Genomic DNA, 71,543 nt, shown 5'->3' with positions numbered 1-71,543 from the left:
TTCCTGTAGTTGCAGATCAGACGTGCACAACGGTCAGGAGTAATTCTTGACCATTCCTCTTTACAGAACTGTTTCCGTTCAGCAATATTCTTGGGATTTCTGGTGTGAATCGCTTTCTTGAGGTCATGCCACAGCATCTCAATCGGGTTGAGGTCAGGACTCTGACTGGGCCACTCCAGAAGGCGTATTTTCTTCTGTTTAAGCCATTCTGTTGTTGATTTACTTCTATGCTTTGGGTCATTGTCCTGTTGCAACACCCATCTTCTGTTGAGCTTCAGCTGGTGGACAGATGGCCTTAAGTTCTCCTGCAAAATGTCTTGATAAACTTAATTTTTCCTTCGATGATAGCAATCCGTCCAGGCCCTGACACAGCAAAGCAGTCCCAAACCATGATGGGATGAGGTTTTGATGTTGGTGTGCTGAGCCTCTTTTACTCCACACATAGTGTTGTGTGTTTCTTCCAAAGAACTCAACTTTGGTTTGATCTGTCCACAGAATATTTGCCAGTACTGCTGTGGAACATTCAGGTGCTCTTGTGCAAACTGTAAACGTGCAGTAATGTTTTTTTTGGACAGCAGTGGCTTCCTCTGTGGTATCCTCCCATGAAATCCATTCTTGTTTAGTGTTTTACGTATCATAGATTCGCCAACAGGGATGTTAGCATATGCCAGAGACTTTTGTAAGTCTTTAGCTGACACCCTAGAATTCTTCTTCACCTCATTGAGCAGTCTGCACTGTGCTCTTGCAGTCATCTTTACAGGACGGCCATTCCTAGGGAGAGTAGCAGCAGTGCTGAACTTTCTCCATTTATAGACAATTTGCCTAACCGTGGACTGATGAACAGCAAGGCTTTTGGAGATACTTTTATAACCCTTTCCAGCTTTATGCAAGTCAACAATTCTTAATCGTAGGTCTTCTGAGAGCTCTTTTGTGCGAGGCATCATTCACATCAGGCAATGCTTCTTGTGAAAAGCAAACCCAGAACTGGTGTGTGTTTTTTATAGGGCAGGGCAGCTGTAACCAACACCTCCAATCTCATCTCATTGATTGGACTCCAGTTGGCTGACACCTCACTCCAATTAGCTCTTGGAGATGTCATTAGTCTAGGGGTTCACATACTTTTTCCACCTGCACTGTGAAGGTTTACATGGTGTGTTCAATATAAACATGGTAACATGTAATTCTTTGTGTGTTATTAGTTAAGCAGACTGTGATTGTCTATTGTTGTGACTTAGATGAAGATCAGATCACATTTTATGACCAATTTGTGCAGAAATCCATATCATTCCAAAGGGTTCACATACTTTTTCTTGCAACTGTATATTAGTCTCAGGAGAGACCGTATTCTTTTTCCTGTCTGCAAATCCTGAATTCCTGTGATAGAGGTGATGGGGTAGGTGTCCCCTCCCTCTCTAAAACCACTTAGATGCTATGTTTAGCATCATTGAAGCATATAAGGAGGGGGGGTGGGGGGGGGTTCAGGTTATTAGGATACGACCACATCGTTTTTCGGGGAGGTTTTTTGAGACAGATCTGCCTGCAGGATCTTCTGCCAAAGCTACAAGTGGATTCGAGAAGAATCAGAAGTATAAAAGAAGAAAATGGTGGCCCATAGCAGGGGTGGAGTGGCCATAGACCCTACAGGGAAATTTCTCGGTGGGCTGATGCCTAGGAGGGCCACTCAAGCCCACCTTACAGCCACAAGCTGGGTACATAATGATCTGATTCTCTCCTACTCACCTGGCCAGCAGCCCTCCTGAATTCAACTGTATTGAGGTCCTCAGGACAGCTATACAGTTGAATCCTGTGGCATACGTGGCAGTATTTTGTGCTGAACTGTGGTATTTGGTTCAGCCGGGGAGGTATATAGCTCTGCCCTATGGTATTGCTGTCCCTCCTACTTCTGTTGTCTCTGCCTAATTATGTTGCCTTCTTTCAGTTTGGACCATGCCTGCATCATAGGGCCACTGTTAATTTTTTTTCCAGGGCCACTTTTAGTTCCTACTCCGCCCCTGGCCCCTAGTGATGTGAAAGCCGCACAGACGACAACCGTTTGGCTAGCACACAAGGGCTTGTTTTCACGCGGTGTTCGTCCCTGCAAAACGTGCACCAGCACCTGGATCTGAATACTTTTATAATTGTATGTAATTAAAAATGTAGCATAGCCGCTGAGTTATTCAATAAAATGTATCTGTATAGCGCCATCTGCTGTTTGTTTTTCTTATTTCTTTGTTCTGCTCACTGAGAAAGCCGCACATGCTCAGTTTCATCCTTCAGCTGCCTCCTGAGCTGTGATAGGGAGAGCTGAGACACGCCCCCTGAGCTGTGGTAGAGAGAGCTGAGACACGCCCCCCTGAGCTGTGATAGGGAGAGCTGAGACACGCCACCTGAGTTGTGATAGGGTGAGTTGAGACACGCCCTCTGAGCTGTGATAGGGAGAGCTGCGACATGCCCCCTGAGCTGTGATAGGGTGAGCTGAGACACGCCCTCTGAAATGTGATAGGGTGAGCTGAGACATGCCCCCTGAGCTGTGATAGGGAGAGCTGAGACATGCCCCCTGAGCGGTGATAGGGTGAGCTGAGACACGCCCCCTGAGCTGTGATAGGATGGGCTGAGACACGCCCCCTGAGCTGTGATAGGGTGAGCTGAGACACGTCCCCTGAGCTGCAGTAGAAAGGACACTCCCCTTGATCTGTCAGCTTGATATAAATATAGCAGAGCAATGAATGAGGAGATCTCTGGATCCATGTGGTTCTAGCTTCGTTAGAAAGAGGTTGTCATGTCCTATATGATGTCTGATTTTCTTTTTTTAATTAGTCATGGGAGAACCCCTTGAAAAAGCGTTTCCTAGAACATGTGAATGGCATCACGAATAAAAACAGAATTCGCAATGGTCTCTGGTGCCTCCAAACATATATTTGGGGAACCATAATGGTTGGCTGGACCATATGAAGGCTATAGGAATAGAAAGTGTTAAAGGGGTTCTCCTATGACTAATGTAAAAAAAAAAAGCCATCATATAGCACATGAGAACCTCTTTCTAACAAAGCTAGAACCAACCCTGGACCTCACATGGATCTAGAGATCTCCCGCTACATTGCTCTGCTAGATTTAATGGACCCCGAACCCGGTCCCCATTAAAGTCAATGGGGTCCTGAACTTCACTTTATTATTTTCCGTTATAACATGGTTATAGCAGAAAATAATAGCATTCTTAAGACAGGATGAAAAAGAATATGGCAATTTAGGGGTTAAAAAAACGAACAAAACCCACCTCATCCAAAAGCCGAAGTGGCTTTTAACTTCATTCAGCAGGACCTGCGATGACATCACCGCGCTCCCTACGTGGGCATGGTGATGTCATCGCAGGTCTTGCTGAAAGAAGACACTTCGGCAGCGCGAGCAAGTGGATGAGGTGATTTGTTTTTTTACCCCTAAGTTGCCATATTCTCTGTCTTAGGAATGCTATTTTCCACTATAAGGGTCCATTTATATGCCCGCAAGTGTTTTGCGGTCCGCAAATTGCGGATTAGCAAAACACGGACACCGACCATGTGCGTTCAGCATTTAGCGGCCCGCACATGGCCGGCACTATAATAGAAATGCCTTTTTTTTGTTGTCCGTGTCTGCGGACAAGAATAGGACATGTTCTATTTTTTTGTGGGGCCGCAGAACGGAAGTGCAGATGCGGACAGCACACAGTGTTTTCCGGCCCCATTGAAAATGAATGGGTCCGAACCCGTTCCGCAATTTTGCGGAACGCAGACCTGTTTTGCAGACGTGTGAAGGGTCTTACCATGTTATAACGGAAAACCCGAACTCTGCTGCAGTTCAGTGGGTGTGTCTCAGCTCTCCCTATCACAGCTCAGGGGGCGTGTCTCAGCTCTCCCTATCACAGCTCGGGGGGCGTGTCTCAGCTCTCTCTCTATCACAGAAAAGGGGGCGAGTCTCAGCTCTCCCTATCACAGAAAAGGGGGCGTGTCTCAGCTCTCCCTATCACAGTTCGGGAGGCAGCTGAAGGATGAAACTGAGCATGTGCGACCATCTCGGTGAGCAGGACAATGAATTAGGAAAAAAACAGCAGATGGATTTTTACACTCGGCACCATTTTCGTTCAGACCTTTTTCGACATTATTAAAGGTACCCTCCACTCGGTCCAGGCTGCCTTTTTAAATAATAATGAATTATTTTATGCCTGAGATTGCTCTTATGTTCCATCAGATGACATACGTCTATTTTATCATGGTTATGTTGTACTCATGTGGTTCAGGTCTTTTTATGCGTCATATTTTTAAGAGCTAAATACATAGGGGTGGTGGTATTTAGTTGCCGTCATCTAACATGTTAATCCTAGTTGGGATTGAGGCTGGATTTATTTCATTTTAAGCCTTTTTCTCACCCACCACCTCTATAGATCAGCCCTTATTTCACTGCACTTTATTCTATCACTAAGACCTAGTCGGTCGAAACGCGTCAGTGGAGAATAAGATGGGAATTTGAAGAAATAACATATTTTTGGATTTTAATCGCCGAATCAACCCCTTGTTCTGTTTCATGAGAGGAGGAGTTCGGGCTGACTCTGGATCCGTGCTGAATTGGAAGTCTGTTCTCCCATCTGAGAGCTGGACGCCACCATACAACTACAAGATCTGCTTCAAAATCTCCTCCGAAAACCTCTTGGACCCACAGGGTGCGGGCACACAGCGCAGTTCTGACTTGCATTCAGGATGCAGTTTTAAGTTTAGCAGCCTCGTTAACCCCTGGTGTTCTACATAGTGGAAATGATTTAATTAATTTCAGCTAGCTACAATAAAAAAAACTGCTACCTGAGTGCATGTGAGAACAGCGCTGTGTCCCAGCACCCACAGCCCCTAAAGCCCCCGGCATTGCTGCACCTAATAGTGAAACATTCTGCATTAACCACTGTCCGGCCACAACGTACTATTACTGCTTTATAAATACCCAGAAAAGGTTAAAATAATCACTGCTCACCTTCTGGACTTCCCTGTTCACACTCTGCCCCGCTCCCCCGCTGTTTGCACTCTGCCCCGCTCCCCCGCTGTTTGCACTCTGCCCCGCTCCCCCGCTGTTTGCACTCTGCCCCGCTCCCCCGCTGTTTGCACTCTGCCCCGCTCCCCCGCTGTTCGCACTCTGCCACGCTCCCCCGCTGTTCGCACTCTGCCACGCTCCCCCGCAGTTCGCACTCTGCCCCGCTCCCCCGCTGTTCGCACTCTGCCCCGCTCCCCCGCAGTTCGCACTCTGCCCCGCTCCCCCGCAGTTCGCACTCTGCCCCGCTCCCCCGCAGTTCGCACTCTGCCCCGCTCCCCCGCAGTTCGCACTCTGCCCCGCTCCCCCGCTGTTCGCACTCTGCCCCGCTCCCCCGCTGTTCGCACTCTGCCCCGCTCCCCCGCTGTTCGCACTCTGCCCCGCTCCCCCGCTGTTCGCACTCTGCCCCGCTCCCCCGCTGTTCGCACTCTGCCCCGCTCCCCCGCTGTTCGCACTCTGCCCCGCTCCCCCGCAGTTCGCACTCTGCCCCGCTCCCCCGCTGTTCGCACTCTGCTCCGCTCCCCGCTGTTCGCACTCTGCTCCGCTCCTCCGCTGTTCGCACTCTGCTCCGCTCCCCCGCTGTTCGCACTCTGCGCCGCTCCCCCGCTGTTCGCACTCTGCTCCGCTCCCCCGCTGTTCGCACTCTGCTCCGCTCCCCCGCTGTTCGCACTCTGCTCCGCTCCCCCGCTGTTCGCACTCTGCTCCGCTCCCCCGCTGTTCGCACTCTGCTCCGCTCCCCCGCTGTTCGCACTCTGCTCCGCTCCCCCGCTGTTCGCACTCTGCCCCTCTGCCCCGCTCCCCCGCTGTTCAGACTCTGCCCCGCTCCCCCGATTTTCGCACTCTGCCCCACTCCCCCTGCTGTTCGCACTCTGCCCCGCTCCCCCGCTGTTCGCACTCTGCTCCGCTCCCCCGCTGTTCGCACTCTGCCACGCTCCCCCGCAGTTCGCACTCTGCCACGCTCCCCCGCTGTTCGCACTCTGCCCCGCTCCCCCGCTGTTCGCACTCTGCCCTGCTCCCCCGCTGTTCGCACTCTGCTCCGCTCCCAGCTGTTCGCACTCTGCTCCGCTCCCAGCTGTTCGCACTCTGCTCCGCTCCTCCGCTGTTCGCACTCTGCTCCGCTCCCCCGCTGTTCGCACTCTGCTTCGCTCCCCCGCTGTTCGCCACTCTGCTCCGCTCCCCCGCTTTTCGCACTCTGCTCCGCTCCCCCGCTGTTCGCACTCTGCTCCGCTCCCCCGCTGTTCGCACTCTGCTCCGCTCCCCCGCTTTTCGCACTCTGCTCCGCTCCCCCGCTGTTCGCACTCTGCCCCTCTGCCCCGCTCCCCCGCTGTTCACACTCTGCCCCGCTCCCCCGATTTTCGCACTCTGCCCCGCTCCCCCTGCTGTTCGCACTCTGCCCCGCTCCCCCGCTGTTCGCACTCTGCTCCGCTCCCCCGCTGTTCGCACTCTGCTCCGCTCCCCCGCTGTTCGCACTCTGCCCCTCTGCCCGCTGTTCACACTCTGCCCCCGCTCCCCCCGATTTTCGCACTCTGCCCTGCTCCCCCGCTGTTCGCACTCTGCCCCGCTCCCCCGCTGTTCGCACTCTGCCCCGCTCCCCCGCTGTTCGCACTCTGCCCCGCTCCCCCGATTTTCGCACTCTGCCCCGCTCCCCCGCTGTTCGCACTCTGCCCCGCTCCCCCGCTGTTCGCACTCTGCCCGCTCCCCCGCTGTTCGCACTCTGCCACGCTCCCCCGCTGTTCGCACTCTGCCACGCTCCCCCGCAGTTCGCACTCTGCCCCACTCCCCCGCTGTTCGCACTCTGCCCCGCTGTTCGCACTCTGCCCCGCTCCCCCGCTGTTCGCACTCTGCCCCGCTGTTCACACTCTGCCCCGCTCCCCCGCTGTTCGCACTCTGCCCCGCTCCCCCGCTGTTCGCACTCTGCCCCGCTCCCCCGCAGTTCGCACTCTGCCCCGCTCCCCCGCAGTTCGCACTCTGCCACGCTCCCCCGCAGTTCGCACTCTGCCCGCTCCCCCGCTGTTCGCACTCTGCCCCGCTGTTCGCACTCTGCCCGCTCCCCCGCTGTTCGCACTCTGCCCCGCTCCCCCGCTGTTCGCACTCTGCCCCGCTCCCCCGCTGTTCGCAATCTGCCCCGCTCCCCCGCTGTTCGCAATCTGCCCCACTCCCCCGCTGTTCGCACTCTGCTCCGCTCCCCCGCTGTTCGCACTCTGCTCCGCTCCCCGCTGTTCGCACTCTGCTCCGCTCCCCAGCCTTTCACACTCCGCTCCCCCGCCGTCCTCACTCCGCTCCCCTGCCGTTCATACTCCGCTCCCCCGCCGTCCTCACTGCGCTCCCCCGCCGTTCACACTCCACTCCCCCCGCCGTCCTCACTCTGCTCCCCCCGCCGTCCTCACTCTGCTCCCCCCGCCGTCCTCACTCTGCTCCCCCCGCCGTTCACACTCCGCTCCCCCCGCCGTCCTCACTCCGCTCCCCCGCCGTTCACACTCTGCTCCCCCGCTGTCCACACTCCGCTCCCCTTCTGATCTCCCCTTCCTCGTTCTGGCTTCACACACAGGAAGCATTTGTTTAGTTTAAGTAGCTCTGTGGGACCATAAAAAAATGTTAAAACATCATATAAAGATCATACAATCTGCTATGGATTATAACCTTGTACCTTGTCCACAGTTCATGCTTCGTGCTCCCAGTAAAACCCTGTTGTTTACAGCCCTGAGGTTCCGGGTTTTGGGAGTAGATTAGCTTAGACACAAAACAATTACCATAGTTCTCGGCGCCTCCCACTCCACCTTTCCTGCCAGTGAAGCCTCAGCCCCTACACCCTCTGCTCACCGTCCCCTGGCTGTTCCTTTCTGTTTCCTCCCACACTCTGCCCCCCCCTCCCTGCTTCTGGGACAAGAGCCGTGTCAGAAAGCTCCAGCAGTTCTGTGCATTTCCCCTCCAATATGGCAGGGGCGTTGCTAGGGTCCCAAAGGATCCGGGGCTGAAGCCTCAATGCATATGTGCCATATTCTTGAAATATCCGCCCCCAACACACATACTCACGCCTTAGCACTAGAAACTGATTATACCTTTTAGCCATTTACGTCTGAGATCCGGGTTTTTTTTGCTGAAAAAAAAGTACTGCATGCAGGACTTTTTTTTCCACCTTAAAAAAAGCTGATCTCTGATGGAAATGGCTAAAATCGATCCGTTTTTTTTCTGTTCTTCCGATGGATCAGAAGAATGGAAAATGAGAGGCGATGTGAATCCAGCCTTAGATAGCGGCCTCTCCCCGATACACATACACACTAGCCGAGAGGGCATGGCTTTTTGGTGGATAACAATCCAATGAATCGCGCGCCTGATCCGGGACAATACCGCACTACCATCCTTTCTACATGCTTCTTTTAAAAAAAATATAATAATCAGTATACTCCGAGATTCCCCAAATTTTTCTTTTTTCTGTTGAGCGAACTGTATGCGGCTTATTTTTTGTGTTATGAACTGCTGTTTTCATTCTGGGTCACTGATCACATGACGATGACATCACTGCAGGTCCTTCAGCTCTGGCAGTGCAGCAGATACTGGGCAGGTCCTGGTCGGTAGTCAGGGCTCTTGTTCTCTCTGGTATCAGCCATTCCTCCAGCCTGCAGGTAAGATGAGCTGTGAGGAGACAGTGTGGTGGAGAGCTCAGACATGTCACCTCTGGAGATTCTCCTCCATTACACACAAGGAATCCTTCTCCGCTCCTCAGCTTAGTATGATGGGGGAGGAGTAGTGGGGATAGTGGGGGTTGTCATCATTCTGTGCTAGAAGAGAGAATCTGTTTCATGTCAGGAGCTTAGATACACCCGGAGCTCAGGGTTTTCCCATCAGTGCAGCTTTATGAGGGTCTGAGTTTTGCGGGATGAGTTGTACTTTTACTCGGCCTCATTATCGGGGACATGGGACTCACTGATTAACCTTTATTCCCTTCTTTTTGGAGGCATCATGAAGAAAACCAGCAATAAGACCCTTCTCCTGAATGAGCCACCAAGGATGGACAGGAAGGAGATCAGCAGAAGAATATTAGACCTCACCTTGGAGATCATCTCCCTGCTGAGCGGAGAGGTAAACTTTTCTAGATTTCTCTCCTCTTTATTGTATTCTGTAACAAGTCAGACATCGGGAAGGAGAATCCATCATAGGAAGTGATAGGAAGAGTCCAGGGTCCTGTAGAACGGCCTCCAGACCTTTCAAGTGACGGAGAACCTGAAGATCAGCCCCCAATATGGTGAGTGATGTATCATGTGACCAGTGACCAATAGTCATGTTGTAGGAGCCATGAGAAGGTAAGTAGGCACGTTGTACCAGGAGGAAAGGGCCAGAGGAGAGCACATGGCCCCTGAAGGGTTAATTCCCTAAGTGTCTCTCTCCATCCACAGGAGTACACAATAGTGAAGAAGACATCGGGGGACTGTGTGACTCCCATCATCCATCTCCAGGAGTCAGGAGGGCAGAGCAGGACCCCTGACCCCATCACAGAGCCTCCCCCACAAGATGATGGAGCTGCTGACTGGAGAGGTGACACTGCTGAGAATGCTGGGAAATTCTCCAGTAACAGCACTGGAGGGGTCTGGGTGATGACGGTGTCATTGTGTTGTCAGGTTCCTATAAGGTGTCAGGATGTCACTGTCTATTTCTCCATGGAGAAGTTGGAGTATATAGAAGGACACAAGGATCTGTACAAGGAGGCCATGATGGAGGAGCACCAGCCTCTTATATCACAAGGTAAGAGCCGCCATGTGCAGTGTATACACGTGTGTGCAGTGACATGTAGTGGAGGAGGTGCACATGTTAGGCTCTATTAGCATCATATTAAGGCCTTGTATTTTCCTTATCAGTCAGACATATGGATAATGCTCCGCCCTGCTGACTATTGAGTGTCATAATGTATCCACGAGATTCCAGCTCACTTCTGCTCCCAGCACTTCCACCGATCTCCATACAGCGTTCAATGATGATGTCCAGCACCAGAATATAATCCAAGGTCTCTTTACTGAAGACACGTAGGATCACAGCGGTACATGTGGGGGGGCCGCACTCGTTAACGAGACTTGTTGGGTGGCTATCTCCCCATTATGTACCTCTGTGTCTTCAGTAAAGAGAACCTTGGATTTTCTCCTGGTGCTGGACATCATTACTGAACGCTGTTCAGTGTCAGACATGTATTCCTCCAATAGATGGTTAAGGAAAAATAAACAATAAATTATATCTAAATTCTGCCACTGAAAACCAATCCCTCGTACTAAGGCCTTGGAATCGGACAATGAAAATACAAAAATAAAGGTCATTAGCACATTTTTTTTTACATTTTCATTATAAAGCGTATTTCCAATTGAAAAAAAAGCATTTTATTTTACTGGTACTTTTTATTTAATAAATGTTTTTTTTTTTTTAACCACTTAATAGTCCCACAAGGGGACTATAACAGACAACATTTTGGTTGATTTTAAAATATTTATTTATTTATAATTATTATATTATATTGTGTGATACTGTGTTACATTTTACTATATTTCTTTTATATCATGTGCTGATTTTATTATAATTATATACAATAAATTGCCACTTTTCATATGATCCACATATTGAGTGCCAGTCTGATATTCCTTTTTCCCATTCTGAGATTGTTTTCTCCTGACACATTGTACTTCAGGACAATGGTAATTTTCAGTCGATATGTTTACCTTTATTTACGAAGAAATCCAAAATTACCCAAAAATTAGAAAAATTGGCAATTTTCAAAATGTCTATTTCTCTACTTTTAAAACAGATAGCGATACCTAATAAAATATTTATTACTTAACATTCCCCATGTGTCTACTTTATGTTGGCATCATTTTGTTCATGTCATTTTATCTTTTAGGGCGTAGAATTTTAGAAGCAATTCTTAAAATTAAGAAAATTTACAAAAAAACACTTTTTAAGGACCACTTCAGTTATCAAGTCACTTTGTGGGGCGTATATAGTATAAATTACACCCCTCAAGTTATTTAAAACTCATTTTACAAACTTTGTTAACCCTTAAGGTGTTCTATTATACTTTGTGGTCCTGGCTACGGTGAGAGACCGTAGCTGAGGACAGGGGGGGGGGGGGGGGGGAGGGATGACAGGCTGTCTGCTACAGATGGCTGGGGTGTGCGGGAAGCCATGGCCGGGTGCGAGCTAAATGAGGGGCATGCCTGATGGTGAGAAAGGTGAAGAAAGGGGAAGGGTGGGAGGGGTGAGAGCGCGGCGTCCATGATGGGAGCGTGAGGTGGCGCTAAATAGGCCTCCTCCGCCCCTCCCACAAACGCAGGCTGAGCTTCAGCCTTACTACTTGTGGTCCTGGCTACGGTGAGAGACCGTAGCTGAGGACAGGGGGGGGGGGGAAGGGATGACAGGCTGTCTGCTACAGATGGCTGGGGTGTGCGGGAAGCCATGGCCGGGTGCGAGCTAAATGAGGGGCAAAAGTCAACGGGTAGGAAATGTGAGGGTAGAACTCATAGGGCTAGTTGGTGAAAGCCTTGGCGATCTCGGCTCGTGGATTAGGGATGTAATGCGTGAAGCAGGAGGATTGCCATCTGCTCATTTTCTGGATGACGTGTGCTGGGACCCCGTGACTTGATGCTGCGGAAGCCGCGCCTATGCGGAACGAATGCCCTGAGATGGCCTTGGCATCGAACCCCAGCCCGGAAGCTAAAGTTCTGATGTGATGGATGAACTGTAAAGTTGACAGACCTTTGGAGTTGAAGGGAAAGAGAGGGCTGCCTGGCGCGGAAACTGTTGAAATAGCGAGAAGCTTGTTGAACACGGCCACCGGGCACCATTCATTGAAGGTCTGGAAGTAAATGATTTTAACTGGAGGACCTACCTGGGAAGTTTTGGTGGAAGGGAGAGATAGGGTGCAATGAGTCTGCTGCCAGACCAGCTGGTCTGAAGTGGGGCCTGCATGTCTTGGAGAGCTAGTGAATTCCCTGGGCCGTAAGAACCCGTAGAAACAGAGATACATGGCAGCTTTGATCACAATGCTTTTGTATGGCCCAAAAGGATCGTTATCTAGGGAGGTGGAAAAAGCTCTGAACATTGCCCCGGTGACTGGTTTCCTGCGGGACTCCGGCTTATTGCTGCTCTTTTGGATCCCTCTAAGGGTGAATTTGATGGCCTGGGAAGAAAATAGGGACTGGCTGCCTGGAAAATCTAAAGTGAGGAAATGCTGTACCCCTGCCAGGTACAATTTGATGGTGCTGAAAGATAGGTGAAGGGGTGAGGTTTGAGATAAGCGGGAAAAGGTAAGACCTGGCGTGAATCAGGGAGCGAAGGCTGGGTCGAGCTTGACCGTGCCTGGCACCTGTGAGGTGCCCCTGAATGGTCTGATGCCTTGCAGGCGGCCGAACCCGTGAGCTAGCTGCGCGGCTAGAAGTGAAGCTCGTGAGGCGCGTTGAAGCACCTGGGTTAGGACGGGGCGAGTGAGTAGCGCATGCGGCGTGAGAACCTGTGCCTGATACGTGTCAGGGCGGTGGATGAAACCTGAAGCATGTCCGAAAAACTGACGTGTTCGGCTGCGTGGTAGACAATAGCGTGGATGAAACTTAAGGAAGAATTTTGACATGAATCTGCTGCATGGCAGACAATAGCGTGAACGAACCTGAGGAAAATTGACATGAATCTGCTGCGTGGCAGACAATGGCGTGGATGAAATTTAAGGAAGGAAAAATTGACATGAATCTGCTGCGTGGCAGACAATAGCGTGAGCGAACCTGAGGAAAATTGACATGAATCTGCTGCGTGGCAGACAATGGCGTGGATGAAATTTAAGGAAGGGAAAATTGACATGAATCTGCTGCGTGGCAGACAATAGCGTGGATGAAACTTAAGGAAGGAAAAATTGACATGAATCTGCTGCGTGGCAGACAATAGCGTGGATGAAACTTAAGGAAGGAAAAATTGACATGAATCTGCTGCGTGGCAGACAATAGCGTGAGCGAACCTGAGAAAATTGACATGAATCTGCTGCGTGGCAGACAATAGCGTGAGCGAACCTGAGGAAATTGACATGAATCTGCTGCGTGGCAGACAATAGCGTGGATGAAACTTAAGGAAGGAAAAATTGACATGAATCTGCTGCGTGGCAGACAATAGCGTGAGCGAACCTGAGGAAATTGACATGAATCTGCTGCGTGGCAGACAATAGCGTGGATGAAACTTAAGGAAGGAAAAATTGACATGAATCTGCTGCGTGGCAGACAAAAGCGTGAGCGAACCTGAGGAAATTGACATGAATCTGCTGCGTGGCAGACAATAGCGTGAGCGAACCTGAGGAAATTGACATGAATCTGCTACGTGGCAGACAATAGCGTGAGCGAACCTGAGAAAATTGACATGAGTCTGCTGCGTGGCAGACAATAGCGTGAGCGAACCTGAGGAAATTGACATGAATCTGCTGCGTGGCAGACAATGGCGTGGATGAAACTTAAGGAAGGAAAAATTGACATGAATCTGCTGCGTGGCAGACAATAGCGTGAGCGAACCTGAGGAAATTGACATGAATCTGCTGCGTGGCAGACAATAGCGTGAGCGAACCTGAGGAAAATTGACATGAATCTGCTGCGTGGCAGACAATAGCGTGAGCGAACCTGAGGAAATTGACATGAATCTGCTGCGTGGCAGACAATAGCGTGGATGAAACTTAAGGAAGGAAAAATTGACATGAATCTGCTGCGTGGCAGACAAAAGCGTGAGCGAACCTGAGAAAATTGACATGAATCTGCTGCGTGGCAGACAATAGCGTGAGCGAACCTGAGGAAATTGACATGAATCTGCTGCGTGGCAGACAATAGCGTGGATGAAACTTAAGGAAGGAAAAATTGACATGAATCTGCTGCGTGGCAGACAATAGCGTGAGCGAACCTGAGAAAATTGACATGAATCTGCTGCGTGGCGGACAATAGCGTGAGCGAACCTGAGGAAATTGACATGAATCTGCTGCGTGGCAGACAATAGCGTGGATGAAACTTAAGGAAGGAAAAATTGACATGAATCTGCTGCGTGGCAGACAATAGCGTGCGCGAACCTGAGGAAATTGACATGAATCTGCTGCGTGGCAGACAATAGCGTGGATGAAACTTAAGGAAGGAAAAATTGACATGAAACTGCTGCGTGGCAGACAATAGCGTGAGCGAACCTGAGGAAATTGACATGAATCTGCTGCGTGGCAGACAATAGCGTGAGCGAACTTGAGGAAAATTGACATGAATCTGCTGCGTGGCAGACAATAGCGTGAGCGAACCTGAGGAAATTGACATGAATCTGCTGCGTGGCAGACAATAGCGTGGATGAAACTTAAGGAAGGAAAAATTGACATGAATCTGCTGCGTGGCAGACAATAGCGTGAGCGAACCTGAGGAAAATTGACATGAATCTGCTGCGTGGCAGACAATAGCGTGAGCGAACTTGAGGAAAATTGACATGAATCTGCTGCGTGGCAGACAATAGCGTGAGCGAACCTGAGGAAATTGACATGAATCTGCTGCGTGGCAGACAATAGCGTGGATGAAACTTAAGGAAGGAAAAATTGACATGAATCTGCTGCGTGGCAGACAAAAGCGTGAGCGAACCTGAGAAAATTGACATGAATCTGCTGCGTGGCAGACAATAGCGTGAGCGAACCTGAGGAAATTGACATGAATCTGCTGCGTGGCAGACAATAGCGTGGATGAAACTTAAGGAAGGAAAAATTGACATGAATCTGCTGCGTGGCAGACAATAGCGTGAGCGAACCTGAGAAAATTGACATGAATCTGCTGCGTGGCGGACAATAGCGTGAGCGAACCTGAGGAAATTGACATGAATCTGCTGCGTGGCAGACAATAGCGTGGATGAAACTTAAGGAAGGAAAAATTGACATGAATCTGCTGCGTGGCAGACAATAGCGTGCGCGAACCTGAGGAAATTGACATGAATCTGCTGCGTGGCAGACAATAGCGTGGATGAAACTTAAGGAAGGAAAAATTGACATGAATCTGCTGCGTGGCAGACAATAGCGTGAGCGAACCTGAGGAAATTGACATGAATCTGCTGCGTGGCAGACAATAGCGTGAGCGAACCTGAGGAAAATTGACATGAATCTGCTGCGTGGCAGACAATAGCGTGAGCGAACCTGAGGAAATTGACATGAATCTGCTGCGTGGCAGACAATAGCGTGAGCGAACCTGAGGAAAATTGACATGAATCTGCTGCGTGGCAGACAATAGCGTGAGCGAACCTGAGGAAATTGACATGAATCTGCTGCGTGGCAGACAATAGCGTGAGCGAACCTGAGGAAAATTGACATGAATCTGCTGCGTGGCAGACAATAGCGTGAGCGAACCTGAGGAAATTGACATGAATCTGCTGCGTGGCAGACAATAGCGTGAGTGAACCTGAGGAAAAATGACATGAATCTGCTGCGTGGCAGACAATAGCGTGGATGAAACTTAAGGAAGAAAAACATTGACATGACTCTGCTGTGGCAGATAATGGCGTGGAATGAAATATACCACGTATGTGTGTACCTGAAAAATGAGTTGTTGTTTTTTTTTTTTTTTTGTTGTTTTTTTGGTGGGGCCTGGCTCCGGCATGTGTGGGACTTTGGTGAAGTATCTGATGCATGGCTGTGGGCGGCGTGCATGGGCTTCCACTGTTTGGAAACCTTGTTTTGGTTGTTGCTGGTGCCCCAAGCCAGCTCATTGCCCAGGTATGTACTGTTTTTGCTGAGGCCCCAGCTGTCGGGAGGCCTCAGCTGTCGGGTTTGCAAGCTGAGCAGCCAATGTATGTTTTTTAAGCACCCTGGTGAAGCCAGGATGCTATTTCATGGGATGCCAGGTGAAGGGGTTAATGGTGGTGGGGGGGGGGGCTGGCTGCGCCAGGGACCCGGCGTCAGTGCTGCCTGGAGACCAGCCGGTGCGGGAGGTGGGGCCAGGTTGCGAACATGCAAAGTAAGTGGGAGCGCTGGGGACTCGGCTTCAATGCTGCCTGGCGACCAGTGTGGGAGGTGGGGCCAGGAAGCGACATGCGGGTATGTGGGAGCGCGGCGCCGAGGCTCCCAGGACAGGGAGCAGCTCGAGGCGCCGCTTGGCTTACCGGGGGAGCGCGGTTCCAGAGGAAGGAATACTTCGAGCGGAGGCTGGAAGGAGCAGCAGCGTAGGTGAGTGGCAGCGTCGGCACTGTAACCTTGATGCGCAGAGACGTCACGTGAGAGCGCGGCGTCCATGATGGGAGCGTGAGGTGGCGCTAAATAGGCCTCCTCCGCCCCTCCCACAAACGCAGGCTGAGCTTCAGCCTTACTACTTATGGGGCAAGGTGAACAAAAAATTGGTTGTTTTGGCACAGTCTTTATTTAATTTTTTATGGCATTTGACCCTAGGGCGTAGATTATGTTATATTTTTATAGAGCAGGTTGCGGATGCAGTGATACCAAATATGTCTCCTTTCTCTTTTTAAATTTATTTGAGTTTTACACATTAAAAGCATTTTTTAGTGTCTCTGTTTTCTGAAAGCCATATTTTTATATATTTTTTTGCCGATTGTCTTATTTAGGGGCTCATTTTGATGAGGTGACTGTTTGGTACTATGTTAGGATACATATAACTTTTTGACCGCTTAACTTTGTAATGTAAGGTGACAAAAAATGACTTTTGGCACCGTTTTTATTTATTTTTTATGGCATTTATCTGACATGGTGGATTATGTGATCTTTTTATACAGCCGGTCGTTATGGACGCAGCAATACCTAACATGTATTCTCTTTATTTATTTCACTTTAAATGAAAGCATTTTTGAAACAAAAAAAGTTTGTGTCTCCATTTTCTGAAAGCCATATCTTTTTTATTTTGGTCTGATTGTCTTATAAAGAAGCTAATTTTTGGCGAGATGAGGTGACAGTTGGATTAGTACTTTTTTGGTGTACATGCGACTTTTAGATCGCTTGATATTGCACTTTTTGTGGTATAAGCTGATAAAAATTGCATTTTTTTTGCACAGTTTTTATTTATTTTTACGGTGTTTATGTGACGAATTATGTGATATTTTTTTAGAGTCGGTCATTACGGACGCGGTGATACCTTCAAGCATGTCTCATCTGAAATCTGTTCTCAGGTCTTTTCAGTTCTGATGTGACAAACACGGCAGTGGAGGTGGCTCATATGGTTTATAATAGTGAGGTCACAGACGTCCATGCAAGCACGTATTACATAAGTCTGGAATGGTGGCCTGAAAAAAGGTGAATAAGCCTCGACTTCGAAATTGTCATAAGAAACGTCGGCTTGAGATTGCAAAAAAATACAAACAGGGTATAGTAGAAGATTGGAAATGGATGATTTGGAATGATGAGACAAAAGTCAATAGACTGGGCTCTGATGGGTGCAAATGGGTCTGAAAGAAACAAGGGAAAAGGGAATAAATCAAGGCAACTGGACTTACTGTAGATTTCACTCGTTCTTCTGAGATTCTCAGAATTGAGAAAGCTCATTGGAAAAACGAGTGAAACGTTTTCAAGAAATCTACAGTAAGTCCAGTTGCCTTGATTTATTATTTACAGATATACCATGCCCTGGATAAATGAGAACCTTCATAGACAAGGGAAAAGGTGGCTAAAGTATCGAGAAATTGAAGAAACTATCAAGTTCGGTGGAGGAAGCCTGATAATATGGGTTTTTTTCACAGCCAATGGCATTGGATACTTGATCAGCATCGATGGTGATCTCAATGCTGAGCTATATGTGAGTATCCTACAAGATGAGTTTCTTAGTACACTTGAGTACTATAGGTATGAAAAGGGCAACATAGTATTTCAGCAGGACAACGACTCGAAACATACGTTGAGATTGGTAAAGAAATGGTTTAATGACTATGAAGTGGAGGTTCTGGATTTGACCCCACAGTCCCCAGACCTCAACCCAATCGAACACTTGTGGGTAGAGTTGAGGATAAAGCTGTATTCGTACCCAAGTGAGTCGACCAGTATGCTCAAACATTGGGAACCTGTAGAAAAGACCTGGGAACAGTTTTCGGTTGAGACATGCTTGAATCTGATAGAGAGCATACCCAGAAGGATTCAGGCAGTGCTGAAAGGTGTATTTACAAAATACTAACAAAATAATAAAAATTTAAATGTATTATTTTAGTAGCAAAACAGTAACAATGCAGTTATATGACAAAAATCTGCTTTCATGGCGCAGTGTGGTAAATACACTCCACACTGAACACAGAAGGGAAAAGGTTTTAGACCTGGAACCTAGGGAAAGGGAAATGATCACACCTAGAGAGTCCCTACGCCGAGCACTGACTGCTATCAGTATGAACAGACCTTGATGGTAGGAATGTTCATACGCAGGAACCTAAGCCCTATCTGACCTTAAAGGGCCCTGGAAATAGTGTCAGGACACGGGTGGCCTATTCCTCCCCAGATGAAAGAATAGGAGACCCCCTCAGGCCTTATAGCAGCAGGTAAGGGAAAACAACAAAGAAGATATACTTAACTTCCAGAAGTATGCGGACGAGCAGGAACTCAGAGAGAACCAACACCAGGACTTGCACAAACAAGGAGCTATGAACCGCATGTCATGATGGGTGAGACCAGACTAAATAGAGGAGAAGGAATGATCACTTAAGCTACACCTGATAAAAGAGGTGTGGTCATCCCCAGCAACAACACAGAAAGGTGAAACCAAAGAGGCTGTCAATCACATGCAGCCAGTCTCCTTGATCTTCTAGTTCCTGTCACAGGCAGGACCGTAACAGGTTTCCAGGGTATGGGATTAAACTGAGGCCCATACTATCTTCCTCTTTTACCGCAGGATATAATAAAGCTAGGGTCTTACAGCGTAAGGTGTCATTAATTGGAACATTTTCAGAGTACATCTTAACCTCTTTCGGACACAGGGCGTACAGGTACGCCCTTATGTCCTGGTGCTTAATGACACAGGGCGTACCTGTACGCCCTGTGTATTTTCGATCACCGCCACGCGGCGGTGGTGATCGGAACCCGGTGCCTGCTCAAATCATTGAGCAGGCACCTGGGGCAAATGCGCCGGGGGGTCCTCTGACCCCCCGTGTAGACGATCGCAGCAAACCGCAGGTCAATTCAGACCTGCAGTTTGCTGCGTTTCTGTGTTATTCGGGTCTCTGAGGACCCGATAACCCGGAACAGGATGGTGATCGGTGGTGTGATTTTACCCCACCAATCACCATCCTGCGATCCTGAGTGGTGATGGTGACATCACCTCAGGATCGCTTCTGATTGGTAGGGGGGCGGGCCGGCGGCAGTTTCAAATGATAGCAGCGCTCCTCTCCTCCTCCTTTTGTGTCCGGAGCCCGAGGAGAGAGGAGCGTTGCTGCTGCACGTGTGATCTGAGCCAGCATCTTTGCCCCAGCACCCATCCTTTCCCCCAGGACCTGTGCCACCCCCATCTTTATCATCAGGTAATTAGGGAAAGTATAGGGAAAGGTTGGGCTAGGCAGGGATATAAAAAGGGAAAGTTAGTGGTAAAAAAAAAGTTTGATTGCATCACCCTAAGTAGGGTGTCTGGGGTCCACAGCACAGCTGTGTGACCCTAGACCCCCCAGGGGTGCTGCTGCTTGCCCCCCTGCCCCCCCCCCAACTTTTATGGGGTGCAGGCATTTTTTTTTTGTGCATACGCTGACTGTGGCCGGCACTCTTAGCGTCTGGCCACTATTAGCGCATTGCACACCCCACTACTGATCAACTTCGAATGGTTGATCAGCAGTTTTTAATTTTTTTTTAACTTTTTTTTCACATTTTCCCCCTTTTTTTTAGTTCGTCTTTTTTTTTTTCCTGTTAGTTTTAGGGAAGTCCGCGAACACCCGTGCCCACACGCACACCAAATAAAGATTTACACACACTCACATACACACGCAGACACACACTCCTCTATGGCCCGCCAGACGTTCTTGGCCGAGGAGGCATACACCCAGCTTGCCTCCAACTCCAAGAGTCCCAGTGAGGACGAGGATGACCCCACTTTCCTGTTGTCATCCGCATCCTCCTCATCATCTAGCGATGATGATGAGCCCCCAAGGCGGCGTAGACGCCGCCAGGTGGAGCAAGGGGACCGCCATGCTAGGGACCCTGTGGCCCACACTAGTACAAGCAGCTCTGGGGCTCGTACTAGTTTTCCGGCCCACCAGTTAAATCCACCGGAGCACCCTGCCGGTGAACTTGTCTGGTGTACCCCAGAGCGATATGAGCCTGTGATTCCTGATTTTTTAGGCCAATCAGGAATCCAGATTTCCACAGTGGGCTACACTGAATATTACTTTTTTTGTAATTTTTTCAGTGACCCACTGGTAAATCTGATGGTGGAGCAGACGAACCTGTACGCCCAACAGTTCGTTGCTCAACACCCGGGCTCCTTTTTGGCTAGGCCCGGTGGCTGGACGCTGGTCAGTGCAGCCGAGATGAGGACATTTTGGGGCCTCGTGCTGCATATGGGCCTGGTCAAGAAACCTAGTGTCAGGCATTACTGGAGTGGGGACGTCCTCTACCAGGCCCCACTTTACAGTAAGGCCATGACACGCTCCCGGTTTGAGGCCATCTGGAAATGTCTGCATTATTCAGATAATGCAGCATGTCCCCCCCCCCAAGGTGATCCTGCCTATGACCGTCTGTATAAGATACGGCCGGTCATCAATCATTTTGGGGCCAAATTTGTACAGGCCTATGTACCTGGAAGGGAGGTCGCGGTTGATGAGTCTCTCATTGCGTTCAAGGGGAGACTCATTTTCCGCCAGTATGTTCCCTCAAAGAGGGCGAGGTATGGCGTGAAGCTGTACAAACTTTGTAAGAGTACCTCAGTGTACACTTACAAGTTTTGTGTGTACGAGGGGCGAGATTCCCGTATTCAACCCCCAGAATGTCCCCCCACTCTGGGTGTTAGCGGGAAACTTGTGTGGGACCTTATGTACCCACTGCTAGATAAGGGTTACCACCTTTACGTGGATAACTTTTATACTAGTATCCCCTTGTTCCAGTCCCTCGCCGCTAGATCCGCGTCCGCTTGTGGGACCGTGCGGAAAAATCAACGCAGTCTCCCTGCCCACCCCCTCCAGGTACCTATCCCCAGGGGTGCGACCCGTGCCCTTACCAGTTAAAACCTGTTGCTGGTCAGATGTAAGGACAAGAGGGATGTCCTTGTACTGTCCACAATTCATGGTAACGGCATCACCCCTGTCCCTGTGCGAGGTACCGCGGCAACGGTCCTCAAGCCTGATTGTATCGTCGACTACAATCGGTATATGGGAGGAGTTGATCTCTCTGATCAAGTCCTCAAGCCATATAATACCATGCGCAAAACCCGGGCATGGTACAAAAAAGTTGCGGTCTACTTGGTGCAGGTTGCCATGTACAACTCTTTTGTACTATCCCGAAGCGCTGTCAGCACAGGGATATTCCTTCAGTTCTATAAGGCAGTCCTCAAGGCCCTGATCTTTTCGGACCGGGAAAGAGCAGGCCGGAGTACCTCGGGAACTGGAGGCGCCCGGATCGTCCCTGGCCAACACTTTCCAGGTGTGGTCCCCCATACTAGAAAGAAGGGACGAACCCCAAAAAAAAGTGCAGAGTGTGTCGCAGGAGGGGGATACGGAAGGACACCACTACTCAGTGCGACACGTGCCCCGATCATCCGGGCCTCTGCATTGACGGTTGCTTCAGGGAGTATCACACTTCCATGGAGTACTAAATTTATATTCCAATTTAGCCACTGACTATCGGATTTAAAAAAAACTGTTTCTCAGACTTGAGACACCCCAAAAAATTGTAAAAACTAAAATAATTTTTAAAAAGTATACAAATTAGGTATCGCTGCATCGGTAATAATCTCCTCTATAAAAATACCCCATGACCTAACCCCCCAGATTAACACGGTCCAAAAAAAATAATAAACGGTGCAAAAAAAGAACTTGCTATAAAAAAATTTGTTATGTAAGGTGACAAAAAAGTTCTTTTTTTGCACCGTTTATTATTTTTTTTGGACCGTGTTAATCTGGGGGGTTAGGTCATGGGGTATTTTTATACAGGTGCAGGTTGCCATGTACAACTCTTTTGTACTATCCACCATAATTCAGCCTGCTCTAACCTGTCGTTGTCCTTCAACCAACCTCTCTTTTCCTCCAGTATTTCTTTCCATAATTCCTCATTCAGTCTACCTCCTACTGGCATTCCTACAGACTGCATAAACGATATAACTTTCTAACTGCACTTCTTCCCTCTCGCTCTAAAAACTCTCTGAGCAGCAGTTAAAGACTGAACATTACACCCTGTGATGTTAGAATTACCCATTTCCTCCAAATCTTAGCAGGGATTTGTGCCATACACACAATAAGATTTGGCCCAAAATCTAAAAGGGAACTCGTATCCACACTCTGTTTGAAATACGTGAATTTCTCAGTGGGAACTCGTATCTAACACGCTCACCCCTCAGACCCTCGTCAGAGCCTGGTTTCCTAATGGGTTTCCTAATTTGCTTTCCTTCTTATGCAGTTTCGATATGCAGCATCTAGGGAGAGCTCCTACACAATACTACGTACTTCCAGATACTACCGGATATCTCTCCTACACAGTATCGCAAAACAACATAAAAACCATCACAAAGAGGGAAACTTCAGGTTATGTCGATTTAAAAGACTAGGCAGCCCCACTTACATAGTTACATATATGCTGTCTCCTTCCTCTTTGTGTGGCTCCGAATCACTTGGAAATATGAGCGCTCGTACAGCTTCACATAAACACCAGAGCATTGGTATTCTATAAAAAGTTCCCTTCCTTTATTCACAGTACACGTCCTTATATAACAGAGATGACATACAGGAGTTTACAGAAGTTGGTTACATTGTAATGATTGGATGATTGGTTTTCTAATAAGATGGGAGTGTTCACTATTAGTTGGTCCCTGAGTTAACTGGCTCCTTTAAACCATAACTTCCCCCAGCTGGCCAGATGTTCACCCAAAGCCCCCCCCCCCCCCCCTTATACTGGAGTTACACCAGTCATGCGATAAAAGAACATTGAGTATATCAAGTTACCTGAGTACAACACATATGAGGCCACTAGATGGCAGTGTTTAGCTTATTTCAAATCCAGTATCCCTCACACGCAATCTTATTGTGAACCTCGCTAAGGACAGCGGATCTGCGCTCCATGAACCCACAGCATCCAATAGTGAAGTAACTGCAAGCTGCATTAGTTATGTTCTAGGGGTCAGGGGTAAGCAGAGGACCTCCACCATGGGAGGTGCTGGCATGGATACACAGGGTAGGAAGAAAGAGGATGGACCCCCTGATCAAACCCAGGCCAACAGAGAACCCATCTATAGGCTCATAGGTTCTCTTGCAGAAAATCTTCATACCTAGAGCAGGGAACCTCTCTGCACCGTCCTCAGTAAGGACAGAAGGAACACTGGAGGGTAGAGGTGGAAAAGGCCTTTAAACTGTTTCCTGTCCCAAGAAGGTCAAATCTCCAGTGGTGCGGTCATATGGGAGGAACTGGAAAAGAAAATGTGTTCGTAACAATGGTGACGCTGTTGTGGTTGGAACGTACATTTTTTTTTGTCTTTAACCCCTTCCCGACATATGACGTAATAGTACGTCATAGCGGGAAGTGACATCCTGCAATTTGATGTACTAGTACGTCATGCTGATCAGACAGGCCCCGGAGCGGTACACGCCCGATCAGTGCAGAGGCCTGACAGTCACTGTATCCGCCGGCATCACTGTAAAAGCCGATGCTGGTGGATTAACCGCTGACCACGGCATAGATGGTGTTTGGGGACGTATTGTAATGCATTGTGAAAAAAGTGTTTTTAATACAAAAAAAAAAAAATCTAGTAAAAAATTAAAAAAAACACCTATTTCCCCTAAAGTTTGAAAAAAGTTTGAAAAAGAAAGAAGAAAACAGACATATTAGGTATCGCTGCATCCGTAACGACCTGCTCTATAATGATATCACATAATCTACCCTGTCAGACAAACACTGTAAAAAAAAAAAAAAAAAAAGTGCAATTTTTTGTCATCGTACATCACAAAAAGTGCAATACCAAGCGATCAACAAGTTGTATGTACCCCAAAATAGTTCCAATCACCTCATCCCACAAAAAATGAGCCACTATATACAGTAAGACAATCAGCCAAAATTTTAAAGTGTAATATTAAATGATAAAAAAAAATCATGTACCCAAAAATGGTACCAATAAAAACATAAACTCTTCTTGCAAAAAAATGCGCTCTGCACATGATGACCAGAAAAAAAAATATGGTTTTCAAAAAATGGAGACACAAAAACAATTTCTTTCCAAAAATGCTTTATTATGTAAAACGGAGACAAACAAAAACAGTAGACATATTTGATATTTTCACATCCATAACAACTTGCTCTATAAAATAGCACATGATCTAAACTGTCAGATGAACATTGTAAAAAACAATTAAAACTGTGCCAGAACAGCCATTTTTTGGTTACCGTGCCTCACAAAAAGCGTAATATCGACAGTGCTCCAGACTAAAAAAAATACCTAGTAGCCATTGGCTCCTGAACTGAAAAATTTAGGAGCCAAATTAAATTTTTAGTCGCCAAATCAAAACCGAATTAAAATTTTGGTATCGTGACAACGCTACGCCGATCAGATCGGCGTAGGGTTGTTTCGATACCAAAATTTTGATTTGCTTTTGTCACCATAAAAAAGTATTGCGATACTCAATACTGCGCAAAAAAAAAAGCCGCGTGCATTTCGCATTTTATGAAACGTTCGGCCCATAATAGAACCGTCCTATCCTATTTTTTGGGGTGACAAGGGGACTAAAAAATGGTGAATGCTCACCGCATAGGAGATTTTTTAAAATAATTTAAGTTTGGACTTTTCGGACGCAGCGCTATGTAATATGTTTATTTATTTATTGTTTAGATATTTTATATGTAAAATTGGGAAAGGGGGGGGGATTTAAACTTAATATTTTAGGGCACTTTCACACTAGCGCTTTTCTTTTCCGGCATAGAGCTCAGTCACAGGGGCTCTATACCGGAAAAGAACTGATCAGGCATATCCCCATGCATTCTGAATGGAGTAATCCGTCCAGGATGCATCAGGACGTCTTCAGTTCAGTCATTTTGACTGATCAGGCAAAAGATAAAACCGCAGCATGCTACGGTTTTATCTCCGGCGAAAAAAAACTGAAGACTTGCGGCATTTTTCCCCATAGGAATGTATTGGTGCCAGATCCGGCATTCAAAATTCCGGAATGCCAGATCCGGCCTTCCGGTCTGCGCATGCGCAGACAGGTAAAAATGTGTAATAAGATACAAGACGGATCAGTCTGTCCGCATGACAAGCGGAGAGACGGATCCGTCCTTGCAATGCATTTGTGAGATGGATCCGCATCCGGATGTGTCTCACAAATGCTTTCAGTCACATCCAGATCGGCGGATCTGGCAAGCAGTTCCAACGACGGAACTGCTTGCCGGATCACAATGCCGCAAGTGTGAAAGTAGCCTTAGTGTTTTATTTTTACTTACTATTAGCCCCCTTAGGGGCTGGAACCCTTATCCTATTCACCCTTAGGCCCCTTTCACACGGGCGAGATTTCTGCACGGGTGCAATGCATGAGGTGAACGCATTGCACCCGCACTGAATCCGGACCCATTCACTTCTATGGGGCTGTGCACATGAGCGGTGATTTTCACGCATCACTTGTGCGTTGCGTGAAAATCGCAGCATGCTCTATGTTGTGCGTTTTCATGCAACTCAGACCCCATAGAAGATAATGGGGCTGCGTGAAAATCGCATTGTATCCGCAAGCAAGTGCGGATGCGGTGCGATTTTCACGCATGGTTGCTAGGATGACAGTCTATTAACCGTGTTATTTTCCCTTATAACATGGTTATAAAGGAAAATAATAGCAATCTTTAATACAGAATGCTTTGTAGAAGGTCAAAAAAATAAACATTATATACACCCCAGTAAAATAAACATTGGTAGTGCAGTGCGCCCCCCCCCCCCAACACCCCTGTATAATAAACATTGGTGGCGCAGTGCGCCCCCCCAACACCCCAGTATAATAAACATTGGTGGCACAGTGCGCCCCCCCCAGTATAATAAACATTGGTGGCACAGTGCGCCCCCCCCAGTATAATAAACATTGGTGGCACAGTGCGCCCCCCCCCCCCAGTATAATAACCATTGGTGGCGCAGTGGGCAGTGCCAATGAGGGTTAAAAAAAAAATAATAAAAAAATGAACTCACCTCCTCCAATTGATCGCGTAGCAGCCGGTCTCCTGTTCTTTCTTCAGGACATGTCAAAGGACCTGTGGTGACATCACTGTGTTCATCACGTGGTACATCACATGATCCATCACCATGGTAATGGACCATGTGATTAGCTCAGTGACGTCACCACAGGTCCCTAAGAAAGAACAGGAGACCGGCAGCTACGCGATCAATTGGAGGAGGTGAGTTATTTTTTTTTTTAACCCTCATTGGTGCAGTGGGAAGTGCCACCAATATTTATTATACTGGGGGGGGGGGGGCACCTGAAGGGTTAACTGCCGCTGATCGCAGCTCCCTGTCATAGAGGTCGTGTGCCGGCTATTTGATTCCGGCACCCGCCTCCTGTATTTGTATTAACAGGTCAGTTATCTTCATTGGTGGCGCAGTGGCCACAGCCCCTCCTCCTCCTCCCGTCTCTCTCCTTATTGGCGGAGGCGGCGGCAGCACAGGGGGGGAGGGAGAGACTCCTCATCCACTGCGCTGCTGAGTAGAACATCGGCGGAGGGCAGAGAACTATCATCTCCTGTGCCCCGCCGCTGTATTAAACTGCAGAGCTGCAACGGTGGGTCTAGTCGCAAATGGTGACAAGACTAAAAAGTCTTGTCGCCTTTTGTAAATTCTAAGTCGCATTGGCGACCATTTTGGTCGCCATCTGGAGCCCTAATCGAGCGATCAAAAATCATATGTACCCTAAAATAGTATCAATAAAATGCTCACCTTATCCTGTAGCTTCCAAAATGGAGTCACTTTTTGGTAGTTTCTACAGTAGGGGTGCATCGGCCTTAAAACCAATCTAGCAAAATCTACCTTACAAAAACCATACAGCGCTCCTTTCCTTCAGAGCCGTGCCGTGTGCCCATACAGCAGCTTACCACCACATGTTTCTGTAAACTGTAGAATCAGGGTGATATATATTGAGTTTTGTTTGGCTGTTAACCCTTGCTATGTGACAGGAAATAATGGATTGAAATTGAATTTTCATCTCCATTTTCCTTTAATTCTTGTGGAATACCAAAAGGGTTAACAAAATTTGTAAAATCAGTTTTCAATTACATGAAAGGTGCAGTTTCTAAAATAGGGTCATTTATGGGTGGTTTTCACTATGTAAGCCCCAAAAAGTAACATTAGAACTGAACCTTAAAGTGGGTTTTGGAAATTTTCTTTAAAATGTTAAGAGTTACCTCTAAAATTCTACGCTTTCTTACATCCTAAAATATAAAATGCCATCTTCAAAATAATAGCAACATAAAAGTAGACATATGAGGAATGTTAAGCAATAAATATTTTATGAGGTATCACTATCTGTTTTAAAAGCAGAGAAATAAAAAACATTACACCTCTCCTGTGTGAATTTTCATATGATGATCAAGACTTGATTTATGTGTAAAACATTTACCACATTCTGAACATGAATATGGCTTCTCTCCTGTGTGAATTCTCACATGTGTAATGAGATTTGATTTAGCTGCAAAACATTTTCCACATTCTGAACATGAATATGGTTTCTCTCCTGTGTGAATTTTCTCATGTTTAACAATTCTTGATTTATTTGTAAAACATTTCCCACATTCTGAACACGAATATGGCTTCGCTCCTGTGTGACTTCTCTTATGTGTATCAAGATTGGATCTTTGTCTAAAACATTTCCCACATTCTGAACATGAATATGGCTTCTCTCCTGTGTGAATTCTCTCATGCATAACGAGATGTGCTTTATTTATAAAACATTTCCCACATTCTGAACATGAATATGGTTTCTCTCCTGTGTGAATTCTCTCATGTGTAGCAAGACTTGATCTCTGTGTAAAACATTTCCCACATTCTAAACATGTATACAAGCCCTTTGTGTGAACTTTCTTATGTATAAAAAGGCTTGATTTTCTGGTAAAATATTTCCCACATTCTGAACATGAATATCTTTTCTCTCCTGTGTGAATTATCTCATGTGAAACAAGATATGGTTTCTGTGTAAAACTTTTCCCACATTCTGAGCATGAATATGGCTTCTCTCCTGTGTGAATTCGTACATGTGCATCAAGTCTTGATTTATTTGCAAAACATTTCCCACATTCTGAACATGAATATGGCTTCTCACCTGTGTAAATTCTTCCTTGTGTAGGAAGACATGATTTTTTTCTAAACTTTTTCCCACCATTTAACATTTTACCCACTTTCTGAACTGTAGTTGTGGTAACAATTTGTGATTGGTCAAGAGAAGGTTCTGCGCATTTAGAGGACTTATATGAGAGATTTGTACTGTGAAGTCCTGAATGTAAGTTTTCTTCTAAACAGAGCTGCATATTTTCATCTTCTGTGTTAGAATTTTGTGATAACATGAAGTTTCCCTTAAAATGTTTATTGGGATTCTCTGTAAAGATAAAAATTGGAATTAGTGATTTTTTTTTTCTTCAAACAGTAGAGTAAACAAACGTACAACATTCATATTAGGCTGTAAATTGATCCAGTAGAAACTAGAAGTATACAGTAAGTCATTCACTTTAAATGCACTTTTGACTTAAAAATAAACTGCCCCAAAGACTGCATCTATAATCCTAGCCTTACAAAGCTTTTTATAACCCTGCCTGACAAGGGTCTAGATCCTAGAAAATACCTGGTATTTTTTTTCTTCTTCACAAATGTACTATAGCTTAACATTTTAAAAAGCCAACTATACCAAACAATGAAGCCTGCTTTCTGCACATTCCACCTTCAATGCCAAGAGGGCATTGTATTGATGCAACAAATTTACTTAGGATTTCTTACGACATCCCTCAACACAAACTGCATTCATTATTAAATAGTTTAGTTTGTAAAATATTTTATTGTACAAATCAATAGAATGTCATACTTTAGGTACAACAATGGCATCACATTATGCCCAGCATAACGCACAGTAGTATTGACATATACAGTTCCATCACGCTTGCGCCCGGCCATCGCTTCTTGTCTTTAGCGTAGCTTGCGTTCTCCAGCGCCTGAAGCCAGTGATCACGCTCTCGCTAAAGACGAGAAGCGAAGGCCGGGCGCGAGCGCGATGGAACTGAACGGCGCATGTGCAGTCTGCAAAATGAAGGTGGTGAGGGAGGGAGCCGGAACAGGCAGTGCGCGGTGCATGCGCGAGATGAGCGTGGTCCCGGCATCACGGCAAGATGTCCATCACAAAGTAGAGAGGACGGGTAAGGGGCTGGTTTATCGTGCCTTGAAGCAAGAAGGCCGCTGCCCCCTTGACTTCAAGCCTGGCTTGGAGAAGGCGCCAACAGACATTTAAAACTGCGATTTTAACAAATATGAGACAGAATGAGGAAAGAAAATCATGATTAGAAACACACTGGGGGATATTTTAAGGTACTGTGATTGGTTTAAATATGTGTTTTCCAGGTGACAGGTTCCCTTTAATCATGGGATGACCCCTTTAACCCCTGAGTGACCACCCATATGCCCCGCAGGTGTCCAATATAGGCCCCAAGCCTGCCTTGAGTTGTTTCCAGCAGTCTGTGCCTCTCTGGTGCAGCCTGCTGGTCAATGTCAGTATAGAACTAACATTAAAATGCAATGCACTATAGGGATAATGTATTGTATTTTAAAATCAACCAAAATATTGTCTGTTATAGTCCCCTTGTGGGACTATTAAGTGGTTAAAAAAAAAAACATTTATTAATTAAAAAATTCCAGTAAAAAACAAATGCTTGTAAATGAAAAAAATGCAAACCACCCCCCCTATATGTATGGTATTGCCGCCTCTGTAACGACCCGCACTACATAAATATTAAGTAAATTATCCGCCTCCGGACCGCCTAACGCAGGATCGCGTTCCGGAGGCGGCTGTCTCAGGCAGAGTCACGCATCTATGCGTCATCTCAGGCGCGCGCGTTCACAGGAACTGCAGGTAAGCGAGTGGATCTACAGCCTGCCAGCTGCGATTGTTCGCTGGCAGGCTGTAAAAAATGTTTTAACCCCTAACAGGTATATTAGACGCTGTTTTGATAACAGCATCTAATATACCTGCTACCTGGTCCTCTGGTGGTCCCTTTTGCTTGGATCGACCACTAGAGGACACAGGCAGCTCTGTAATAAGTAGCACCAAACACCACTACACTACACACCCCCCCTGTCACTTATTAACCCCTGATTACCCTATATAGACTCCAAGCAAGGTCCGTGCATGGAGATAAACTTCCATTTAAAAAACAATGTATGCGTCATAATACTTTTATTTTGCTTAGAATATACCGGCCCGACAGATACCAATAGGAGAGATCACCTACCGTCCGTCAGCAGCGCGGAGCCTTATCCATATGTCTGACTGATGAGGAAAATACAAGGCCCTAATCTGATGTTTATAGAGCCCAACATGTGCACCTCCTCCATTACATGTCACTGCACACACGTGTATACACTGCACATGACGGCTCTTACCTTGTGATATAAGAGGCTGGTGCTCCTCCATTACATGTCACTGCACACACGTGTATACACTGCACATGACGGCTCTTACCTTGTGATATAAGAGGCTGGTGCTCCTCCATTACATGTCACTGCACACACGTGTATACACTGCACATGACGGCTCTTACCCTGTGATATAAGAGGCTGGTGCTCCTCCATTACATGTCACTGCACATACGTGTACACACTGCACATGACGGCTCTTACCTTGTGATATAAGAGGCTGGTGCTCCTCCATTACATGTCACTGCACACACGTGTATACACTGCACATGACGGCTCTTACCTTGTGATATAAGAGGCTGGTGCTCCTCCATTACATGTCACTGCACACACGTGTATACACTGCACATGACGGCTCTTACCTTGTGATATAAGAGGCTGGTGCTCCTCTATTACATGTCACTGCACATACGTGTACACACTGCACATGACGGCTCTTACCTTGTGATATAAGAGACTGGTGCTCCTCCATTACATGTCACTGCACACACGTGTACACACTGCACATGACGGCTCTTACCTTGTGATATAAGAGGCTGGTGCTCCTCCATTACATGTCACTGCACACACGTGTATACACTGCACATGACGGCTCTTACCTTGTGATATAAGAGACTGGTGCTCCTCCATTACATGTCACTGCACACACGTGTATACACTGCACATGACGGCTCTTACCTTGTGATATAAGAGGCTGGTGCTCCTCCATTACATGTCACTGCACACACGTGTATACACTGCACATGACGGCTCTTACCTTGTGATATAAGAGGCTGGAGCTCCTCCATTACATGTCACTGCACACACGTGTATACACTGCACATGACGGCTCTTACCCTGTGATATAAGAGGCTGGTGCTCCTCCATCATGGCCTCCTTGTACAGATGCTTGTGTCCTTCTATATACTCCCACTCCTCCATGGAGAAATAGACAGTGACCTCCTGACACCTTAGAGGAACCTGACAACACAATGACACCGTCATCACCCAGACCCCTCCAGTGCTGTTACTGGAGAATTTCCCAGCATTCCCAGCAGTGTCACCTCTCCAGTCAGCAGCTCCATCATCTTGTGGGTGAGCTCTAGGATCTTCTGCTCATGTATCAGAGGGTGAGGGGGAGGCTCTGTGCTGGGGTGAGGGGCCCTGCTCCGCCCTCCTGACTCCTGGAGATGGATGATGGGAGTCACACAGTCCCCCGATGTCTTCTTCACTATTGTGTACTCCTGTGGATGGAGAGAGACACTTAGGGAATAAACCCTTCAGGGGCCATGTGCTCTCCTCCGGCCCTTTCCTCCTGGTACAACGTGCCTACTTACCTTCTCATGGCTCCTACAACATGACTATTGGTCACTGGTCACATGACACATCACTCACCGTATTGGGGGCTGATCTTCAGGTTCTCCGTCACTTGGAAGGTCTGGAGGCCGTTCTCCAGGACCCTGGACTCTTCCTATCACTTCCTATGATGGATTCTCCTTCCCGATGTCTGACTTGTTACAGAATACAATAAAGAGGAGAGAAATCTAGAAAAGTTTACCTCTCCGCTCAGCAGGGAGATGATCTCCAAGGTGAGGTCTAATATTCTTCTGCTGATCTCCTTCCTGTCCATCCTTGGTGGCTCATTCAGGAGAAGGGTCGTATTACTGGTTTTCTTCATTCCTCCTCCAAAAAAAAAAAAAAGGAATAAAGGTTAATCAGTGAGTCCCATGTCCCCTATAAGGAGGGAGAGAAAAAGTAGAACCACATTTATTAATTTAAAAAAGTTCCAGTAAAAAAATGCTTTTTTTCCCCATTGAAAAGACGCTTTTTAATGAAAAAATTGCAAAAAATCCCCCCCCCCCATATGTATGGTATTGCCGACTCTGTAATGACCCGTACTACATAAATATAATGTAAATTATACCCTACGGCAAGCACTATAAAAAAAAAATTTTTAAAAGAACAATTGCTAATTTATTCTTAGTTGCCATAAAAAAACTAATAACAAGTGATCAAAAAGCGCAATTTACTCCAAAATGACACCAATGAAAACTACAAGTTGTCCCTCAAAAATGGAGGTATTGCTATTTTTTCCATCTCCCACCCAGAAAGAGTTAATAAAAGTTAAAGGGATTCTGTCACCTCGTTTTAGCCTATAGAGCTGCGGACATGCACGGCTAGATCGCCGCAAGCATGTCCGCAATATACCTGTCCCTTAGCGCTGTGTCCTTTTATTGTGTTTAAAAAAAATATTTTATGATATGTGAATGACCCTGGTAAGGAGCCCGAGGGGCTGTACTAACCTTCCTGGAGCCCAGCCACGTCCCCCTGGTAAGGAGCCCGAGGGGCTGTACTAACCTTTCCAGTTCCTTCCCTGAGGCGGATGCCGGCACTGCGCATGCGCGAGCTTGCGCATCGTGAGATTACGGTGATCTAACTGTGAGCAAGGAGGAGATTCGGAGGACGCAGGCGGTGCTGGGCTGCAGGAAGGTTCGTATAGCCCCTTGGGCTCCTTACCAGGCTCATTTACATATCTATAAAAAAATATATATAAACGCAATAAAAGTACACAGCGCTAAGGGACAGGTATATTGCGGGCATGCTAGCGGCGATCTAGCTGAGCGTGTCCGCATCTCTATAGGCTAAAACGACAGAATCCCTTTAAATCAGAAAGTTATGTGCACCCCAAAATGGCACCATTAAAACTACAACTTGTCCCGCAAAAAACAAGCCCTCATACAGCTACATAGTCGAAAAATCTGTTTCTCTTCCATTCATTGGGGGACACAGGCATTGGCCATAGGTATCGCTGTTGCTGCTAGGAGGCGGACACTAAGCACACAAAGTGTAAGCTCCTCCCTCTTCAGCTGTATCCCTTCCTGCAGGGACCAATCAGTTTAGTGCAAAAGCAGTAGGAGAACCAGACATAAGAAAATCACATGTATGTACAGTCGTGGCCAAAAGTTTTGAGAATGACACAAATATTAGTTTTCACAAAGTTTGCTGCTAAACTGCTTTTAGATCTCTGTTTCAGTTGTTTCTGTGATGTAGTGAAATATAATTACACGCACTTCATACGTTTCAGAGGCTTTTATCGATAATTACATTACATTTAGGGTCCATTCACACGTCCGTTTTTTCTTTCCTGATCTGTTCCGTTTTTTGCGGAACAGATCAGGACCAGATCTGGACCCATTCATTTTCAATGGGTCCTGGAAAAAAATCGGACAGCACAATGTGTGCTGTCCGTTTCCGTTGTTCCGTTCCGCATGTCCGTTTAAATATAAAACATGTCCTATTATGTTCCGCAAAAATCGGATCCTGGTACAATACAAAGTCAATGGATCCGCAAAAAACAGAAGACATTCGGATGTCATTCCGTATGTCATCCGTTTTTTGCGGATTCCGTTCCTGGAAACACATAACACATTTTTTTTCTATTTTTATTTTTATTTTTTTCAATGAATTCCAAACAACTTTATTTGATTATTGAAATTTATACATGTTTCCGTTTTTTGCGGATCCGCAAAAAACGGATGACATACGGAAACATTTTCAGGAACAACGGACCGTTTTTCAGGATGAAAAAAAACAGGACGTGTGAATGGACCCTTATGCAAAGAGTCAGTATTTGCAGTGTTGGCCCTTCTTTTTCAGGACCTCTGCAATCCGACTGGGCATGCTCTCAATCAACTTCTGGGCCAATTCCTGACTGATCGCAACCCATTCTTTCATAATCACTTCTTGGAGTTTGTCAGTTCACACGGGCGAGATTTCCGCGCGGGTGCAATGCGGGAGATGAACGCATTGCACCCGCACTGAATCCGGACCCATTCATGCATTATACTATGCATTCTGTATTCAGAATGCTATTATTTTCCCTTATAACCATGTTATAAGGGAAAATAATACAATCTACACAACACCGAACCCAAACCTGAACTTCTGTGAAGAAGTTCGGGTCTGGGTACCACAGTCGGTTTTTTATCACGCGCGTGCAAAACACATTGCACCCGTGCGATCAAAACTGACTGCAATTGCGTACCTAATCGCTCGGGTTTGCCGCAATACACCGGGATGCATCCGGACACGCTTGTGTGAACCCAGCCTTAGTGGGTTTTTGTTTGTCCACCCGCCTCTCGAGGATTGACCACAAGTTCTCAATGGGATTAAGATCTGGGGAGTTTCCAGGCCATGGACCCAAAATGTCAATGTTTTGGTCCCCGAGCCACTTAGTTATCACTTTTGCCTTATGGCACGGTGCTCCATCGTGCTGGAAAATGCATTGTTCTTCACCAAACTGTTGTTGGATTGTTGGAAGAAGTTGCTGTTGGAGGGTGTTTTTGCACCATTCTTTATTCATGGCTGTGTTTTTGGGCAAAATTCTGCGTGAGCCCACTCCCTTGGATGAGAAGCAACCCCACACATGAATGGTCTCAGGATGCTTTACTGTTGGCATGACACAGGACTGATGGTAGCGCTCACCTTTTCTTCACCGGACAAGCCTTTTTCCTGATGCCCCAAACAATCGGAAAGAGGCTTCATTGGAGAATATGACTTTGCCCCAGTCCTCAGCAGTCCATTCACCATATTTTCTGCAGAAGATCAATCTGTCCCTGATGTTTTTTTGGAGAGAAGTGGCTTCTTTGCTGCCCTTCTTGACACCAGGCCATCTTCCAAAAGTCTTCGCCTCACTGTGCGTGCAGATGCGCTCACACCTGCCTGCTGCCATTCCTGAACGAGCTCTGCACTGGTGGCACTCTGATCCCGCAGCTGAATCCTCTTTAGGAGACGATCCTGGTGCTTGCTAGACTTTCTTAGACGCCCTGAAGCCTTCTTAACAAGAATTGAACCTCTTTCCTTGAAGTTCTTGATGATCCTATAAATTGTTGATTGAGGTGCAATCTTAGTAGCCACAATATCCTTGCCTGTGAAGCCATTTTCATGCAACGCAATGATGGCTGCACGCGTTTCTTTGCAGGTCACCATGGTTAACAATGGAAGAACAATGATTTCAAGCATCACCCTCCTTTTAACAGGTCAAGTCTGCCATTTAACCCAATCAGCCTGACATAATGATCTCCAGCCTTGTGCTCGTCAACATTCTCACCTGAGTTAACAAGACGATTACTGAAATGATCTCAGCAGGTCCTTTAATGACAGCAATGAAATGCAGTGGAAAGTTTTTTTTGGGATTAAGTAAATTTTCATGGCAAAGAAGGACTATGCAATTCATCTTAATCACTCTTCATAACATTCTGGAGTATATGCAAAATGCTATTATAAAAACTTAAGCAGCAACTTTTCCAATATTTATGTAATTCTCAAAACTTTTGGCCACGACTGTATACCCAGAACCACACAGGACTGAAAAGGCCCATAAACAAAAAAACAGGTCCAGAGTATGGAGTGACTGTTCTCGAGGATGAGACAGGTCCGGACAAAATGAAGGAAGAATAATCTCCTCATTTAGATGGAATGTCAACACCACCTTCAGCAAGAAGGACTGCACCTTATCCTGATGGAGGATCCGGAAAGGCGACTGACATGACAAAACTGCAAGTTCCGACACTCTACGGATAGAAGTAATTGCAACCAAAAAAGCCACCTTATAAGACAGTAAGCGCAGCGACACCTGCTGCAAAGGCTCAAACGGAGAAGATTAGAGAGCGTTGAGCACTAGATTAAGATCTCAAGGATCCGACGGAGAACGGAAAGGGGGAGCAGCATCCTCCACCCCCTGCAGAAAAGTCCAAACCTCCAAATTTCACTGAAAAAGAATGGACAGAGTTGACACTTGTCCTTTGAGAGAGCTGAGAGCCAGCCCCAAGTCCATGCCCGACTGCAGTAAAGCCGATGCCGGGTATGTGAACTGCCGACAATGCCGGAATATGTTTCTCCGCCCAGCTGAGAATCAACGCCGTCTCCGCCATGCTCCAGGTGCCACCCTGGTGATTGATGTACGCTACCGCCGTGGAGTTGTCGGACTGCACCCGTACTGGACAACCCCTGAGATGGTCGGCTCAATGTCGCAGAGATAACTCCAGAACACTAATTGGAAGGGAGCGCTCCTTGTGTGACCATACCCCTTGAACAGAGAGATTTTCCAACACTCCCCCACAACCCTGAGGCTTGCGTCCATTGTTAACAGCCTCCAACGGAGAGGGAGAAATGAATGCCCCAATGTCAACCTCGGAGAGGCCATCCACCATCTGAGGGCCCGGCACACTGGGGCAAAGAGACGAATCGGCCGATCCAAGGAGTCTGGGGAGTGATCCCAGCTGGACAGAATGGCTCGCTGACATGTTCTGGTATGAAACTGAGCATAGGGAACTGCTTCGAAGGTAGAGACCATGTGCCTCAGAGCCAGCATGCAGCGACGAATGGGAATCGGAGCTGGCCGCAACAAGGGGAGAATCTGCAGACGAAGAGCGGATAGTTTTTCTGGAGGCAAGAACACCTTGGCCTGACAAGTGTCCAGTACCATGCCCAGAAAAGTCAACCGCTGCGATAGATAAAGATGTCTTGTCTTTTCTAGAGGAAAATACTGGCTGCAGCGCTTTGCCCACTGCTTCAAAGGCAGATTTTGCAAACGCTTCCAGCTTCGTATCTTTGATATCAGAAAAAGAAGTCCCATCCGCCATGGGCAAGGTAGTATGTTTAGCCAAGCGGGAAACTGGTGGATCCACTACAGGTGGAGCTGACCATTTCTTAGTCCAATCCTCAGGAAAAGGATAAAGGATGTTCAAGCGTTTTGGCAACACAAAATGATTATCAGGGAAATTCCACTCCTTGGATAGAGAGGAATCAAACTCCTGGTGGTTGGGGAAACACTTGTGCAAGCGACGGAACCTTCTAAAGGAAAAACCTGAGCTGGCAGATGACTGAGCGGGATCTTCAACCTGTAACGTCTCAATAACCGCCGTAATTTAACTATCCACCATGGAGGACAGTTTGGGCGAATGACCCTCCGGTGAGATAACATCCTCATCTGAACCATCTCTCCTCGGAACATGCCTCTTCAACTGAGGACATGTCGGAGTGAGACTCTCTAGCAGGAGGAGGAGAAGCTGAGGACACAGGAGATATAGAACCCCTTTTGGGGGAGGAAGTTCTGGCCCGTTTTTAGGGGGCGGCCGCCCGGGCACGAGCCCCATGATACCCAGAGTCGGACCGGTCAGAGGACTGCCTTGCCGACAAACGCCCCAATATATCCACAATAGATTTGTTGGTATTGAAGACGTCCTGTACCACCCTAGACAAGTAACGCGCCCATTCTGGTTCTTCCGTAGGTTGGGCAACGGGAAGCAATGAGTCCGGGGTCGAGCCACTAGATGGCGGCGTAGCACACGCAAAGCAGAGGGAGTCTGACTGAGGGGATGGAAATTTTGAGCGACATGATGCGCAGGCAAAATGACGCACCAAAGGGACCGCCTGCTTCGGAACCTGGGTTCAGACATAATAACACCCCTGTCACCCCACTGAGGCAAATGGGAAGGGACAAACAACACTCACCCAGCCTGTGTCCCTCCAAACGCCAGTCAGAACCTCATTTACCGCCAGGAGCTTTAAAAATCCGAAAGTGGTCTGAGCCCACTCTCCCACTGCTCTACTGTGTATTGACCCGGAAGCGGCGCTTAGAGGAGTAAACTCCACCCCCTCCTCTCCCGGTGCTCTCCAGGGGACGCAGTCAGCCCGGGAAGTCGCAGCAGACACGCGGCGTGTATGAAGAAGGCAGCCACCCCCTTGCTACAGCAGCATCCAAGGTAAATTAATCCTTTAAAAGAGATTGCTGCTCAAGTCCACACGTAGTGAGAAGGGGATACTGGCCGGGGTCCTGGAGGGGGGCACTGAGAGGGGCACTAGAGGTGGTACTGAGAAGGTTAATGGAGGGAGGATGGAGGGGGACACTGCTCCTACTTACCTGTCCGACGTCTTCTGCCCCCCTGACTCCAGCCGGATCACCACCTTCGGTGTGCTGCCCCTTTGTGAGGGACGCTACACTGGAAACAGAGGGGACTTTCGCTGGGGTGGCCGTGGTGATGTGCTTGCTGGCGGGAGACAGAGGTTTTTACAGGGACCTCTGGTCCTCCTTTTCTTCTAGAGAGCAGGAACGAGCAGGGGGTTTGGGTGACCCCCTGGTCTTCCATCTCCTGGGTGGGAGTGCAGGCAGTTTTTACCCGGACTGCCTGAAGCTTTCAGCTAGAAAAAAAGAGAGACAAAATTAGTAAATCAGCAGACCTGCAACCAGGAAGGTCTGCCTCCTACAGACACAAAGCTAAAACTGATTAGCTTGGTCCCTGCAGGAAGGGATATAGCTGAAGAGGGAGGAGCTTACACTTTGTGTGCTTAGTGTCCGCCTCCTAGCGGCAACAGCTATACCCATGGTCAATGCCTGTGTCCCCCAATGAGACGGATGAGAAATAAAAAAAGTTATAACTCTTGGAAGGCTATGATGAAAAAAGGAAGAAAAACGCTTGGCCAGTAAGGCCCCAAACTGGCTGGTCACTAAGGGGTTAAGGCGCTAATGACCTGTTTTTTTTGGTATTTTCATTGTCCGATTCCAAGACCTTAGTACGAGGGATTGGTTTTCAGTGGCAGAATTTAGATATAATTTATTGTTTATTTTTCCTTAACCATCTATTGGAGGAATACATGTCTGACACTGAACAGCGTTCAGTAATGGTGTCCAGCACCAGGAGAAAATCCAAGGTCTCTTTACTGAAGACACAGAGGTACATAATGGGGAGACAGCACGCCAACAAGTATCGTTAACGAGTGCGGCCCCCCCACACGTACCGCTGTGATCCTACGTGTCTTCAGTAAAGAGACCTTGGATTATATTCTGGTGCTGGACATCATCATTGAACGCTGTTACCTGCCTGAACCTAGAAAGGTCCGTGCCTGGAGATCGGTGGAAGTGCTGGGAGCAGAGGAGAGCTGGAATCTCGTGGATACATTATGGCACTGAATAGTCACAGATGTGCACATCGCTCATAGACTTCCATTTAAAAAACAATGAATGCGTCATAATACTTTTATTTTGCTTAGAATATACCGGCCCGACAGATACCAATAGGAGAGATCACCTACCGTCCGTCAGCAGCGCGGAGCCTTATCCATATGTCTGACTGATGAGGAAAATACAAGGCCCTAATCTGATGTTTATAGAGCCCAACATGTGCACCTCCTCCATTACATGTCACTGCACACACGTGTACACACTGCACATGACGGCTCTTACCTTGTGATATAAGAGGCTGGTGCTCCTCCATTACATGTCACTGCACACACGTGTATACACTGCACACACGTGTATACACTGCACATGATGGCTCTTACCTTGTGATATAAGAGGCTGGTGCTCCTCCATTACATGTCACTGCACACACGTGTATACACTGCACATGACGGCTCTTACCTTGTGATATAAGAGGCTGGTGCTCCTCCATTACATGTCACTGCACACACGTGTATACACTGCACATGACGGCTCTTACCTTGTGATATACGAGGCTGGTGCTCCTCCATTACATGTCACTGCACACACGTGTATACACTGCACATGACGGCTCTTACCTTGTGATATACGAGGCTGGTGCTCCTCCATTACATGTCACTGCACACACGTGTATACACTGCACATGATGGCTCTTACCTTGTGATATAAGAGGCTGGTGCTCCTCCATTACATGTCACTGCACACACGTGTATACACTGCACATGACGGCTCTTACCTTGTGATATACGAGGCTGGTGCTCCTCCATTACATGTCACTGCACACACGTGTATACACTGCACACACGTGTATACACTGCACATGATGGCTCTTACCTTGTGATATAAGAGGCTGGTGCTCCTCCATTACATGTCACTGCACACACGTGTATACACTGCACATGACGGCTCTTACCTTGTGATATACGAGGCTGGTGCTCCTCCATTACATGTCACTGCACACACGTGTATACACTGCACATGACGGCTCTTACCTTGTGATTTAAGAGGCTGGTGCTCCTCCATTACATGTCACTGCACACACATGTATACACTGCACATGACGGGTCTTACCTTGTGCTATAAGAGGATGGTGCTCCTCCATTACATGTCACTGCACACACGTGTATACACTGCACATGACGGCTCTTACCTTGTGATATAAGAGGCTGGTGCTCCTCCATTACATGTCACTGCACACACGTGTATACACTGCACATGACGGCTCTTACCTTGTGATATAAGAGGCTGGTGCTCCATTACATGTCACTGCACACACGTGTATACACTGCACATGACGGCTCTTACCCTGTGATATAGGAGGCTGGTGCTCCTCCATTACATGTCACTGCACACATGTGTATACACTGCACATGACGGCTCTTACCCTGTGATATAAGAGGCTGGTGCTCCTCCATTACATGTCACTGCTCACACGTGTATACACTGCACATGACGGCTCTTACCTTGTGATATAAGAGGCTGGTGCTCCTCCATTACATAACACTGCACACACGTGTATACACTGCACATGACGGCTCTTACCTTGTGATATAAGAGGCTGGTGCTCCTCCATTACATAACACTGCACACACGTGTATACACTGCACATGACGGCTCTTACCTTGTGATATAAGAGGCTGGTGCTCCTCCATTACATAACACTGCACACACGTGTATACACTGCACATGACGGCTCTTACCTTGTGATATAAGAGGCTGGTGCTCCTACATTACATGTCACTGCACACACGTGTATACACTGCACATGACGGGTCTTACCTTGTGATATAAGAGGCTGGTGCTCCTCCATTACATGTCACTGCACACACGTGTATACACTGCACATGACGGCTCTTACCCTGTGATATAAGAGGCTGGTGATCCTCCATTACATGTCACTGCACACACGTGTATACACTGCACATGACGGCTCTTACCTTGTGATATAAGAGACTGGTGCTCCTCCATTACATGTCACTGCACACACGTGTATACACTGCACATGACGGCTCTTACCTTGTGATATAAGAGGCTGGTGCTCCTCCGTTACATGTCACTGCACACACGTGTATACACTGCACATGACGGGTCTTACCTTGTGATATAAGAGGCTGGTGCTCCTCCATCATGGCCTCCTTGTACAGATCCTTGTGTCCTTCTATATACTCCCACTCCTCCATGGAGAAATAGACAGTGACATCCTGACACCTTATAGGAACCTGACAACACAATGACATCGTCATCACCCAGACCCCTCCAGTGCTGTTACGGGAGAATTTCCCAGCATTCCCAGCTGTGTCACCTCTCCAGTCAGCAGCTCCATCATCTTGCGGGTGAGTTCTAGGATCTTCTGCTCATGTATCAGAGGGTGAGGGGGAGGCTCTGTGATGGGGGGAGGGGTCCTGCTCCGCCCTCCTGACTCCTGGAGATGGATGATGGGAGTCACACCGTCCCCCGATGTCTTCTTCACTATTGTGTACTCCTGTGGATGGAGAGAGATGCTTAGGGAATAAACCCTTCAGGGGCCATGTGCTCTCCTCCGGCCCTTTCCTCCTGGTACAACGTGCCTACTTACCTTCTCATGGTTCCTACATGACTATTGGTCACTGGTCACATGATACATCACTCACCATACTGGGGGCTGATCTTCAGGTTCTCCATCACTTGGAAGATCTGGAGGCCGTTCTACAGGACCCTGGACTCTTCCTATCACTTCCTATGATGGATTCTCCTTCCCGATGTCTGACTTGTTACAGAATACAATAAAGAGGAGAGAAATCTAGAAAAGTTTACCTCTCCGCTCAGCAGGGAGATGATCTCCAAGGTGAGGTCTAATATTCTTCTGCTGATCTCCTTCCTGTCCATCCTTGGTGGCTCATTCAGGAGAAGGGTCGTATTGCTGGTTTTCTTCATGACGTCTCCAAAAACAGGAATAAAGGTTAATCATTGAGTCCCATGTCCCCGATAATGAGGGCGAGAAAAAGTACAACTCATCCTGCAAAACTTAGACCCTCATAAAGCTGCACTGACGGGAAAACCCTGAGCTCCGGGTGTATCTAAGCTCCTGGCAGTGCAGTGTGTATCTAAGCTCCTGGCAGTGAAAACCTCAGTCACATGAAACAGATTCTCTCTTCTAGCACAGAATGATGACAACCCCCACTATCCGACCAGGACCTGCCCAGTATCTGCTGCACTGCCAGAGCTGAAGGACCTGCGGTGACGTCACTGTCATGTGATCAGTGCAGGGGGCGGACTTCTACCCTGCATTGGTCAAATGACTATGATGTCACTATAGGTCCTTTGCTACCGTTTCGCAAAAGGCCCCGCCCCCTGCACTGATCACATGTCGGTGACGTCACCCCAGGTCCTTCAGCTCTGGCAGTGCAGCAGATACTGGGCAGGTCCTGGTCGGTAGTCAGGGCTCTTGTTCTCTCTGGTATCAGCCATTCCTCCAGCCTGCAGGTAAGATGAGCTGTGAGGAGACAGTGTGGTGGAGAGCTCAGACATGTCACCTCTGGAGATTCTCCTCCATTACACACAAGGAATCCTTCTCCGCTCCTCAGCTTAGTATGATGGGGGAGTAGTAGTGGGGATAGTGGGGGTTGTTATCATTCACTGCTGGATGAGAGAATCTGTTTCATGTGAATGAGTTTTTCACTGCCAGGAGTTTAGATACACACTGCACTGCCAGGAGCTTAGATACACCCGGAGCTCAGGGTTTTCCCGTCAGTGCAGCTTTATGAGGGTCTGAGTTTTGCGGGATGAGTTGTACTTTTTATCGCCCTCATTATCGGGGACATGGGACTCACTGATTAACCTTTATTCCTGTTTTTAGAGGCATCATGAAGAAAACCAGTAATACGAGCCTTCTCCTGAATGAGCCACCAAGGATGGACAGGAAGGAGATCAGCAGAAGAATATTAGACCTCACCTTGGAGATCATCTCCCTGCTGAGCGGAGAGGTAAACTTTTCTAGATTTCTCTCCTCTTTATTGTATTCTGTAACAAGTCAGACATCGGGAAGGAGAATCCATCATAGGAAGTGATAGGAAGAGTCCAGGGTCCTGGAGAACGGCCTCCAGACCTTCCAAGTGACGGAGAACCTGAAGATCAGATCCCAGTATGGTGAGTAATGTATCATGTGACCAGTGACCAATAGTCATGTTGTAGGAGTCATGAGAAGGTAAGTAGGCACGTTGTACCCAGGAGGAGAGGGCCGGAGGAGAGCACATGGCCCCTGAAGGGTTTATTCCCCAAGTGTCTCTCTCCATCCACAGGAGTACACAATAGTGAAGAAGACATCAGGGGACTGTGTGACTCCCATCATCCATCTCCAGGAGTCAGGAGGGCGGAGCAGGACCCCTCCCCCCATCACAGAGCCTCCCCCTCACCCCCTGATACATGAGCAGAAGATCCTAGAACTCACCCACAAGATGATGGAGCTGCTGACTGGAGAGGTGACACTGCTGGGAATGCTGGGAAATTCTCCAGTAACAGCACTGGAGGGGTCTGGGTGATGACGGTGTCATTGTGTTGTCAGGTTCCTCTAAGGTGTCAGGATGTCACTGTCTATTTCTCCATGGAGGAGTGGGAGTATATAGAAGGACACAAGGATCTGTACAAGGAGGCCATGATGGAGGAGCACCAGCCTCTTATATCACAGGGTAAGAGCCGTCATGTGCAGTGTATACACGTGTGTGCAGTGACATGTAATGGAGGAGCACCAGCCTCTTATATCACAGGGTAAGAGCCGTCATGTGCAGTGTATACACGTGTGTGCAGTGACATGTAATGGAGGAGCACCAGCCTCTTATATCACAAGGTAAGAGCCGTCATGTGCAGTGTATACACGTGTGTGCAGTGACATGTAACGGAGGAGCACCAGCCTCTTACATCACAAGGTAAGAGCCGCCATGTGCAGTGTATACACGTGTGTGCAGTGACATGTAATGGAGGAGCACCAGCCTCTTATATCACAAGGTAAGAGCCGTCATGTGCAGTGTATACACGTGTGTGCAGTGACATGTAATGGAGGAGCACCAGCCTCTTATATCACAGGGTAAGAGCCGTCATGTGCAGTGTATACACGTGTGTGCAGTGACATGTAATGGAGGAGCACCAGCCTCTTATATCACAAGGTAAGAGCCGTCATGTGCAGTGTATACACGTGTGTGCAGTGACATGTAACGGAGGAGCACCAGCCTCTTACATCACAAGGTAAGAGCCGCCATGTGCAGTGTATACACGTGTGTGCAGTGACATGTAATGGAGGAGCACCAGCCTCTTATATCACAAGGTAAGAGCCGTCATGTGCAGTGTATACACGTGTGTGCAGTGACATGTAATGGAGGAGCACCAGCCTCTTATATCACAGGGTAAGAGCCGTCATGTACAGTGTATACACGTGTGTGCAGTGACATGTAACGGAGGAGCACCAGCCTCTTACATCACAAGGTAAGAGCCGCCATGTGCAGTGTATACACGTGTGTGCAGTGACATGTAATGGAGGCTTATTTTTGTCCCTGGGATGGACAGTGTATCAGACTATCATGGATATTTAGTATAAGGAATTTTGGTCACGGAAAGCTTCGCTATGACGGAGGGTTATACACTGTTACCTGAGAATCTCATATAGGAATTTGGGGGGGTTACATTGTTTGGCTCGTAGAGGGTGGGATTACTTCTCTCTCTTAGTAACCTTGTTTGGTAAATTGCAGTAGTTTTTGCACCTCAGTCTATGTGAGCTCCTGAAGTTGAATTAGTGGAGAGATGTTGCTGTGGAGGTTTCCTGTGATTGGTTTAATCATCGCTCATTCCTCCTCCAGGGACATATCCGAGTGGTAGATCTAATAGCGCTCCCTGGAGGATTAGATCTGCCCGCCGGTCCTCGGCTACACCTGTTACTTGTAAGGGACAGGAATCCGGTAGCAGAACTGCACCACCAGCCCTTTTTCTGTCATGGAAGACGCCGTAGGAGCGGACATACCGCCGTTTAAGAAAATTAGCATTGCCATTGAAGTCAAAATGTGTCTCCTGAAAATAACGAGGTTCATGCGGGGCCAACTCGCGTTTATTGATAGAGTTCAGACCTTTTATATTAAGGCCGGGTTCACACATGACCGATTAGCTGTGGATCAGCGTTGTTCAGTACCAGGAAAGTGGATGAGACTTCACAATTCTCACATACTGTGTAAAAAAACGCAGCGGAAACTGACCTGTGGTCTGGTGTCAGGTTGTGCTGCAGATTTTACCCTTTTCTATGCAAAAAATGACACTACGTCTAATCTGCAGCTTTTCTGCAACTAAATCCGCAGCTAATCGGTCTCGTGTGAACTCGGCCTCGGTGAGATCACTCTTACCATATTTGAGAAATGTAATGAACTTAGCGGAGACTGGATGAGTCCGGCACCAGGAGGCAACCTGAATCCATGTATAGACTGGAGCAGCCCAAAAACCTAGGCTTTCAGGACGTTTAATATTGATGACTTATGTTCAGGATAGGACATCACTGTCTGCGAGGATCCGACACCCAGCACCCCCGACGATCAGCTGTTTGAAGACAGTGCCGTCCATTGCATAGTGGCTGTGCTTGGTATTGCAGCTCAGCTCTACTCACATCCATGGAACAGATCTGCGCCCAGGACCAATGAACATGACGTCACAAGCTTAGGAAGAAGCCACAGGGCTTGTTCCACAGCCTCTTCAAACAGCTGATTGGTGGGGGTGGCGGTAGTTGGAACTCAACCAATCTGAAATTGATGAGCTAACGTGAAGACAGGCCATGAAAATCTAGGACAACTTCTATAAAGGCTCTTTCCCCTTTACCCACGCCAGCACCACAAGAGAGAGAGGATCCGCCATCACAGGCAGGAAACCTGCAGAATAAAAGGGCGGACACTCTCCTCCCAATTCAGTGTGGTTTCCTGTCTCTGGGAAGCCTGCAGTTTTTTTCGTTTTCAGACCTTCCCCTTGTGGTGCTCCTGATTTCCTTTAAGCCCCGTTTTTTTGAGAAGACCTAAAGCATACCTGCAGATTGTATTATGTAGAGAGAGAATCTGAATCGCACCTCCTCATTCCTATACTGATGACTACTGTACGTATTTTGCAGCATTTCTATTGATAAAACATGGCTATACAGCACAAGTATCAAACATTTGCTGTGCCCTAAAAGAGGCATTAGTATACAGTTTGATCAAAGAGCATAGGCCCACTTACCGCGACAAGGTTGCCTCTTGTTAAGTGGGAACCTACTCTATCCATAGCGCAGTGCCGTGCGGCGACCACCGCGCCTCCACACCGCACCAGCAGGCAACAGGATCCAGCAGCCACAATGCGGCCCCACCGTGAGGCAGAGCCACCTAGGCCTCGGATCCCATCACTCCACCAGCACGGCACAGAAGCAGCGGCGGCCACCGTCCAGCGCCGCATGTGAACTGGTGCAAAGGGATCACCTGTTCACGGCTTCTCAGGAACTTCAACTGAGATGGGGTAGGAATTATTTAACCCTTTGCAGACTACTGCTAAATTAAAAGCACCTGTGCCACATGGGGAGCATACCTGCAGATCCCCAGAGGTAAGGGTGGCATCAGTGGTGCACTATGGGGACTAGCAGAGGCACCGCATGGCTCTAGAGGGAGCTTCAAGGGTGCTGGAGCGAACATGCGCCCGGTGGCATCGCTGATGCGTCATGGGCACGGACTAAGGAACATCCGGGCGCAGGAGGAGGCGGAGCTTCCAGTAATAAGATAGGTCGGAGTAAGCACATGAAACACGTGACTGGTGTGCGCTGTGATGTCATCAAGAAACGCCTATGAGAAGGGCGCTCGGTAAAGCAGGTGGACGGCGTCCTATTCAGAGCTTTGGCTGGACGATCTACCAAGCAGTATGGAGGATAAAAAGCATACAGATGACTCTGGGGCAATAGAGCCTAAGTTGAGGCGTCTCGGGAGCTTGCGTCATCTGATTCTGAGGAAGATGAATTGCGCTCCTTATTATACTATCCTTCGGAATGTTCATCCCTATCTTCTTCAGAGGAAAGCGAGATTACCGGTAAACCATGTTTTCCGATAGAAGATAAGGATAAGCTTTTAAAGGCTGTAAGATTCACTATGGCCATCGAAGATGTGAAAAAACCTAAGTCTATTCATGACCTTATGTTTGGGGGATTAGAATCTAAACACCATAGCATCTTCCCGGTACATAAAAACGTGTCAGCCTCGATTTAAAGGGGAATGGAGAAAACCTAATAGAAAGGTCTATATTTAAAAAATTAAAACTTAAACCAAAATACCCCTTTAAATGGAACCTGTCACCTCTACTATGCTACCCTCACTGAGCATTTCTAAATGTTCATTGTGTTACCCTAAACATATAAATTACTTTTTTAATATCATTTGCAGACGAATTCAATAAGTATTATGTATTTTTGTACTTCCCGCCTTATGCAATTTAACATAAAAGAGTCATATGTTACTTGTGTGACCAGAGAAGAGTCATATTTTCAAGCTCTGACTCATCTCAGGATCATTTGCATATGTATCAAATCGTTTTTTTTACACAATAAAAGCACACAGAGCTATGGGGACTGGGTATTGCAGATGTGCTAGCGGCCATCTAGCAGCCCATGTCCTCAGCTCTATACCCAAAATCCAGGTGACAGGTTCCCTTTAAGGAAGAGGACAGTGCTACTTGGGATAAGGCACCCAGGATTGACTTATCGATATCCAAAGTATCTAGGAAGACAGCCCTTCCCTTTTGATGATATGGGAGTCTTAAAGGATCCCCTAGATAAAAAAAGCTGAATCCTTTTTAAAAGAAGCCTGGGAAGCATCTACCGCTTCATTCAGGCCAAGTATAGCCTCTACATGTACAGCCTGCTCCCTTATGGTCTGGCTCTCCGAGCTGGAGAACCAATTGAAGAATAGATGCCCCAGAGAGGAGATTTTGGCCTGCCTGCCCACGATGAGGAAGGCGGTGGATTTTTTTAGCCGATGCTTCAGCCAATGTGGTTAGGTTGGCGGCCAGGTCGGTCGTTTTATCAAATTCTGCCTGTAGAGCTCTGTGGCTGAAGAATTGGGTGGGGGATCTACCATCAAAAAATTTTTTATATGGTGTGCCATGCGAAGAGGAATACCTTTATGGACTGGTGTTAGACGATCGTCTAGAAAAGGCGGCGGGCAAAAAGAAAAAATTCCCAGGTATCCAAGGTCCTTTTAACCTCGAGTAACAGGTTTAACCGTCCCTTCAGGAATAATCAGGAAGGAGACAAGAAATCTAGGGAAGATAGATTCAGAAATCAGAGAAGAGGTAGAAATTATTTCTTCAACCAGCCCTTTGGAGATAAAAAGAAACCGGATCAGCAATGACGCCAGAAGTCAGGTGGGGGGCATATTAAAGCTTTTTTTCCTATTACACCCCATGACAGCACCTGTGAGAGATCCTCCCCATTCCGGACAGGAAACGGGAACTTCCCAGATCTTTAAATGGGGTTCTCCATACACCATCTTCAGTTTCTTCCTGTTAGGACAGGGGGATGGATCTTTCCCGGATCGATTAGGGGCTGCAGGGTCTCTAGGGTCTACCTGACATACCTATTGGAGGTCCCTGACGGCGTAAGTCTCCACTAGGAGCCGCTGTAACGTCCAGTGTTTCTCTGTCCCCTTTTTCTGCCATGGGGGGGGAGGGATGCCTGGTGGCCACCTCATTCTCTTCATGCCTGCGGCCAGGCGAAGTTCCGGAGGGAGGAGGAAGCCATTCTCTCCCTGACGCGCCGGAAGTCATGTGTGCATTCCACACTAGACAGGGAAGGGGAGGGGCTGAAAAACATGGTGGGCGGTGTGCAGCCTGTAAAAAGGAGATGCCGGCCAGCCAACTTGGAATTCAAGGTGGATACAGCCTGGCCTGGTTTAGCAGAACAGCCAGACTTTCCTTCCAGATTCCCCTCTATTGTGTCCATCGACATGCAGGAGGAAGGGAAAGCACAGCAGCACACAGAGGACATCATGGTTGTACCCCACAGTCTCCCTTTGGGGAAATTATTTTTAAATATTCTCTAGTAACCTGTTTCGGGCTATGTGTTGATGCAGGTTAAAGAGGCCCCCAAGAAGGCTACCCACAAGTCAAAAGGGAGAGAATGTGGGGTATGCAGAAAGAAGTTGAGCCCGTCTTATCCAAAAACCTGTTGTAAACCTTGCCTGGACAAATTGTGAGCGGAAGGATCCCCATCTTTCTTCCAGAATATACAGAATCTGGTCAGGATGGAAGTCCGCTCCTCTGGAACAATTTAAAAAATGTTTGACAGTCTGAAGCCAAGAAAGTCCAGAGTATTCCCTGTCCAAGATTGAATTAAAGAGGGAATGGAACAAGATATGGGCTCCCTTAAGGATCCAATGGATAAAAGGGCGGACACTTATCTTAGGAAAAATTGGGAAGCATCTGCATCCTCCTTCAAGCCAAATATTGCTACCACTTCAGTTGGTTAGGGGAGTTAGAGTCGCACATTGCTAGCAGAACCCCGAGGGGGCAGCTGCTGGAGGCAATTCCGACAATGATAAAAGCGGTAGATTTTATTTCGGATGCATCAGTGGATGCTCTAAGGTTAACAGCCAGAGCTGCCTCATTGTCAAACTCGGCCAGAAGATCTCTTTGGCTGAAGGGTTGGAAAGGGGATGTTGCTTCCAAGTCAAAATTGTGTGCCATTCCTTGCCAGGGTAATTTTTTGTTTTTACTTAATGAAATATTAGACAAAGCATCGGGTAGGAAAAAGGGGTTTGGCTAGTTTTCCTAAACAGAGAAGACCATTTTGTTTCAGAGACAGAAAGAATGAAGACAGATTTTAAAAAGGCATTGATTGGAGGAGGGACAAATCAAAACACCTGAAAATGTGGCGCATCCTTAATAGTATCTAAAAGACGTTCAAATCATTGAGGACTGCAGGGACATATATTGGTTCCTAAAATATATATGCTTGCTGAGTTAATATTGTTGCATGCAGGGGGAAGAGGGTTAGTGGGGGAATGTCCTCACGTCCGGGGGCTCCCCTTCAGTCCTTATCTTGGATGGTTTGAGGTTGTTCTGCACAGTTGGGGGTTAAAATATTAAGGAAAGCCAGGGCCCATAGCCGAGTAGTACTATTGAGGCAGTTACATTGTTTGTCTTGGTGGTCTGTTCCTATATTATGGATTTCTATACACCAGTTCCCTTGCCGTAGAGGGATATGTGTCACGGATGTAGTAGGGGAGAACACCAAAAGACACTAGGCCTCACCGCTAGGGAAGGAAAAGGGTCACCACTTATAAAACCCTGTTCCTGGCCCTAACTCCTATCCGTATGGGCACCTCTCGATGGTAGAGATGCCCATACACAGGAACCTAAAAAACCCTAGAGGCCCTCGGATGCCCTAATGGTAATGACAGGACAGAGACTACCCGCTCCTTCCCTGGTGAAGGAACCAGCATCTCGCTGAGGCCTAGTAAACAACAAAGGTGGGGGGGGATACAAAATACAACAAACGGAACACTTAACTTCTGAGGCTGATGGATGATGGATAAACAGGACTTCAACTAGAACCACACTCCAGCTCTTCCAAAAAACAAATGAAGCTATCCAGAGCAAGGAGTGATGGGTAAAGTCAGACTAGATAGGGGGATGTAAAGGTCACATGATCCACACCTGAACAGGAGGTGTGGACATACAAGCAACACACAGACAAAGTGAAACCAAAACCAAAAGAGGCTGTCAGATCACTAATGTGCAGATAATCTTTCAGACCTAAGATTAATGCTGGCCACAGGTTGCCTGTGATTTTCGTCCCTTAGGCTGTGTATTATTATTATTATTATTAAGCTGACCTCTGGAATTGACCCTTGATCTGCTTCCTGACACCTCTTCGGCCTGCTCCCTGAACCTTGACACTACCTCTAGGATTTTGACCTCTGCTTGCTTTCGGATTTTGTCTTTGCCTCTTCCCTGGTACTGACGTGACCTCCCGGATTTTGACCTCGGCTCGCTCTCGGATTTGTCTCTGTCTCCTCCCTTGTACTGACGTGACCTCCTGGACTGACCTCGGCTAGTTGAACCGCCTCACCCTTCTGTTTTTGGAGGTACTTTGCTTGTTCTACCTCTCTGTCCGCTCGAGTGCTACTTGTCATTGGCTGTCCGCTTCCCTGTTGTCTCTATCTCTCTGCTTGCAATTACGCAGGTCAGGGACTGTCGCCCAGTTGCGCACTGTCATCTAGGGCGGGTGGTGCAAGTAGCCAGGGACAGGGAACCAGGTGGCAGCTCAGGGGTGCACCTCCGCTCTATCTTGATACCCGTGACACTACCCCGTGACACGGATGCTGTGCGTGTCATTTGCAGCGTGAATTACAGCCAAGCCCCGCACCGGCCTCTCTGTCACCTTTTTACTACAAAATCACGGTGACAACTTTATCTCTTTATCTTTTACTTTGTAGTAAAAAGATCACAGAGAGGTACAGAGTATTATCAATCATGTTAATGCTCAGTGTGTCTGCTGTCCTGTGCGGGGCTTGGCTGTAATTCACGCTGCGTGTGACACAGCCCTAAGGGAGGCAATGTCAGTTCTAGGATTAATGACATCTTGTATACTGGCAGTAAAATGGGCACAGTTCAGATTCAGAATTCTTCAAATGCACATCCTTTCTCTCTGGGACAAGGACTTAATTTCACTAGATCTCAAAATTCCGCTACCCTTGTAAGAAACTCCCTGAAGTCGTGGACAGCGTTAAAAAACCTGAGTCAAGGGGTGGAATGGATAAAGGACAATCATCTAATCCTCACAACCGACGCCAGCCTTCAGGGGTGGGGGGCTCACTCAGTTTTGGGGTTTTCCCAGGGACAGTAGTCAGTATTTCAAAGCCAACAATCTCAAAACTACAGAGAGCTAAGGGCGATATACTGTGCTCTGAAGGAATGTGTTCCCTCCCTAAAAAACGGGCATGTCAGGATTATGTCACAGTGCGACAGCGGTAGCCTACATCAACAGGCAGGGGGGGACGAGGTCTCCTCAATTACTAAATTTGTCGTCCAAGATCTTCCAGTCACTAGAGTGGGAAGTCTGTTCTCTTTTAGCAGTACATCTAAAAGGGTCATAGAACTCTCAGGCAGACTTCCTGAGCAGGCACAAGGTCAGTCAGGGCGAGTGGTGCATGTGCCAGGAGGTGTTCGAACAGGGGGGTCCCCATCGATAGACCTGTTTGCTTCCCAGAAAAACAAGAAATTCTAAAAGTTTTTCTCCCTCAACCCAAAAGATCAGGCCCAGGGGATCTATGCACTGTCACAACTTTGGGGCAAGAATCTAGTCTACGCTTTTCCACCTCTCACGCTTTTGCCCAGAGTAATCCAGAAAATAAGGAGTGAGGAGGCAACCGTAATCTTAATAGCCCCCTATTGGCCGAAAAGAGTATGGTTTACTTGGTTAAGGAAGCTGTCTCTTTGGGATCCCTGGATACTTCCAGAGAGGGAGGATTTGTTGTTTCAGGGGCCCCTTCACCATCCCGAGATAGGGAATCTACACTTAAAAGGAAATTCCTTAAAGCCAGGGGTTTGTCAGATCAGATAGTAGAGACGTTACTAGCCAGTAGGAAAAAAGTTACCACTGACATTTATTTGAGAGTTTCGAAAACCTTTATTAGGTTTGCGGACTCGAATTAGGATCTGTCAGCTCCTCCACAGATCCCATTGATTTAAAAAAAATTACAGAAAGGCCTCAATAAGTAATTAAGACCTAGTACACTTAAAGTTCAGGTCTCTGCCCTTAGTGTATTGTTCGATTGTCCTTTGGCATCTCATCCATGGATCAAACGATTCATAAAGGCGTTAACTAGATTAAATCCCTCCTCTACACCCAGACTCTCCTCTACACCCAGATCTCCTTGGGATTTAAATATTGTAGTTTCTATGCTCACACTAAGTCCTTTTGAACCATTAGACTCAATCTCCTTGAAAATGCTGTCTCACAAGACAGCCTTTCTTGTAGCCATCACATCAACCAGGTGGGTAGGGGAGATTTCGGCCTTATCCGCTTCCCCTCCTTATACCTTGATCTTAGAGGACAGTATTGTGTTGAGACCCTACCAAAGGTGGTTTCCGACTTCCACAAGTCCCAAGAAATCATATTGCCCTTCTTCTGCCAGAATCCCAAAAATGAAGGGGAGAAAAAATTCCATACACTAGATGTAAGGAGATCTGTGTGTAAATACTTAGACTTAACGAAAGAGTGGAGGAAAGCCCCTCAGTTATTTGTTCAATTCCAGGGCCCAAACAATGGTCTAAAAGTTACTCACCGTACGATTGCCCGATAGATAATGAGAACTAGAAGTCTAGCCTACTGTTCAGCAGATCTTCAGGTTCCTTCAGGGTTCTCAGCCCACTCCACAAGGGCTATAGCTGCTTCTTGAGCAGAAAAAGGCTGTGCCACAATTGACCAAATTTGTAGAGCAGCTACCTGGAGCTCTCCAAGCACATTTTATAAAGATTTAAAGATTGAATCTATCTTCTGCTCAGGACTTGGCCTTTGGGAGAAAAGTCTTGCAGGCAGTAATCCCACCCTAAAATTATCTAGTCTATTCTCTCACAGATGCTTCTAATCACAGCAAAACCTCAGCACACGTCTTATCAAGCGGCTTTTGTGGGTGCACGTCCCCTCTCAGATTCCTTCCACCTGGGGAGTCGTTAAGTAGCTTGTATCAGTAGTTTGGAGACAGCACACCAAGGACAGCATATAGCTTTAATTTCAATATTTTAGTTTACCAGTGATACAATCTCATAGTGACATTTATTGCTTATTGCAATGTTTCGGGCCCAGTTTGGTGCCCTTTATCAAGCTGAAAGGCCAGTCATATTACATCCACGGCGTGCAGTCTATTCTCTCACAGGTGCTGTCATGGGGCGTAATGGAAATACATTTATTACTATTACCGGTAGTCTGTTTTCCTTGAGCCCATGACAGCACCTACATTATTTCCGCCCTATAGGGTAAAAAAAAAAGTCATATATTTAAGATGCTTTCTTTATGTATAGTATGTTAAGTTTCACTGCATTTTAGAAAATGGACAGTCCTAGGAATATTGTCACAAACTGAGGATGGTGTATGGAGAACCCTATTTAAAGATCTGTGAAGTTCCTGTTTCCTGTCCGGAAGGGGGAGGATCTCTCACAGGTGCTGTCATGGGCTCTCCGCCTGGTCCCAGATCTCTGCAAGCTCTTGGATTCTGGACACCATACAATCAGGATTAAAACTTGAATTTCGCATGGCTCCTCCAGGAAGGTTCCTGATTACAAAAAGTCACTCTTTGTGTCAAATGAGGTCCATAATCGAAATAGAAGTACTAAAATTAATCAGAAAGTTGGTACTAGCCTCGGTTTTAGAAGGAGAAGAAGGCAAAGGTTTTTACTCCCCCCTGTTTTTAGAAAAAAACAAACAGATGGCTCCTTCAGAACTACAATAAACCTAAAAAGGTTAGACCAGTTTCACCAGATAAAAAAAATTCTAAATGGAAACGATAAGATCAGTGATAAACCTTCTTCCTCCACATTGTTTTATGGCTGTACTCAATCTCAGAGACACCCATTTCCCAATCTTTCATGGTCGCCAGAAATTCTTAAGAGTTAGAGTGAAAATAGATGGGCAGTTGCAACATCTTCAATTTCAAGCACTTCCATTTGGCCTTACCATGGCCCCCCGGGCTTTACAAAAATAATTGCGGAAATGGCAGCCCACATAAGAGAAAAAGATATTCTTTTTATTCCCTACCTGGACGATTTTTTTAATAGAAAGCTGCCCGTGGAACAGCGGTCTCGGTAGTATCAGAGATTTTACACAGCTTAGGCTGGGTCTTAAATCTAGAAAAATCACGAACTATCAAAGTTCAAACATTTTTGGGTCTGATTCTAGACTCTTCTTCCCAGAAATGTTTGTTGCCGGAAAAAAAAAATCTGCCAGATTTATGACATGGTCAGATTTAGCCAGAAACCCAGTAATTCCCATAAGGAAGGCAATGTCAATACTGGGGTCCCTTACGTCATGTATCCCGGCCGTAAAATGGGCGCAACTCCACTTAAGGGATTTCCAATGGGAAATTGTGTCCCATTGGCAAAAGGACAGCTCCCTAGATCAGAAGATAACAATCTCGGACCAGACTCATAAGTCTGGCATGGTGGTTGGAAAAGAAGAATTTGGTTCAGGGGGTCCCATGGAAGTTGGAAGACCTGGTTTGTCTAACAACCGATGCAAGTTCCTGGGGGTGGGGGACTCATATTCTGGAAAGTCCGTAACAGGGCCGTTGGGAGGACACTCAAAAAAGGGGATCCTCAAACCTAAAGGAACTGATGGCTGTCGGCCTTGCTATATGTTCGGTCCTTCCAAGAATAAGGGGAAGGAATCTCAGGGTTATGTCGGACAACAAAACAGTGGTTTCTTATCTGAACAGACAACTGAGTACAAGCTGCAGGATTCTAATGCAGCAGGCCCAGAGAATCCCCCTATTAGCGGAAAAAAATGTTCCTCGATTTCAGCAGTGCATATCAGGTAGGTGGAAAATGGGCAGGTGGACTTTCTGAGTCAACAATATGTGAAATGGAGTGCTAACCGAAGTATAGTTTGGTCTGCTAATCCACCTAGCATATATATATACCAAGTATGTACTAAATGACCGGCTTAATATAAAGCAAGACATTTTATTACATTAATATTACATATACAGTGCCTTGCAAAAGTATTCACCCCCCCCCCCTTGACTTTTTTAGTATTTTGTTACATTACAGCCTTAAGTTCAATGTTTTGTTAATCTGAATTTTATGTGATGGATCAGAACACAATAGTCTAAGTTGGTGAAGTGAAATAAGAAAAATATATAAATAAAACTATTGTTTAGAAATAGAAAACAGAAAATTGTCATGTGCGTATGTATTCACCCCCTTTGTTAGGAAGCCCAATAAAAAGCTCTGGTGCAACCAAATACCTTCAGAAGTCACATGATTAGTGAAATGATGTCCACCTGTGTGCAATCTAAGTGTTATTACATATACACACCTTTTTTGAAAGGCCCCAAATTCTGCAGCACCTAAGCAAGACGCATCACTAACAAAACACTGCCATGAAGACCAAGGAACTCTCCAAACAAGTAAGGGACAATGTTTTTGAGAAGTACAAGTCAGGGTTAGGTTATAAAAATAAAATAAAAATATCCAACTCTTTGATGATCGCCAGGAGCACTATCAAATCTATCATAACCAACATGGCACAAAAGCAAACCTGCCAAGAGACGGCCGCCCACCAAAACTCACGGACCGGCAAAGGAGGGCGTTAATCAGAGAGGCAGCACAGAGACTTAAGGTAACCCTGGAGGAGCTGCAGAGTTCCACAGCAGAGACTGGAGTATCTGTACATAGGACGACAATAAGCCGTACCCTCCATAGAGTTGGGCTTTATGGCAGAGTGGCCAGAAGAAAGCCATTACTTTCAGAAAAAAACAAAAAGGCATGTTGTGAGTTTGCGAAAAGGCATGTGGGAGACTCCCAAAATGTATGGAGGAAGGTGCTCTGGTCTGAGGAGTCTAAAATAGAATTTTTCGTCCATCAAAGAAAACGCAAACCCAACACATCACATTACCCAAAGAACGCCATCCCCACAGTGAAACGTTGTGGCAGCATCATGCTGTGGGGATGTTTTTCAGCAGCCGGGACCGGGAAACTGGTCAGAGTTGAGGAAAAGATGGATGGTGCTAAATACAGGGATATTCTTGAGCGAAGCCTATACTCTGTGTGTGATCTGAGGCTAGGACGGAGGTTCACCTTCCAGCAGGACAATGACCCCAAACACACTGCTAAAGCAACAATTGAGTGGTTTAAGGGGAAACATGTACATGTGTTGGAATGGCCTAGTCAAAGCCCAGATCTCAATCTAATAGAAAATCTGTGGTCAGACTTAAAGATTGCTGTTCAGAAGCGCAAAACATCCAACTTGAAGGAGCTGGAGCAGTTTTACAAGGAGGAATGGGCAAAAATCCCAGTGGTAAGATGTGGCAAGCTCATAGACACTTGTGGTCAAGGCTAAATACGAACTTGGGCAGCGTGCCTGCCTGGAACCTAGACCGGCTGGGGTGTGCCTGGAGCCGGGTATGAAAGTAGCCTAAAAGGGGGCTACCCTAAGGAGGACCCTTGAAATGAAGGGAATGGGTGGGTGGGACCAAGAACCGGAACACCCACTGAGATGAGGTAAGTGGGGGTTTAAAAAGGCTCAAGCCCCTCCCACAAATGCAGGCTGAACCTCAGCCTTACCAACTTATCCAAAACAACTTGGAGCTGTGATTGCTGCAAAAAGTGGCTCTACAAAGTATTGACTTTAGGGGGGTGAATAGTTCTGCACATTGACTTTTTCAGTTATTTTGTCCTATTTGTTTGCTTCACAATAAAAAAAATTAAATAAAAAAAACATCTTCAAAGTTGCGGGCATGTTTTGTGAATTAATGAATAAAAATTATATAGTGGCTCACTTTCCTGATATCAAAGGACGGGTGCTCCTCCTTGCTTAATAGTGATTTCACCCAATCACAGATTAATGTAATACGTTTTTCAAATATAGCAGCCACTCCTCATTTGGTTATGTAGGTAATCAAGGGTTGATATAATAATAATATTTATTGTCACAAAATTTCAACAACAATGGTTTAAAATAACAGTTTAAACAATAAAATAATAAAGAAAATGTAAAAGCGTGTATAAAAAGTGTTTATTGATAGCAGCAAAATTGGCAATATTTAGAGCAGTGGTTATTTAGAGCAGCAATATTTAGAGCAGCAGGTATTATGTAGCAGCAATATTGTATCGGTAACTGCAAATGTCATTAATACTTGTACTTATCGGTGACAAGGATAGAAGCAATATTGAAGCAGTGGTTGTTGGTTGCAGCAGTTAATATCAAAGGCAGTCTATAAGTGATTAATTATTTTCCAGTTTCAGGATGCAGCTATCCCTGCCACCCTTACTTTAAAAACATCGATGTTGGTGATCACAATGATTTTGTAACAGTGTTTCTTTCAGCATATATCAATAGTATGTTGTTCACTGTTGTTTTTGTTCAACTCCCGATATTTGCTTGGGATTTAATTTAATGATACATCCGTGTCTAATACATTGGTGAGAAATATGGTATATTTGTTACTCACTGTTTTGTTCTGCAAAGCTGTGTTATTGTACTGATTAGAGTGGGACGCCACTCTATATACAGTGGACTCACCCTCCTTGATCACGTTGTCTTTAGCTGTTACCTCCGTTGGTGTTCACCTGTGTGCTTCCTCTCGTTTCTGCCGTAACTCGGCGTCCCACGTGGTAGTTGTGAGTCCCGTTTTATAATCTCGCGAGATTTAGGGGAGCTGCTTGAATGTTCGTTAATGGCGAAAATTCTATTTGTATTCGCTTTTGCCAGAAGTATTCGAAAACTTATAATTGCTTGCCAGTAGTGTCTGGAGGATTTTTGATCGCTTGTTCGCGATTAGTTGAGTGGGTCTTTTCAGAATGTCCACTGAACGCGTTTCAAACCTCTTCCTCAGTAGCGGATATGCTTCTTGTCCTTGACATCGTCTAGTTATTCAGTACGGCTTGTGATAGCTTTCAGATCCTCCCTGACCTCTGTAATTTCAAATTGGCAGATATCCCTGACCATCGAACGTTATGTGCTGATAACCCACCTTGTTCCAGGCAGCAGTCACCAGTCTGTCTCTGGGTACCTGTTTGAGGCTATAGGGTTGCTGCTGTAATGGGGAAGGAGGAACGATCTGGCTGGAAGCTCAAGACAGCAGTGGTGAGGAGTCCATTTCTTCCAGAGGCAGCTGCTGTTGAGGAACGTCCATGGGGTCTCTTTGAGGGGAAGCGTCAGTCGGAAGAGATGAGGGGGATTCTGGGGCCTAAGTCTTGCTCTCTTAGGAGGCTGTGGGAGTAGATGTACCAGGAGGCAGATTCAAAACAAGTGCCATCTTGACAATGTGGTGGAACTCTGAAGTATGGAGCACAGGAGACAGGTAGTGTTACGCCCTGCCCTGTGGGTGTTCTCAGGAGATCTGTCAGAGTTGCTGCATGTGACTCGATTTGACAGTTTGTTTTGTTGTGGGTTTGAACAGAATCCCACCTCCTCCCAGGTGTTGTTCTTTAGGTAATTGGTGAGACTATTTATTCCTCCCTCTCCCTATAGCCTTTGCGGGTTATAGTTCTGCCTTGTGTGAGCTCTGGAAGTTTGGTGGATCGTCTGCTCCAACACATCTCTAGATAAGTCCTTTTCCCTTTTTCCTTCTGTGTCTGATTATACTAGGCCTCTAGGGTGACGCTAGCTCCTTCGGTTGTTGAAGGAGCTGGGTGTCTCTTTCCCTCTTCCCTTCAGCTGAGAGTTTGGTTCAGTGTGTTTATAGTCAGGTACGTGGGCATGTGCAAATCTACCATCGAGATATGCACATGGGCATAGCAGCTTAGGGAAAGTGTTTTAGGGATTGCTAGGAGGTGACCCCTTTGTTCCCTACCATTTGGGGCCTAGTCAGTTGTTTTGTTTGCTTTGCCGTGTTCCGTTTTCTTCTCTTATTTTTTTTTTTACTTCCTCGGTGTACTTTGTCTGACTGATAAAGGTCTTCACTGTGGGTTCTCTCTCTAGAAATTTACCTTTTACAAACCGGATTCCAAAAAAGTTGGGACACTAAACAAATTGTGAATAAAAACTGAATGCAATGATGTGGAGATGGCAAATGTCAATATTTTATTTGTAATAGAACGTAGATGACAGATCAAACGTTTAATCCGAGTAAATGTATAATTTTAAAGGAAAAATACGTTGATTCAAATTTTCACTGTGTCAACAAATCCCCAAAAAGTTGGGACAAGTAGCAATAAGAGGCTGGAAAAAGTAATTTTGAGCATAACGAAGAGCTGGAAGACCAATTAACACTAATTAGGTCAATTGGCAACATGATTGGGTATAAAAAGAGTTTCTCAGAGTGGCAGTGTCTCTCAGAAGCCAAGATGGGTAGAGGATCACCAATTCCCACAATGTTGCGCAGAAAGATAGTGGAGCAATATCAGAAAGGTGTTACCCAGCGAAAAATTGCAAAGACTTTGCATCTATCATCATCAACTGTGCATAACATCATCCAAAGATTCAGAGAATCTGGAACAATCTCTGTGCGTAAGGGTCAAGGCCGTAAAACCATACTGGATGCCCGTGATCTCCGGGCCCTTAAACGACACTGCACCACAAACAGGAATGCTACTGTAAAGAAAATCACAGAATGGGCTCAGGAATACTTCCAGAAACCATTGTCAGTGAACACAATCCACCGTGCCATCCGCCGTTGCCAGCTGAAACTCTACAGTGCAAAGAAGAAGCCATTTCTAAGCAAGATCCACAAGCTCAGGCGTTTTCACTGGGCCAGGGATCATTTAAAATGGAGTGTGGCAAAATGGAAGACTGTTCTGTGGTCAGACGAGTCACGATTCGAAGTTCTTTTTGGAAATCTGGGACGCCATGTCATCCGGACCAAAGAGGACAAGGACAACCCAAGTTGTTATCAACGCTCAGTTCAGAAGCCTGCATCTCTGATGGTATGGTGTTGCATGAGTGCGTGTGGCATGAGCAGCTTGCATGTCTGGAAAGGCACCATCAATGCAGAAAAATATATTCAGGTTCTAGAACAACATATGCTCCCATCCAGACATCATCTCTGTCAGGGAAGACCCTGCATTTTTCAACAAGATAATGCCAGACCACATTCTGCATCAATCACAACATCATGGCTGCGTATGAAAAGGATCCGGGTACTGAAATGGCCAGTCTGCAGTCCAGATCTTTCACCTATAGAGAACATTTGGCGCATCATAAAGAGGAAGGTGCAACAAAGATGGCCCAAGACGATTGAACAGTTAGAGGCCTGTATTAGACAAGAATGGGAGAGCATTCCTATTTCTAAACTTGAGAAACTGGTCTCCTCGGTCCCCAGACGTCTGTTGAGTGTTGTAAGAAGAAGGGGAGATGCCACACAGTGGTGAAAATGGCCTTGTCCCAACTTTTTGGGGATTTGTTGACACCATGAAATTCTGATTCAACATATTTTTCCCTTAAAATGGTACATTTTCTCAGTTTAAACTTTTGTTCCGTGATTTATGTTCTATTCTGAATAAAATATTAGAAGTTGGCACCTCCACATCATTGCATTTAGATTTTATTCACGATTTGTATAGTGTCCCAACTTTTTGGGAATCTGGTTTGTATAAGCAGAAGTGTCATTGTGTCAGGAAGATGGCCTGACACCTTTCTGGTTGGTAGGGTGCAGCAGGACGCGCTTAAAACACTCCAACCCCCTGCCCTGGGCCTGTGTAGAAGAAGCCATCAGCCCACTGCCGGCCATGTGCTCTCATAGACCAGAGGTTACTATGGGCCTGTTGCCTGCTAGATGCTGTGACCTAGAGACAGTTGGTGAGGAGCACAGTATTATTTCCTCCTGATAACTAAACCTAGATGTGAAGGAGCTGAGAGTGTCTAATCTATAGACAGATCTACAGGAGACCATGTATTCAGTCACTGTGTGCTTGTGTCTACTCTCCACAGATGGATCCAGGAGGAGAAATCCGCCAAAGAGATGTCCCCATCCTCTGTATTCCCAGGACTGTCCAGAGAAGAAGGTCCCAGAGAATCCTCAGGTAGATGGAGCTGAGTCCTATACACATCTATATAGAGGGGTCCTGCAGTCATAGAGGGGTCATAGATTGTGGGGGTCTCTTATGTGGATCTGTTAGATTTCCCACCTGTCTGCTGTATTGTACTGAATTGTTACAGATGACAAATCTGGGGGAAGATCTGACTGATATTAAAGTGGAGGATGAAGAAGAGAGGATGATGGGCGATCTCCCATGTAAGAGCGAGGTGGAGGAGGACATTCCAGGAGATGTCACCACAGGTATGAAATCATGAATGGAGAAATTCAGATTCTGTCCTTGGTGCCTTCAGGGCAGGAGGAGAATCTGATCACCGGCTGCTGCTCTTTGATTGGAGATGTCCCTATCACATCATGAAGTGTTCCCCTTATCCAGCTGACTGCGATCTCTGATCGGATTTTTCTCTGATCCCGGCTGTTCCTGCACAACATGACAGTCAGTCACATTCACACATCCACTGGGGATTATGTAGGCACATCTTTTGTGTCTGTGCTGTCATGATGAACTACATGTACTCCATTGTGCAGTAATTACATGACGGCAGTGACCTACATGTACCTCATTTTGCAGGAAAGGGTTAAGATCATGTAAGGATAATTTTCTATGTACACCTTTTTCTATTTTCTATGTACACCTTTAGGACATGGGGAAACACTCCACACCGAACACAGGAGGGAGGGGGAAAGGTACTAGGCCTGGAACTAGGGAAAGGGGGATAGTCACTACCTAGTGAGCCCTGACTACTAATAGTATGAACAGACCTCGATGGTAGGAATGTTTATACGCCGGAACCTAGGCCCTTTCTCACCCTAACAGGGCCCTGGAGATAGTGTCAGGACAACGGATGGCCTGTTTCTTCCCAGTTGAAGGAACAGGAGACCCCCTAAGGCCTAATACCGAAAGAAAGGGGAAAAAAACACAAACAAACAATAGGAAAAAGAGGCACTTAACTCCAAAGTATGCGAATGAGCAGAAACTCAGAGGAGAACCAACACCAGCGCCAAAAGGAGCTATCGACCGCATGACATGATGGATGAGGTCAGACTAAATAGAGGAGAAGGAATGACCACTTAAGCTATACCTGAGACAAGAGGTGTGGTCATCCCCAGAAACAACACAGAAAAGTGAAACCAAAGAGACTGTCAATCCCGTGCAGCCAGTCTCCTCGATCTTCTAGTCCCTCTCACAGGCGGGACCGTGACAATTTCTTTTTCTTGATTTCATTTTACTCATTTTGAGCAAAACATAATTTTTTCAATTGGTCTTTATTAAAAACATTGAGCCGTTTTGTCACAAAGTATTAACTTTCTCTAGCTGTGTGAATCATACTTTTTACTTTCACTTTATGCCGCTCCTCTAATAACCCTTACCTCTAAATTACTAAGAGGTCATAAACACATTGATTTAAATAACATCAGTGAGACTAGAACTGAGCTATAATAAGTGTTTATTAGGTCACAGATAAGGAGCCATCAGCTGAGCTGCCTGACGGAACAGAGTGAAAATTTAGATCCTGCTACTAGAGAAACTCAAGGCTGCACAAAGACAATGGTTCAAAATTAGTAACTAAAACAAATTGAAAAAATGACTCTTAGGTCAAAACGAGTACAATGCAACCATAGAAAAAATTATCCACAAAAGGTGTACATGGCCTTTAATAATAAATACAGTATATAACAGAGGATATAAAACTTCTACCTCACTTCAACTCCTGCCCTGTCATTGACTGTAGCGTGCTGTAGTGCTGTACCTCTGCTCACTCAGCTGTATGTATCCTGCTGGTATCTCACCGCAGCTCGTGACCTGTTGTCCTGTTCAAGGATGAAGACCTCTTCAACTGTGGCTCACTGCAGTGATGTACAACCCTCCTGCCTAAGTGTCTCACCAGACCCCTTCCAATGCAGGGTAAAACTTCCTTGGGTGACCGCATGTATATCTCCCCACTAAAAAAGGCCGTAACAGGCTGCCTCCATCAGCAAACAACAGCTGTAGGAAGCGCGGAACAGAGGGTATGTTCGTCCTCTCACATAGATCCTCCTCCCCATCAGCGCACACCTTTTTCAATCAGCTGGAAACATGTATTGCAGTTTCTGATTGATATTGAAATGAAGTCTATAAACCTGAGATCTGGTGACTATCAAATTTTATTTCATTTTCGTGGCAAATCAGCAAAAAAACACCAATTCTGGCTTTTTTTTTTTTTAACTAGAAGTGAAGAAGCTGAGAAAAAAGTCTGATCTATAGACAGATCTACAGGAAGCCATGTATTCAGTCACTGTGTGCTTGTGTCTCCACAGATGGATCCAGGAGGAGAAATCCACCAGAGAGATGTCCCCGTCCTCTGTATTCCCAGGACTGTCCAGAGGAGAAGGTCCCAGAGCATCCTCAGGTAGATGGAGCTGAGCCCTATACACATCTATATAGGGGGGTCCTGCAGTCATAGAGGGGTTATAGATTGTGGGGGTCTCTTATGTGGATCTGTTAGATTTCCCACCTGTCTGCTGCATTGTACTGAATTGTTACAGATGATAAATCAGGGGCAAGATCTGAGTGATATTAAAGTGGAGGATGAAGAAGAGAGGATGATGGTCGATCCCCCGTGTGGGAGTGAGGTGGAGGAGGACATTCCAGGAGATGTCCCCACAGGTATGGAATCATGAATGGAGATAGTGACCTCAGATTCTGTCCTTGGTGCCTTCAGGGCAGGAGGAGAATCTGATGATTTGTAGATGTCCCCATCACATCATGAAGTGTTCTCCTTATCCAGCTGATGGCGATCACTGATCAGATTCTTCTCTGATCCTGGCTGTTGCTGCAGGACATGATGGTCAGTCACATCCACACACCCACTGGGTATTATGTGGACACAGCTTTTGTATCTGTGCTATCATGATGAACTACATGTACACCATTGTGCAGGAATTACATGCCGCCAGTGACCTACATGTACCTCATTGTGCGGGAAAGGGTTAAGAACATGTAAGGATAATTTGCTATGTACACCTTTGGGGGCAATTTTTTTCTTAATTGCATTTTATTCATTTTAAACAATAAATAATTTTTTCCAATTGGTCTTTATTAAAAATATTGAGCCGTTCTGTCACAAAGAGTTAACTATTTTCACTTTGTGCCGGTCATCTAATAACCCTTACCTCTGAATTACTCTTTTATTAATCAGTTATATCTCCTGCTAATAATGGCCGTAACAGGCTGCCTCCATCAGCAAACAGCTGTAGGACGCGCGGAACAGAGAGTATGTTCGTCCTCTCACATAGATCCTCCTCCCCATCAGCGCACACCTTTTTCATTCAGCTGGAAACATTTATTACAGATTCTGATTTATATCCGAAAGAAGTCTATAAACCCGTGATCTGGTGACTATCGCGTTTTATTTAACTTTTTGTGACAAATCAGCAAAAACATCAAATTTAATTCTTTTTTTTTTTTTACATCATTCACCGGTGAATGATATGAAAACTGTGTAGTGCGGGTCATTATGCACAGGGCAATAATAAATATGTGGAGGAGATTTTTTTTTTTGCAATTTTTTCCACTGAAAAGTAATTTTTTTTATGGAAAAAAAATTGTCTTTTTTTTTTTTAGACGATCTTTTGATTCTTACTAAAATATATTGCACAGTTTATGCAGTGTCATGTATTATACTGTTATATAATACATCCAGTCACCAGCATGCTGCGCCAGAGAGACGCAGCCTGCTAGGTGTACACTGCAGGCATGTCCGGGGCATCCATTAGGCTCCAGGCTGCCATGCGAATAGATCAGCATACCGCTATCTCAGGGTGCTGCTGAGAGACAGAGGGTGCTCCCTGCCTCTAAACCACTTAGGTGCTGTGGTTGTTATTGACTGCAGCATCTAAGGGGTTAAGTGGCTCAGCTCACCACTTCTGCTGGTTCGGGTCATTAGAGCAGTAGTCCCCACTCTCGACTGCCTTGAAAACCAGTGCAGTGCATAGACTAGGCCGCCATAAAAGGCTTAGTATAAGGCCCCCCTTAGTGACCACTGTAAAGCGGCGTATTGGTGGCCACTAAGGTGTTAAAGCGATCCCCAGCTGGTGTTGACAGACTACAGTGATGGTTGCCAGACATGGTCGGGCTTTACAAATTTTAGAATTTTATCAAGTTTTGGTTTTCTGTGTGTAATAAAAACCATGGAAAGTTCTAGAACGCTTTATGAGGCTGGAATCACACTTGCAGTTTTTTTGTTTTTTTTGGTCAAAGCCAGGAATGGATTCCCGAACAAATGGAGTTTACCTCTTCCTGCTAGAACCACATCCAGCCTAATAGAAATGTTATATGTTTGTCTTTTCTATAGTTTGGGAAAAAAATTAAAAATGCCAATTTTTTTTTATCTTAACAGAAAATCCCAATAAGAATTTTGATGAAAACTTTATGTTATCACTAAATGATAAAGCAGAAAATGAAGATATCATTCATCGCTCTTCTGGGGGAATCCTAATTACCCTTAATTTACTTCCAGGACATCATAGTACAGATCTGTCATACAATCCCTTGAATCATGAGAAACCTTCTTCTGACCAATCGCAGATTGTTTCTACAAGTACAGGTCAGAAAGAGGTTAAAGGTTTTCAGCATTGTAAAGATTTCACAAAAACAGCCATTCTTTCTACACACAGAATTCCCAGAGGAGGAGAGAAGAAATCATTCCCCTGTTTAGAATGTGGAAAGTGCTTCCAGTATAAATCCCTTCTTGTTAGGCATGAGAGACATCACACAGGAGAGAAGCCGTATTCATGTTCAGAATGTGGGAAGGGCTTTAAAATGAAATCCTATCTTGCTATACATGAGAGAACTCACACAGGAGAAAAGCCATATTCATGTTCAGAATGTGGAAGATGTTTTACAGAGAAGTCAACTCTAGTTGTACATGAGAGAATTCACACAGGAGAGAGGCCATATGTGTGTTCAGAATGTGGGAGACGTTTTACACAAAGATCAGATCTTGTTAAACATGAGAGAACTCACACAGGAGAGAAGCCATATTCATGCTCAGAATGTGGGAGATGTTTTACAGAGAAGTCAGCTCTTGTTGCACATGAGAGAATTCACACAGGAGCGAGGCCATATGTGTGTTCAGAATGTGGGAGACGTTTTAAACAAAGATCCGATCTTGTTAAACATGAGAGACGTCACTGAGAAGAGAAGCTATATTATTGTCCAGAAGGTAAGAAATGTCTTACACAAGTCAGATAATGTTACACATGAAAGAATCCATACAGACGGGAAGTTGTATTCATGATCAGAATGTGGGAAATGTTTTACAAAGAAATCACATCTTGTTACACAGAAGAGAATTAACACAGAAAAGAAGCTGTATTCACGTTCAGAATGTAGAAAGTGCTTTTCAAATAAATCTAATCTTTTTATACATGAGAGATGTCACACAGGAGAGAAAACATTTTAACAGATCAGGTTTTTATGGATCTTAAACAGCTAAAAAGTTTTATTTTTGTTTTTTGAGGAATTATCCTGGATCTCCCAAATGACCAAATTGAGGTCACCTGTGACCAGGATCTATGAAGCAAATGTATTGTGTATATAAGGAAGAGAAGAAGAGCCTTGCTTACTTCCAGAGCAGTAATCCATAAAAGAGAATAATTACCGTAGCACTCTGTCTTCAGTCATATATGGTTTATCCACCAACCGTGCGACGTTTCGACTTCGGAGTCTTTTTCAAGCATATGAATTATAACAGTGAAGAGCCTACTTATATACACCTAGTACCAAATAATTAAATTGGGGGACCACCCTAACCAGGATCCTCACAAAAATAACATCTGTTGTTTTTAACTTATAATATAAATCACTTTGTGCATATATATAAAAAATAATACATTTTAAATACCACACTTGTTCCCCATGTCCCATAGAAAGCCGACATTGAATGCATCTCTCAGCATCTCTGAATCACCATTGCACATGCGTTGCCAAATTTCATAGTTGCCAAAGTTCATAGATAATTGTTAAATCAAATGTCCAATTCTAATTGCTGTATAGAATATTCTTTTCATCCTCAACTCTCCTTTTATCAAATGAAACAAAACATTCCTATACTTATAAATTATAACAATCCCATTAGTATAATCCCGACCGGGTACTAGAATGTATCGTAGGTTGGGAGGTGAAGCGTTTGGAGTAGGCGTGTCATGCCGATGTGGAGCCTCGAGTCTCCAGGCAACCCAGGACGCTCTGAGGGTGGGAGGATCTGGGTAAAAGACGTTTAGCTTCTTCTGGTATCCCCTCGATGTGTTTAGCTCATTATTGGTAAAGATTCTTTTTACGGGTAATCCCTACTTGGAGATTATCATGCAATACTTTTGTGCTGGTATTAAACTGCCTTTGTCTGACCAAGCTGGCTGCTGATAAATTGGCAAAAACAAATGTTTTTAAATGTGTCCAGCAAGTTCGAACATTGCAGGCTGTGGCAAATTGTTTTCTTTGATATATAAAAAAGTGGATGTGAGTAATAACATCTCCGGGTACAGTATTAAGTAGGGTTTTAGCCTTGGGTCAGCTGTGCGCTGTCAATAAGTAGGTCAGTTGCAGTAATAAACAAGCAAAAATATTTGTTGGAAAGTCTCTAAGATCATCAGGTTTGACCATCTCTGATGCCTCTGAAGTGCAGGTTATTTTCTGTAGGACGGACCTTCACATCTGCAGTTTTCGCTTTCCGAGCAGCTATTTCATCTTCTGTAGAGTTTCAAAATCCACAATTTAATTGTGAGCAGAAGTAATTTCAGCCATTTTACTCTCTGTATTAGAGGTTCTGTTCCCTAACGAGGCAATGTCTTACTGTAGTTGATTAATTGTAGATAGTAAGTCCCTTTGCAAGGTAACTTTTAAATCATTAAGCAAAGCCCACATGGATTCAGAGATTGGAATATTCCCATGATCTCCTGTTATGCAGAAGACAGGGGTGTAGTTGTATGTACCAGAGGCAGCGGCACAGACATTCATTTGGCGCTATGATGGGAGCTCTTCCCAGCTGTAGTAACATGATGTTCTGCAAGATTGGTAGAAGCAGCTGCAGAGGAGATCAGTGCTGGGATTGTTGAGGGAGATGCAAGAGAAGTTTGTAGCACACTCATCACTTCTGGGGACGTGGAGCCGATGAGTGCCAGAAGATCTTTGTGCTCCGATGCATGGAGGGGGCATATACAGCCAGGTCCATAAATATTGGGACATAAACACATTTCTAAAATTTTTGGCTCTATACACCACCACAATGGATTTGAAATGAAACAAACTAGATGTGCTTTAAGTGCAGACTGTCAGCTTTAATTTGAGGGTATTTTTACATCCAAATCAGGTGAATGGTGTAGGAATTACAACAGTTTGCATATGTGCCTCCCACTTGTTAAGGGACCAAAAGTAATGGGACAATTGGCTTCTCAGCTGTTCCATGGCCAGGTGTGTGTTATTCTCTCATTACCCCAATTGCAATGAGCAGATAAAAGGTCCAGAGTTCATTTCAAGGGTGCTATTTGCATTTGGAATCTTTTGCTGTCAACTCTCAAGATGAGATCCAAAGAGCGGTCACTATCAGTGAAGCAAGCCATCACTAGGCTGAAAAAACACAACAAACCCATCAGAGAGATAGCAAAGACATTAGGCATGGCCAAAACAACTGTTTGGAACATTCTTAAAAAGCAGGAACGCACCGGTGAGCTCAGCAACACCAAAAGACCCGGAAGACCACGGAAAACAACTGTGGTGGATGACCGAAGAATTCTTTCCCTGGTGAAGAAAACACCCTTCACAACAGTTGGCCAGGTCAAGAACACTCTCCAGGAGGTATGTGTATGTGTGTCAAGGTCAACAATCAAGAGAAGACTTCACCAGAGTGAATACAGAGGGTTCACCACAAGATGTAAACCATTGGTGAGCATCAAAAACAGGAAGGCTAGATTAGAGTTTGCCAAACGACACCTAAAAAAGCCTTCACAGTTCTGGAACAACATCTTATGTACAGATGAGACCAAGATCAACTTGGTACCAGAGTGATGTGAAGAGAAGAGTATGGAGAAGGAAAGGAACTGCTCATGATCCTAAGCATACCACCTCATCAGTGAAGTATGGTGGTGGTAGTGTCATGGCGTGGGCATGTATGGCTGCCAATGGAACTGGTTCTCTTGTATTCATTGATGATGTGACTGCGGACAAAAGCAGCAGGATAAATTCTGAAGTGTTTTGGGCAATATTATCTGCTCATATTTAGCCAAATGCTTCAGAACTCATTGGACGGCGCTTCACAGTGCAGATGGACAATGACCCAAAGCATACTGCAAAAGCAACCAAAGAGTTTTTTAAGAGAAAGAAGTGGAATGTTATGCAATAGCCAAGTCAATCACCTGACCTGAATCCGATTGAGCATGCATTTCACTTGCTGAAGGGAAAAAGCCCCAAGAACAAGCAGGAACTGAAGACAGTTGCAGTAGAGGCCTGGCAGAGCATCACCAGGGATGAAACCCAGCGTCTGTTAATATCTATGCGTTCCAGACTTCAGGCTGTATATGACTGCAAAGGATTTGCAACCAGGTATTAAAAAGTGAAAGTTTGAGTTATGATTATTATTCTGTCCCATTACTTTTGGTCCCTTAAAAAGTGGGAGGCACATATGCAAACTGTTGTAGTTCCTGACCGTTCACCTAATTTAAATGAAAATGCCGTCAAATTAAAGCTGACAGTCTGCAGTTACAGCACATCTTGTTTGTTTCATTTCAAATCCATTGTGGTTGTGTATAGAGCCAAAAATGTTAGAATTGTGCCGATGTCCCATTATTTATGGACCTGACTGTAAATGGGCAAAATGCTAATATAGTGGGGTCTATATCTCTGTTCCCTAGTGACACGCAGGACCACAGAACACAAATACTTGGAGAATATAAATGCTGTTCAGTACCGACTAGATACCCCTTTCTCTGATCTCTGAATATTTTATATCCCAAACAAATTGCAAACAACAGAAAAGCCAGAAGAAATCACACTCGTATTAAGACACATACAACATGTAACAG

General features: G+C 46.1%; 3 protein-coding genes and 2 long non-coding RNA genes across 5 annotated transcripts; 3 read left to right on the top strand and 2 right to left on the bottom strand.

The window, feature by feature from the left end:
- Window positions 1–4,981: 4,981 nt before the first annotated feature.
- On the bottom strand, window positions 4,982–7,709 carry LOC122930582 (uncharacterized transmembrane protein DDB_G0289901-like). The gene is made up of 3 exons (XM_044284076.1): window positions 7,694–7,709; window positions 7,503–7,620; window positions 4,982–7,364 (listed from the first exon to the last, which is right to left on the bottom strand). The coding sequence occupies exons 1-3, from the start codon at window positions 7,707–7,709 to the stop codon at window positions 4,982–4,984; spliced, it is 2,517 nt and encodes an 838-aa protein (XP_044140011.1).
- A 902-nt stretch (window positions 7,710–8,611) lies between these two features.
- LOC122925073 lies at window positions 8,612–9,490 on the top strand. The gene is made up of 3 exons (XR_006387507.1): window positions 8,612–8,669; window positions 9,002–9,126; window positions 9,441–9,490. It is a non-coding gene; the product is annotated as an uncharacterized LOC122925073 (long non-coding RNA).
- Window positions 9,491–26,782: 17,292 nt separating this feature from the next.
- LOC122925063 (gastrula zinc finger protein XlCGF17.1-like) lies at window positions 26,783–41,921 on the bottom strand. The gene is made up of 2 exons (XM_044276595.1): window positions 41,873–41,921; window positions 26,783–28,716 (listed from the first exon to the last, which is right to left on the bottom strand). Exons 1-2 carry the CDS (start codon window positions 41,904–41,906, stop codon window positions 27,680–27,682), a joined length of 1,071 nt encoding a protein of 356 aa, XP_044132530.1. The 5' UTR covers window positions 41,907–41,921; the 3' UTR covers window positions 26,783–27,679.
- Window positions 41,922–43,178: 1,257 nt separating this feature from the next.
- LOC122925067 lies at window positions 43,179–44,102 on the top strand. Its single transcript, XR_006387502.1, has 3 exons — window positions 43,179–43,239; window positions 43,613–43,739; window positions 44,055–44,102. It is a non-coding gene; the product is annotated as an uncharacterized LOC122925067 (long non-coding RNA).
- An 18,313-nt stretch (window positions 44,103–62,415) lies between these two features.
- LOC122925062 (zinc finger protein 501-like) lies at window positions 62,416–67,899 on the top strand. Its single transcript, XM_044276593.1, has 5 exons — window positions 62,416–62,472; window positions 62,609–62,729; window positions 64,785–64,876; window positions 65,013–65,133; window positions 66,866–67,899. Exons 2-5 carry the CDS (start codon window positions 62,609–62,611, stop codon window positions 67,660–67,662), a joined length of 1,131 nt encoding a protein of 376 aa, XP_044132528.1. The 5' UTR covers window positions 62,416–62,472; the 3' UTR covers window positions 67,663–67,899.
- Window positions 67,900–71,543: the final 3,644 nt, after the last annotated feature.

The sequence above is a fragment of the Bufo gargarizans genome, chromosome 1 (assembly GCF_014858855.1).
Source record: "Bufo gargarizans isolate SCDJY-AF-19 chromosome 1, ASM1485885v1, whole genome shotgun sequence".
Lineage (NCBI taxonomy): Eukaryota > Metazoa > Chordata > Amphibia > Anura > Bufonidae > Bufo > Bufo gargarizans.
Note: the sequence above shows the minus strand (reverse complement) of the source record. Positions and strands in the feature narration are given on the sequence as shown.

Excerpts from the sequence above, each read along its gene's own strand:
- LOC122925062 (XM_044276593.1), top strand. The coding sequence starts at position 62,609 with ATGACAAATCTGGGGGAAGATCTGACTGATATTAAAGTGGAGGATGAA. Across the intron at positions 64,877-65,012 it reads AGGTCCCAGAGCATCCTCAG|ATGATAAATCAGGGGCAAGA; the intron begins GTAGATGGAGCT and ends GAATTGTTACAG. Across the intron at positions 65,134-66,865 it reads TCCAGGAGATGTCCCCACAG|AAAATCCCAATAAGAATTTT; the intron begins GTATGGAATCAT and ends TTATCTTAACAG.
- LOC122925063 (XM_044276595.1), bottom strand. The coding sequence starts at position 41,906 with ATGATGGAGGAGCACCAGCCTCTTATATCACAAG. Across the intron at positions 28,717-41,872 it reads CCAGCCTCTTATATCACAAG|AGAATCCCAATAAACATTTT; the intron begins GTAAGACCCGTC and ends TTATCTTTACAG.
- LOC122930582 (XM_044284076.1), bottom strand. Across the intron at positions 7,365-7,502 it reads GTGAACGGCGGGGGAGCGGA|TGAGGACGGCGGGGGAGCGG; the intron begins GTGAGGACGGCG and ends GGGGGAGCGCAG.